Source organism: Coffea arabica, chromosome 8e (genome assembly GCF_036785885.1).
Source record: "Coffea arabica cultivar ET-39 chromosome 8e, Coffea Arabica ET-39 HiFi, whole genome shotgun sequence".
NCBI lineage: Eukaryota > Viridiplantae > Streptophyta > Magnoliopsida > Gentianales > Rubiaceae > Coffea > Coffea arabica.
This window is the reverse complement of record NC_092324.1, coordinates 6,315,136-6,387,224: the sequence shown is the minus strand read 5'-3', so window position 1 is coordinate 6,387,224 and position 72,089 is coordinate 6,315,136. Positions and strand designations below refer to the sequence as shown.

The window sequence follows — 72,089 nt, the reverse complement described above, 5'->3', positions numbered from 1 at the left end:
TGTTAAATTCTTCTAGTGTTCTGCTTTCATGTTTGTCAGAGTGGCATTTCCTCCTGCCTCTCCTTTTGGCTTTACCTGTGGTTTCTGAGTAGTGGCCTTTTTTTTTTGGAAAAATGTGTATCCAAATAGAGAATAAAACCAATTGGTGATGACTTGTTATGGTAGGAAAAGAACGTGATTACCAAACTAAAATTCCACGGAGATTTACAATTGCAAAGGTGAGTTGACTTTGGAGTGCAGATTTACAATTTCTGGCACACTGCTAGTGATGCCAAGAACAAGCATAGCTTTTCTCTCTAAATGAATGGAGACACTCTGTTTAGTCCATTTAGTACAGATATCCAACGTTCAGTGGAAAGTGACCTTGGCTGAAACCAGAGTCTGCATACAGATAAGCATACGTACCCTTAATTTGTACATTTCCTTGGAGCTATACCGAAGAATATCAAGACTATTACATTTCTCTGCAATTAACTCCAACATGTTTTTTCTTCCTCAAAAATAAAATAAAATTAAGACAAGCTCCTTTTATGGTTTTATGACAATGTTTTCAGACTTCAATGTGAAGTGGCAAGCTCTGTCCAGGAATCTCTGGCAAGTGGAATCAGGAAGTTTTATGACAATGTTTTCAGACTTGAAATAATGAGATTGATTTGAACATCCATGCCTCAGAAGTTTAGAATGGAACATGTTCTTCGTCAAGAAACTCAAAAAAATTAGCAAACATAGACAACCTAATAAAGTAAGCCAACTCACATTTTATCTGCAGTGAACGACTGCTTTACAGAAGGGGGAAAGAAAAAAGCAAACATGATTGTTTTCGCCTAGTGACCCGGCATCTCGAGGCTCTGAACCATTCATATTTCCAATTATTCATGGGAAGAATTTCCTTTACCAAACTAGACAGAGCAAGACAACACCACAATTCAACACAAGGGAAAAATAGTTTTCTTTCCAATATCGATCAGATCTTGGATGCTCTTTTATCCTACTACTAGTCATTAAATACTTGGAAGGAAAATAAATTATTCAGCAAACTTGGCTGCAAAAAACTAGAAAAAAGATTTAAGTAACAAGTAAACGCAACATAATTCATTAATCAGAGCAAAAAGCCCCAGCAGGCCTACATCAACTTGTGATTTGGCAAGAGTTCCACATCCACATGATCATGAGCAGATGCTATTAGCAAGATAATGAACGCTCTCTAGATTAAGGTTATTTTATCTTACTGTATCACAGTTAAATTTTCAACTTCCTGTATTATTCTACCATGATCCTGATAATAGCACTAACAAGAAAATCTCAAATATTTGGTTTAGCCAGGGTCTCCACAAATGAAACTGCAGAAGATTTAGTACCCCTAAGAAACCTCAGAACTTTTGCAGTTTTATAAGCAAAACTATACCGTGCTATAAAACGCCTGTCTACCTCAATAATGATATCACCATTTTTCAAGAACCCTAGTGGCACCAAAGCATCATGAAGCACAAATCCTTCAATATTATACAACCACATCCAAGATTCCTCGACACGATAATCTTTCATTACCCAAATCTCAAACATTCTACCATCCTTAAAAGTTGCACAAAGGTTTCCCTTAAAATTTCCAATTCTGAAGTTTGTTGTTTCCTGCTTATCAGGTCCCTTGAACTCCTCCAGCTTTCCTTCATCCAAATTGTACAAAATCACCTTTTTCCTGATACCCCAACATGCTGGCCAATGAAGATTTCCATTCACAAGAACCCCAATACTTTCACGATACACATAATCTTTATTATGCTGAATACTTTTCCAGACATATTGCCCAAGTTTGTCATTCATAACACCAAATCTGACAAAATATTTACATCCTAATACAATTACATAACCACCTGCAGCAGTGGACGAATTGGGGCCAAACCCGCAAAATGGATAATCAATACATTGGAAATTATTCTTTACCGTTTTAAACAATCCCGTGCATGGATTCCACAATGCCATGTTGTAATCTTCATAGCGAAGGCATATTAGGCCATTGTACGAACCAATTAGCCGAATATATTTAGTGTGCATTCCACCAGGTTTAGGAACCTTCTTCCATGCTTTTTCGACGTCTTCGTTGCTCAAACATGCATTGTAATTTAAAACTGCAGTTGGAGAGGTTATGAAGATTGAGAATGGACTTGAGATTATGTTGGAGATTATTGAATACCAATATTTGCAGACGCGCTGGCATGTGTAGAGGTCCTTGGGTGGAAGCCTTGACAATATATTCTCCAATATATACTGATCCATTATTCAGGAGCGTTAGTTTCAAGAATATGAAAGACGCAAATATGGTGGAAGAGGATGAAATCAAACTCGAATATCAAATATCATGATCTCTCAAGACTGTCAAAATGGGGGATGAAATAGAAACAGATATGTAACAAGTTGAGAATTCTAGTTTAAATCAAACTCGAATACCAAATAGCTTCAGCTCTCAAAACTCTCAAATAGAGAATATTGAAACACGGAAGATATATCGGAAGAGGATAAAACTAAAATCAAAATCGAAGTCTAAATCGAGCTTCTTGAGCTCTCAAAAAATATTGGAGTGAAAAATCCTCCATAGAATTTGTAAACAACGATACATAATGGACATAAGCTTCTAAATTAACATAACTGGCAGTAAGATAGGAAAATCTTCCCTAATTAATTTGTGATTGTGGGCTTCTTTTATCATGGACAGGAGATGAAAATATGAGCGCAAAATTTGCTCCACATTTACTAATGGTTTGTTTACTTTAGTCAGGTTTTACTTGGAATCCCTGTTTTAGACGGATTCATCAGTTGACATACCAAAGAAGGGTTAACTGGACTAAACCCCCTATAATTAGGGATACATTGCACTTTGTCACCCTGAGATTATTTTAGCATAATTTTGCCGCAATGCTAATTGCCGGTTATCAATGGTTCGCTTTTCCATTTGAAATATGATAAAAAGTTTGGTTAATTTTTCATGTACTGATAGTGTAGTGATTTTTTTTTTTTTTTTTACATTAGCAACTACAAATACATGACACATGTATATGATTTGAATTTATATTATATGGAATGACATAAACCTATTAGTGTAAAGAAAATTGTACACTAACAATGTATAAAAACGATAAACAAAAAAGTTTATATGCCCACATACTTGTGTTATTTCTTTCTTCCCCCCCTTTATTCTTCAGTGAAAATATTGGATCACAATAAGAATTAGGGGTGAGCAAATTCGGTTCATACTGAATTCATAACCGAATTCAAATTTAATTTGATAATTTGAAATCGGGTATTTGGTAATTTGGTACAAATTCGGTACGTACCGAATTCACTGAATTCTAACATGGTATGAAATAGGTAATGAGATTATGGATTTGGTAATAACCGATTTCGCATTCAAATTCGGTAAAATGAAATAGGGTACCGCATTACTGCATTCGAATACCAAATTAGTTTATAAAATATATAATATATAGATAAATGCTATTTAGTATTAGTATATACTACTAATATATTATTATATTATATAGGTAAATGCTATTAATAATAGTTAGTATAAGGTATTATCATGTACTTATAATAATAATAATGTATAATATATTATTTTAGTATTTGTTAATTGTTATATGACTATAACAATACAAATATATAGTAATACATAACAATATAAGATAACTATAATACTTATTATTTTATACATGAGTAACATGACTAGAATTAGATAATAATTAATACATATATGTATAATACTAAATATTAAACAATAAACATAATTAGTAATTAGAATTTAGATATTGGTAATTTGATACATCATTCATGTTTGAATTATTGAATATTTGAATGCGTAACCTGTAACTTGCAAGTATTAGTGTGTTCTAAATTTACATTACATATTTAACATAAATATTCATATTATCTATTCACTAATCTTAAGACTTTAAGTATAGACAAGACAACTAAGCAGTGTAAGTGAATGCATATGAATTGCAAATCAATGTATTAGCGTATTGACTTTCACAATAACATATGTAAGTAAATAAGTTTTATTTTGATTTGAAATAAATTATAAGTTTGTAACTAATATACCTTATCACTAATCATTGTAATTTGTAAGTTTGTAACTAATATTACTTATTATTAATTATTGTAAATTATAAATTCATTGTAACTAATATTACTTATTATTAATCATTGTAAATTATAACTTCATAAATTATCACTAATCATTGTACAGTCTAAGGTTTATTCTAGTTTAAATTAATCACTTTTTATGTGTTTCTTAAATCATAGACTAAGGATTCTAGGTATAAGTGATCAAATAAATGCCAATTAAACCACAAAATGATTAATCACTTTTTTTTAATAAATAAATTCGGTCTAACCGAATTCATTACCATTTCCGAATTCTAAATTGGTTGCGAAATGAATTCGGTTATAGCTAATTTGAAATTGAAAGCGATTTAAATTTCTATAAGTCAAATAACCGAATTCAGCTAACCGAATTATCGAATTTGTACCATTTGCTCACCCCTAATCAGAATAAGGATAGGGAAATTCGGCTACTTAACCACCAGCAAGGCTGCAAATGAGTTGGGGCCAAATTTGCAAACACATAATTATTGCATTGTCTATCACGTTGGAAGTTTTTTTCTATGTACAGTTTTCACTGATTCCATGCACAAATTCCACGAGAATAAGTTGAAAATTTTATCATGAAGACGTATTAGGCCATAATACGAACCCATATGAGCAATTGCCAAAATTTGAAGGATTAGGATGGGTTCTTCTTTTAGGGTGAAGTTCAAGGAAATTAGGACTTAGGTTCAATTTGGAAATTGTTGAAAACCAGTACCTGTAGATGGCACTTCTATCTAAATAGAGCCTCGAAAGAATATTCTCCAATATATCTAGATATCTGCTAAGTGCTAACGGAAAATCTGTGAGAAGAGGATCAAATCAAATCTTAACCAATTACGTTAAGCTCTCTAAAATATATAAGTATTAAGCTAATAGTGAAGGAAATAAAAATTAATTTTATGCAAAGCAGTTCAAAACTTTAAAATTAGGCAGATGATTGGGTTAGATGATAAAGTAAGAGAGATTTCCTATGGTCAATAACTCCCTCTTACCCCAAAAAAAAAATCCCCTAAAATTAGTCAAAAACTACAAACTTGGTGAAGCGCCAACAATCTCTTGGGCTGTTGGTCATCACCAGTACCTGTAGGTGGGAGGTTTCAAGTGTACCTTTGCCACTTAATTGTGTCTGCCACTTTCAAGTGAGTTTCTCCTACGGGGTCACTATTTTCAAGTGGCTTCCTCCGACGGAATTTTCCATCGGTTAGGCTCTCCCTCTACCTAAACTAAGCTTGAATAGGTTATACTAATGCTATCGTTGCGATAAAAAAAAAAAAAAAAAACTTGGTGAAGTTCCTTGATTTTTATTTTTACAACGGTTGGACTAATAGTTTAATAATGGGAATATTCTTACTTAAATTCGCATGATATAGGTTATCCATGACAGTGAATTGTTAACATGAAAGCCTAGAGAGCAAAGCAACAATTAAATGATTAATTTTATATACACAAGAAAGTATGAATGCACACTCTGTATATAATAATTAAAGTTTAAACTATTATCCATTAGTGTATACATTGTTAGTGTATACAAGAGTAATCTATTAACACATAAAAAGTGAGTTTTGTTTTTCTAATAGGGGCTGAGTGGGATTTAAGCAATGGGGAAGGAACAGGAGGAATAAAACCTAGAACTTAAAGGTAGTTTTAACTTTAACTACTAGATCAATAGTAATACTTGGTTCTTTGGGGAGAGTGCCCATTGCCACTGACATATGATCTAGGAAAACGGTATAATGTTACTGCTAATACTGACTCTGCTAAGATATGGATGTTTTTAACTTGGTTCAACACTTTAAGATAATTTGCTAGATGAACTAAGTTTACTTATCTCCTTGCTCCAAACGTAATTGGGTTTACTTTCATTATGTTAGTCTCAGAGAATGGTAGCAGATATAGGCCAGTTGCCTCTGATCATTAGAAGTCAGAACAAACAATTAGAAGAAAGGATAATTAATAAGTACATTGCAAATTGTACCTTCCACAACCACCACCACTCATCCCCCAAAACTAGCCACCACCTCCCACGACCTGGCCCTCTTCCCACCACTCCCTACTCCTTCCCCATCCCCTCCTCTTTTTTCCTCTTCTTTTTTTTTTTTTTTTTCCGACAACGATAGATGTTGTATAACCTACTCTAGTCTAGTCTAAGGGAAGGGGCAGGGGGATGGTCAACTAAGACCAGCCACATATTGTGGCCAAATTGTGGGAGGCAGGGGTTGATCCCTTGACCTCCAGCATCACCATTATGGTGATGACCACTGGACCAAATGGCCAGTGGCCTCTTTTTTCCTCTTCTCACTTCTTCCACCTTGTCACCACCGTCCCTCCTCTCTCTACCCTTCTCCTCCCTCCCTCCCTCTCCTTCATCCCCACTGCCTCTCATACCGTGCACCACCGATCTTATGACTTATTGGGTATATGTCCAATAATTGTTCAATGGCCACTATAAAACCTCTCCATAAGGTGGTGAACAACGCAAGGAAAGTATCAATTTGCTATTTAATGTATATAATGCAACATATCTTTGGACGTAAAAATTAGAAAAGAGATTTAAGTAACAAATAAACCCAACATAGTTCATTAATCAACTTGTGATGTAGCAAGACTTCCACATCCACATAACCATGAGCAGATGCTATTAGCAAGAGAATGAATGCTGTCTAGGTTAAAGTTATTTTATCTTACAGTATCACAATTAAATTCAACTTCCTGTATTATTCTACCATGATCCTGATAATAGCACTACAGGAAAATCTCAAATATTTGGTTTAGCCAAGGTCTCCACAAATGAAACTGCAGAAGATTTAGTACCACCAAGAAACGTCAGAACTTTTGCAGTTTTATAACCAATATGTTATAAAACGTCTATTTACCTCAATAATGATATCACCATTCTTCAAGAACCCTAATGGCACCAAAATATCATGAAGTACAAATCCTTCAATGTTAAACAACCACATCCAAAATTCCTCAACACCATAATCTTTTATTACCCAAATCTCAAACCTTCTACCAATTGAAGAAAGGTTTCCCTTAAAATTTCGAACTCTGAAGTCTATTTTTTGCTGCCACAGTGGATTATTGAAGAAAGGTTTTCCTTAAAATTTCCAACTCTGAAGTCTGTTTTTCACTGCCACAGTGGCTTAATTCTATCTTTATCAAGTGCCTTGAACTCCTCCAGCTTTCCTTCATCCAAATTGTACAAAACCACCTTTGTCCTGATACCCCAACACGCTGGCCAATGAAGATTTCCATTCACAAGGACCCCAATACTTTCAAGATACACGTAATCTACGTAATCTTTATTATGCTGAATACTTTTCCAGACATATGGCCCGAGTTTTTCATTCATAACACCAATTCTGACAAACTAATTACAGCCTTATACAACAACATAACCACCTGCAGCAGTAGACGAGTTCGGGCCAAACCCGCAAAATGGATAATCAATACATTGGAAATTGTTCTTTACCGTTTTAAACAATCACGTGGATTTTACAATGCTATGTTTTAATGTTCATTACAAAGGCATATTTGACCGTTTTACGAACCGATTCACCAGGTTTAGGAACTTTCTTCCATGCATTTTGGACATCTTTGTAGTCAAACATGCGTTGTAATCTAAAACTGCAGTTGGGGAGGTTACAAGGATTGAGAATGGACTTGAGATTGTGTTGGAGATTTTTGAATACCAATATTTGCAGACCCGCTGGCATGTGTAGAGGTCCTTGAGTGGAAGCCTTGAGAGTATATTCTCCAATAGATACTGATGCATTATTCAGGAGCATTAGTTTCAAGAATGTGAAAGATGGAAATATAGTGGAAAGGGATGAAATCAAACTCGAATATCAAATATCTTTAGCTCTGAAAACTATCAAGGATGAAATAAAAACGGATATGTAACAAGTTGATAACCCCGGCTTGGCACGTATGCAAGAACCCCGGATTCCTATCAAGAGTCTTGTTTGGTGCAGGGCTATGCGAGTGGGCTTCCTTTTCTTGAATCGTGGCAGCAAGCTAGATAAATAGCCCAACGTAGATGCCCAAGTAAAAAATTGGCCCATGATTGGCCTGAATTGTCCAGTTGCGTCATTACAAGAAAAAATTAGCTATTGTGAGTAACTAATTTGGTCACAAAAGCTATTGATCAGTTCTCATCTAATTTTGGAAACTTGATTTTAGCTTTTAATTTTGGAAAAGCTATTTTATTGTGTTCTCAACTGATTTTAAAAAATTGATTTTAGATTGTTTAGGCCCAAAAAAGCTAATAATCAGAAGGAGGTTTTGAGGTGCTTTTGGATTTTGATTTGGGCTTACTTTTTCACATAGACAAAATTACCCTTCAAATTTTAACATAATTATTAAATCATCTAAAGATTAGATAACTTTTTATGGCCTTTCTATTTTCTTCATTTTCTCATTTCACTTCTAGATTCATCTATATATCCCATGTTTTTCTCATCCATCAATTCATAGGCTTCATAAGCAAAGTAATTAAGTACATCAAAAATTATTTAATTAGTACAAAAATTTATTTATGTAGCATTTAAGGGTAATATGGTCATCTTCTTGTTAAAATCATCTTTTTAACTTTTTTTCAAGAATATCTCTGCATTTATTAAAATAGCTTTTGAAATAGTAAACGAGAACACATTCTGTAAATTAACTTTTACAAAATCAGAATCAATTGAGAACATGCTCGTAATATCATTATCCATCACAAATAGATTTACGACTTCAATAGAGGAGAAGCAAAAGAAAGGCTTTATATAAAATTCTCGTAGAATCAAGAATGAAGTTTTCATTCACCCCACGGGTGGAAATATGAATCTAAATTTGGTAAATGACTCGTGTTATAATCTTTTACATTCTTTGCCTTTTCGTTCATCACCTCGTGACTTGTAAATAAGGATTACTGTCCACGTAATTAAAAGACCAATTGTAAATCACAAATGAATTTTAAACTATTATTTATGCCTTGAAGACTAAGCCATACTTTTTGGTTAGCACCACCAGTATGATGTTAGTTTTTGCAATTCACAACAATCTAACAACTTAGTCATGGCTGCAATGTAATATAATCGCAGTCTAAAAAATTAGCACATGAAAGAATTTGCTACAACATATGTCGCAGTTTCTTTTATTTTATTACACAAATAAAACAGCTTGATTTATATTGCTAGCTACAAACTACATGTATTTTTCTTTTGTACATTTGGTTCCAACTAGAGCTCGAACCATCAGGGTATGTCTTTGTTGTGACAATAAGGATGAGGTTCTTTCTGATTTGAGACAAGCACTTGAAACCTTGCTACGAGAACAGCAAGGGCAGAAATTTAAACCTTAGGAAGTACGATGATGAGTCATGAATGTGTTAGAGATGACCGGCTGCGATCAAGCGAATCTGGAGAACTCTACATGACTAATTCCACTTTATACCTCTTGAACTTGTATCTTATTCTCACTTTGTACCCTAAATTTTAATTTTGGCCATATTATGCCCTAACTCTCGAATTCGTCCTATTTGAATCTAATCACTAACATTGCAAGCATGCACGAATATGCAAGTTATAATTAAAAAATTAGAAAGTGCAGATGACAAACTTTCCCTCATTTTAATAATTCCCTAATGTAGATGCCTTGATTCTCAAATTTCACATTCCTTTTTTCCAAACTTTCTCAAATATCTTCCACAAACTTGGAAAGACTTATTAAGTATGGGGTAAGTAAAATATGCATTGTAATTGCAGCAAATAAGACCCATATAGCTTGAATAAAAAGAACGCTCAACATTTTAGAATAGGATTAATTACAATTTACCCCCTTGAACTTGACCCTTTTATAGCACTTTGCCTCCCTGAACTTTAAATATATACACTTTATCCCCTTCGTTGACTAGTCAAACATTACTGATAAATTCTCCACCCAAAATTTTAACAAAATGACAGTAATGACCTTACGTAATAGTTCTAAACTAATGTTATACTTTTAATTAGAATATAAAACATCTTATTTGAAAAAACACAAGGCCACATGATTTAAAAAATAAAAAGTAAAGATGGTATAATACCAAAGAATTGAAAAATTGTATTGTTGAGAAAAGAAGAATTTAAAAATTTCTAAAACATCTGCACAAGTTTTCCATCGCTTATCTTTCTTTGTTAAATTATAAGTGGATTAGTTTTGTTAATTTTTATTTACCTTGCAACCTTTACAAGATTTTCATGAGTCAATAAAATGCTATTTGGTGATTTTGTACTGCATTCATATCTTGCTTTATATTTTGTTTGAATTCTACATTTAAAACATCTAAAATTTGTCTAAATACATTTTTCAATACATTTTTATTTTTAATCATTTTTATCACATATAAAACACATTAAAAAGTGCTACAATAAAAGAATATAAGCAAATATATTTCATTCTGAATGCACTAATTGATTTTATTTCACTTAAAATAAGTATTGGTATTAGCATTGAGATAATACACTGAGTTCCTTAGACATCTTTATTGTGAATTATCTAATTCATTTTAATACTAAAAGATCGAAATGCATAGTATAATTGTGTTTAGATGCATTTAGCAATTATTAAAAAATATATATTTATTATGTTACAATTATTATGTGTGTTTAATAATTAGGCAGGGATATCTAAATGTACAAATTTACATAAACTTACATACATGTAGATTTTGAAATTACCCAGGTCCGAACTCAATTATTGAACCACACATGGCATTGACTTGGATATACTACAGTCCAAGCATTACGCCAATCACTTTGTTAATTACTGTTTTGTTTTTGGTAGAAATAGGAGTGTTGATTATTTACCAGTATAGTTGAGTCTCTACGAATAATCCCTATAATATATGCAAAAGCTAATAATTTAACCCAACAAGTGGTAAATTACAATGGTTGAGTTTAGCTGATAATCATGAGGTTTCTCATTTGACTCTCGAGTCGTTACCTTTTTTCCTATCCTCTTGTAAGATTTAGAGTCTGCCGTTAGATTCGAAAAAAAAAAAAAGTTAAAAGACATCAAATTTGACACTCAAGCTTGATAAGAAATCTGCACAACTGTTTCAACTAACTATAAGACTGTTAAAACCTGACCTGATTTCCCTCGGAATAGGTCTTGCATTATGCTATCAAAGAAAAATATGAGGAGGCATTTCACACTTGGCATTCAGCGGATCTGTAGCCAAAACATGGTGAATTACTCTTTTCAACACCAATGATTTGCGTGATTCTTTGACCAAGCTAGGCAATGACATGACACGGTGAGGGACACCATAGTAACATGTGTTAAGAAAAATACAGAAAGGCCTAGCCAGCATATTTGCTAATTGTACTTGTTTGGACTTATTAACGCAGCAAAACAACGCTAGAAGGCTCCAGTTTTTGTTTGTTTATCTTTGCAAGGATTATAAGAAAGGGCCTAATGCTTTTTAATGATATTTTCAAGATTCACAGCGTCAATATTAAGGCCTATTTTGGTACTTAAAAGTGTTTAAAGATAATAAAATTTTCATTACCATAATTCTTGTTTGATGTGTATTCTTTTAACAGTCCATGATTATATTGTGTTATCTCAAATCTTTTAGGAGAATTTCAGTTCCTATGATTCATATTTTCCAATCCTGAAATTCCCGCTATTTTACAAATCTTTGGCTTTAACATTGAAGAAAAAATTTTTTGTTCAAGCAAAGCCCAAAGAGAGGGAACATCATTTTCAAACCAAGAAAAGAACAATAATTTTACTTGAAAGCCATGGGACTGACAAATCAACCAATCACTATCATTGAGGAGATTCTTTTGATACCAAGAAAAGAACTGTAGGCTCATCTCTATAGTTTGACTTGCAAACTTGCAATTATAGAATATACCGTCATAGCCAAGTGGGCTTCAGTGCGTATCCCAAAAGTCTCCTTGTTTCCTCTATATTCTCAAGCAAAGCTGTTATATGTTGATATGAAAGAGGAAGTTATCACTAACTGAACAACTTTCTAATGGCCTCTTCTTCCACAATTTGTCCACCTTTTCAATTTTCAGCAAAGTATTATCACCCTTCCAATGATGGAAGCAGCTGTGTGAGGGATAGCAGTTTCTTTGGAGGGAAACCAGTGCTGAATCAAGGTGTTGGCTATTCTGTGATTCTTGGATTTGGAGCATTCTTTGCTGTTTTCACCTCTTTCTTGGTATTAAGTTTATACACCTTCTCAAGTCTATGTTATTGAAGTTTTCCTGCCTAGTGAAGTTTCGAACTGGTTTCTGTCTAGATAGGATGTGTTCACTTGACCGAATCCTGTTGACAAATTTTTCTCAGCATAACTGCATCTCGATGTTCACCTGGTATTAGATACTTCTTGATAGATGAATTCTTAGATAGACAGTGCATATTCGTCGTGATTGAAGCATATGAATGGAGAGTAAACTTGAAATTAGGACCAAAACTGAGTAATTGCTTCACCCAAAATGCTTGGTAATTTGATGCATTAAACTCTCAGCATGTTGGATATCTGTTCAATTCTTTTTTGTCTCAAGTGTTCTGCTTTCATGTTTGTCTTTCTTTTTTTTTTTCGAAACGATAGGATTTTTCATTGCTTTAATGAGAAAGAGTACATATACGAGCAACGGCTCGAGAGAAGCTATACAAAAAGTGTTCTAAGAACACTGAGGAAACAGTCTTTCCTCATCAACAATAACGCCTAAAGCATCTTCACTTAATTTTTTGCTAACTAACATATGTTCTTGTCTACACAAGTCAAAAGAGCACATGCAAAACAACCTCTGTAACTTAGAGATGTCTTCCAGTACTGTTGCCATCTTGATGTCCGCAGGGCTCTGCTGTTTGATTTGTCTCCATAGCTCCTTGTTACAAAACTTCAGCTTCACCTTACTCCAGTTTCGATGCACAGCTTTGCACAAGGCCAGCTTCAGAGCTAGTGCATCGTCTAGGCCTTTGCTTCCCAAACTGATCTCATTCATTAACCACCCTGTCATTCTATTCCTTGCATATTCCTTAACTGTGACTCCTATCCCAACAGTATGCTGTCCTTTTTTCTTTGTTGTTTCTATCTCCATTATCACAGCTCCCTCATTCGTAAAGTTCTGATCTTGCAAATCTTGCCTAGGGGCTGTTTCTTCTGTGCTCTTTCCAAATGTCGTGCCCTCTTCCTGCAGCTGTTCCATCCAATCCTTGTGTGCTCTTGCTATTGTTTTGAAAGGTGTAACTATGTCAGATTTCTCGAATTCCCTCTTATTTCTTTCTTTTCACACCTGCCATAGGATATTAGCCGTTAAACCAATGTGTTCCAACCCCTCTGGTCTAAACCGTGCTTCTGAAATCCTTAGCCACCATCGCTTGAAGTTCCCTTGTTGGTCCTTTGCCCCATCCCACTGAATAGGAGCTGCCTTCCAAATGTTCATCGAATGAGGACAGGTCAACAGGAGGTGTTCTACTGTTTCCTGTGCAGTTCCACAAGTTGTACAAGTAGGATCACCCTGTCCCGATCATGTTTGTCAGAGTGGCATTTCCTCCTCCCTCTCCTTTTGGCTTTCCCCGTGGTTTCTGAGTAGTGGCTTTATTTGGAAAAATGTGCATCCAAATAGAGAATAAAACCAATTGGTGATGACTTGTTTTGGTAGGAAAAGAATGTGATTACCAAATTAAAATTCCACGGAGATTTACAATTGCAAAGGTGAGTTCTAGCAGCAGATTAAAGAAACAGACCCGTCACCAAAAAACCCTTCTGTTCGTTCTTCTTCACTAGATGTAAGTCTTTTCAATGACAATTAAAATCTATTAATTCAGGAAAACAGTGTTTCCTTGTGCATCAGAAAGTCGTGCTCAAGCCTTTCACAATTTAAAACTGCAACAGGCATTTTCCGTGCAAAAAAAGTCTCAAAATTTCAGTCCTTACATGAGTACTAAGACCGTCGTAGCGTTTTCTATTTGATGTAAAATCAGGTATGGTTAGAAAAGCGGTATGTTGGATCCCGCCACACATCAGAATGGTTCAATACGGCAGGCAGAAATGTTAAGACAGGACTTATTGCTAGCGTTATTGTATCTCAGGTAACATGAAGAAATTGTTTCAGCTCTGGCTTTGTTCTAAAAATTAAGTTCAAATATGGTATGCAGTGGACATGGGCTGCAACAATTTTACAAAGTTCAAATGTTGCCTGGGAATATGGAATCAGCGGCCCCTTCTGGTATGCAAGTGGTGCTACAATACAAGTATGTATGAGATCAACATCTCTTAATTACTCTGAAAATAATTTTTGGGGCATTCCTGATGAAAGAAGACAGAACATTACTAGTTTTGTGCTCACGAACAGGTACTCTTGTTCGGTGTAATGGCAATAGAGATCAAAAGGAAAGCTCCTCACGCACACACAGTTTGCGAAATTGTGAAGGCTAGGTCTGTGTCCATTTGGAATATCTTAGCAGCTTATCTAAATCTTACGGATCCTCATTTTGGTTGCAACAGTTTTTCTCCTGACAGAATAAACTCTCTTCTGCTTCACCAGATGGGGAACTGCTGCTCATCTTGTCTTTCTTACTTTCTGCTTTATGACAAACATAATTGTTACCGCCATGCTTCTACTTGGTGGTTCTGCAGTCGTGAATGCTCTTACAGGGGTTGATATATATGCAGCAAGCTTTCTGATACCTCTTGGTGTAATCATCTACACTCTAGCAGGAGGCTTGAAAGCCACTTTCTTGGCTAGCTACATACATTCTGTAATAGGTGTGATACTGCAGCTAGATACATCACTTCATTATTTTTAGACTAGAGATAAAACTTTGTAAACCTACAATTCTTTATCTCAACACCTTTCATCTTCTTTTCACTTTTCAGTTCATGTGGTATTAGTCGTCTTTGTGTACCTAGTGTACGTTGCAAGCAGTGAGCTTGGTAGCCCAAGCACCGTATACAGACGTTTATTGGAGGTTGCCAGCAAATCAAGAAGTTGTCAAGAACCACTTTCTCATGTTGGGCAATCTTGTGGTCCTGTAAGTGGAAATTTCAAGGGTTCTTATGTTACAATGCTGAGTTCTGGTGGTCTAGTTTTTGGGATTATCAACATTGTTGGAAATTTTGGAACAGTTTTTGTTGACAATGTAAGTTCTTCATCACTTGTTCTCTATGTACCTAAACTATTTTTGCTCATCACTTGTCAAGAATCACTTATTCTCTATGCACCTAAATCTGTCATTGGAACTACAGGGATACTGGGTAAGCGCTATTGCAGCAAGGCCATCATCCACTCACAAGGGGTACTTGTTGGGTGGATTGGTTTGGTTTGCTGTACCATTCTCTTTGGCAACATCACTAGGTATAGGAGCATTAGCACTAGATCTCCCAATAACAGCAAGTGAAGCAAGCCATGGACTTGTACCTCCTGCAACAGCTATTGCTTTAATGGGAAAAGGGGGATCCATTCTCCTACTTACAATGCTTTTTATGTAAGTTTTCAACTAGAGGAATAATTTCAGTCAAAATGTGATTTTCATCAAAGGCCATTTAGAGAAGTCCTCCTTGTTTATTTAACCACTGAAACTTTCAATCATCAGGGCTGTAACATCTGCTGGTTCATCTGAGCTCATTGCTGTCTCGTCGCTATGTACTTATGATATCTATCGTACTTACATAAATCCAGACGCAAGTGGTAGACAAATCCTAAAAGTCTCCAGATGCGTGGTCCTTGCTTTTGGATGTTTTATGGGCATCTTAGCAGTCATCTTAAACAAAGCTGGAGTTTCTCTTGGATGGATGTACCTAGCAATGGGAGTTTTTATTGGCTCGGCAGTTCCTCCCATAGCTTTTATGCTGCTATGGCGTAAAGCGAATTCATTTGGTGCCATTCTTGGAACAGTCACTGGTTGTGTTTTGGGAATAATCACTTGGTTATCAGTAACAAAAGTTGAATATGGGAGGGTAAATCTTGATACAACAGGACGGAATGCACCTATGCTAGCTGGAAACCTTGTCTCTATCCTGACTGGTGGAGCTGTTCATGCTTTCTGTAGTTTCTTGTGGCCTCAAGATTATGACTGGGACACTACCAAGAAGATAACGATGGTTGAAAAGGAAAAAAGTGACTTACCAATTGACGAGTTTAAAGAAGAAAAGTTGATCAGGGCAAAAGCATGGATAATTAAATGGGGAGTTGGTTTTACCATTGTAATTGGACTACTGTGGCCTCTGCTTACACTTCCTGCTGGTAAGCCTACAACTTTTTATCATATTCTCATATTTTAGATCATAGGAACCAAAATTTTCATTCTCCTAAAGATGCAGAAACATGTAGCAGTAATCCATAATCCACACATCATAAAGTACTCAATAAATAAGAAACATTAACTAGTGCACTGCATACTCACAAAGCCTTCAAAGTTGCAAAAGAACCATAATGAGCCAAACGGTATATTAGGCATAGACTTTGTGATGAAATTATCCAAGACAGTGAATTCATATACCCATTATTTCATTGGTAATGCATTATTTCCATACGGCCCACTAGATTTTAGCATGTGTTTCCGGAGATACAAATGTTCCGCATTACAGGAAGATAGAATTTCTGCAGTTGCTAGTATCTTACTTCTAATTGTCTAGAGTCTCATTATGTTCAGTGTTTTATGAAGTTACACTTCATTGTATCTGATAGAACAGGAGCTAGTTGAAAAACAACTAGTAGAAACTAAGATGCATCTTTTTTCTTTGTTTGGGCACCTATAGGGGTAGAGATCAACTTTAGATCCTAAATTTTGACAGAAAGCAGGCAAATAAGACCACCATGTTCATTTTATTGGATATTTTTCATTAAACCACTCGACTGAAACAGGGAAGATAGAAGGCATGGCCCATCAATTTCCTCAAACTAGAAGTTCAGGATATAGGATGAAACCACATTGACTAGCTGACTTTCATTTTCATTTCAAGTTAACTAGGTGACGGTCACTAATTTTAACTTCCATTTTTGAAGTTCAAACAATGTCTACCTAATGTTGCAGGGCAATTCAACAGAGGATACTTCACATTCTGGGCTGTCGTAGCTATTGCATGGGGTACAATTGCTTCAGCTGTAATTATTGTTTTACCACTAACAGAAAGCTGGAAAACCATCCAAAGTGTACTTCTTGGTATGTTTACAAACGACAGGCTAATGGAAAAGATTGAAGAATTGAACTTTAAACTGCAAACTGTATTATCAGCACTGCCTGAAGCAGAGAGAATTTACTTACTCGAGAAAGAGAAGACAAAGAAGAGAGAAGCATCAGAAATCGAAGCTCAAATCATTCCTTCATAAACGAGTACATCCCTGTTTAGAAGTAGCTCACCAAAACAGAGTTGTGAAAGCTGTTGATAACAAAACCGAAGTCAGCAATATATATCCTGGACTGAGTTTTCTCCAGTGCTATTATCTGTGAAAATCCTTATATTTAATATCGTGCAGCATATATGGATCTTCTCACCTTGAAAATTGGATGCTGTAAGTCATATTTACGTAAAAAACTGATATACTTTTGAACATCAACCTTTTGTGTAGATTTTTTTTTTTAACACTGTAAGAGAAACTCTTCTCCAAGCATCAACAAAAATTTCAATGGTTGAGGAATTAGAGATACCAGGTTTCTGGCACATTGCAGAGGAGGACGATGATACTTCCTAAGTAGGCAAGAGAATTATGCTGAACACTAATTTATCTGGTTTCTGGCACACTGCTAGTGATGCCAAGAACAAGCATAGCTTCTCTCTAAATGAATGGAGACGCTTTGTTTAGTCCATGGGTAGAACCATTTTTGTACTCTTAGATCCGACTTTAAGTGGAAAGAGACCTTAGCTGAAACCAGAGTAAGGTCTGCATAAAGATAAGCATACGTACCCTTAAAATGTACATTGCTATACTGAAGAATATCAAGACGATTACATTTCTCTGCAATTTACTCCAACATGTTTTTCTTTCTCAATTCTTGTCCCCCTCCAAACGTTGTCAATCTTTTAGCACTAATTTTACCTTTCTAATAAAGAAAAAAGACTACCATTCTCTCCTGAATGAAGTTCCACAGGGAGCCTGATGTATTAAAATAATGAGATTGATTTAACCATCCATGCCTCACAAGTTTAGAATGAAACATGTTTTTCGTCAAGAAACTCAAAAAAATTAGCAAACATGCGCCAATTACATAGACAACCTAATAAAGGAAGCCAACTCACATTTTATCTGCAGTGAACTACTGCTTTACAGAAGGGGGAAAGAAAAAAGGATACATGATTATTTTTACTTAATGACCCAGCAAATCAAGGCACTGAACCATTCATTTTTCCAATTATTCATGGGAAGAATTTCTTTTATCAAAACTAGAGCATCTTGAAATTAGCCAGAGCAAGACAACACCACAAATCAACACAAGGAAAAAATAGTTTTCTTTCCAATATCGATCAGATCTTGGATGCTCTTTTAAACTACTAGTCATTAAATACTTAGAAGGAAAATAAATTATTCAGCAAACTCGGCTATTCCAGAATACTACATTAGCCACGTATTGTGTTGTGTATTACAGGTGCAACAGCATCTTGAGAAGCTTGATATATTTCCAATGATGAGAACTTTATGCCGAAGGGCTAACAAACACTGCAACTTAGAGAGTCTAATTTTACTACACTGAATTAAATAAATGAACTTTTATGCATAATAGTAAAGCATTTACAGAAGGGAGACTGTAGAGAGTGAAAAATTGACTTAATACTCTTCTTCAGCAAAAACATCTCACCCCAAAGTGGTGAAGGGTCTAATAACGACTAAAAAGTATTTTATATCTATAACCTAGCTTCGACAAACTAAAATAGAAGAAGGCTCATTCAGATGTCTGTATCAGATGAACAAAATTAGAATTATCAGCGTCCAAAAAACTTACAACTAACTGCTCAAGGCGAAATCTATACTGTTTTGGCCTTATCTTGGGCGTCCATGACCATTATGAAGCGCAACAAATCATCCCCTCATTCTCCCACTTCAAAACATCATAATCGGCTTCAGAGGACCAATATCAGTAAACCATCTCCATATAGCTTTTGTCTACGATATAGGGCTCAATCATTTATATCAATCCTTAGCCATAGCAAAATTTACCCAAAAGAAAGCAAAAGACAACTTGTCGTGCTCAAAGCATCGCCGAACAGATTCAGTTGATTTCATCAGTTGTCCTAAAAATCTTTCCCACGGTACATAACTTACTTGCCACAAACCCACCAACTAATGTGCATTGAAGTTAAAAATTCATCCATTTCTGGTAATACACACAAGTTCTAGGAGAAATAACTCCATCAGGTGTACATTGGCTAATTCGTGGACACATACCACATGGAATCGAAGCCATTGCCCCAATCTTGAGACTCTCTCCAAGACCAGCTCCTTTTGCAATCCTGTAACATACAGTTCCAATAGGAATAGAGTGATATTCTCCCAAGCCAGTGCTTTTAACCTCTATGACCTCATTGTCCAATACCATAGAGTTCAAAACCTCCGCAATTTGTTGATTTGTGCAATCAAATGTGGTGACTTTGCTCTTGTTCAAAAAGTCATAAACTCCTTCAACAGTTGCAACCTTCTTAGAATTGATTATCTTCAAGCAGAGGCCTTTAAGAACACCAATGAGTTCTTTATCAAGATTTCCATCCACATACCATGCACCACCAGTAACTTCCTTTGACGGTTCAAACTCTGCTGCCATGTAATGCTTTCTCCCCTTGTTCTTGATGTTGACAACCTCTTTTATCAACTTCTTACTTAGAAGCGACTTCAGAGATTTATTGACGACAGTATCAGCAAGATTCGTCTCAAATTTTATATCCCTAGTCCAAATTCCCATATCTTCTTTACTCTTTATCACATTGAAAACTGCACGATCAGCATCAACAAGAGACCCATTGGCAGAACTCGATTCTGGTCTTTTACGCTTGAGAGAAGAAGCATTCATCGAACGACTCATCCTGTCTATTACACAACCCAATATTAAACAAGTTAGTAACAAACCAAATAAGCTCCTCTTGCATAGATAAGACTTTCAACCGAAATTTGTCGTTTTAATGACAGTCAAACAATCAAAACAGGTTTTTCTTATCTTTGATTTCAACCTTTTCTTCTTCTCACCAACAATTGACAATTCAGAGTATCACATACACAAAAATGAATTCACAAGGACAATAGAACGCCGCGATGAAACACAGTTTAGTCCTGCCTTAGGACAAAACCTTGTCTAATTTCAGGATACTAGTACATACATTAGTGAAATTCATAGTCAAATTTCGCTTTCCAAACATTTCAATCAAAACCCTGAACTTCTGATTTCTAATATTTGAACCAGAGGTTTTCTAATATTTGAGCCCAGAAGTTTTATCCTCCAAAGAAACAGCTAAGCAAAAAAGCCCATGTCACAACAACCGCCAACCAAGACAAAAACTTGCAGCAAATGCAGTAATCAAACAACTCCCCAAGCAGTTTTCTCCTTTTATACTAAATCGTTTCAGTAAAATGAAAAATATATATATATATATATGTTACCTGAAAACAACGGAGCTCCAATGGAGATTCGGGCTCGGGTGAATGATGTAATCGGGTCCTTTGGAAAGCAAAGTTACCCTCTCTTTCTTGCTGCAACTCACCGGAGAGAGGGAGAAGAAGAGAGAAACGTAGAGAGGAAAAGAGTCGTGCGGTTGGATGACTACTGGCCGGAATAGTTGGGGTCTCGGACTGTGGCGGCGCGTGGGAATTGGGTAGAACGGTGGCTTGGGTGGATGTTTAGTAGGGATAGGCCTTTTTGGACTGAAAACGATGGAGAAGAAAACAGTTTCAAAAATTTCACTTTAGCCCTAAATCTTCTGTTCTATGTGCTCAACCCCCTTTAGAGTATTATATCACAATTTTCCCCACTAGACTTTACTTTTGAATGTTACATATTGGCCCATCAACTTTTTTTTTAAAGAAATAATTACATTAATTGAGTTTGACTAACATTAAATCAAGTCTAACGAACTGCTTTTTATCTTTGATTTGTGAATTTTACTATCATTAGGATTGAAATCTCAACTTATTACTCATGATACGTGCTTTATTTTGATTTTTTATGATAACAAAAAAATGATTATCATATTAAATATTACTCCCTCCATTTTATTAAAAATGTTTAACATCTTACCAAAATCAAAGTTACTTTTAATATCTTTTTTCCAACATTGTCTCCACCTTTATTTATATTTCACAATAATTCAATTTTAAAATTTGATTTTTTTTTAAAAAAAATTTGTTTGAAAATAAATCCATTAACATCACCAGCAAGCCACTATTCTTAAAGAGTTTAAATTTCTAATCCCAAAATACCACAAACAATTTGGAATGAAGGAGGTATCATGTCCTCCTACTTGTAAATAACTTGTCAATGAACAAGAAGAACTAAGTAGCGCCTTGTTTGCAAACAAGTTTTTTATCAAGTTTGTCTGTTACAAATTTTTTAAAATTTTAACCATGATAACCTCAAAAAATTTCTCAACGTTTTTAAACTATACATTTCAAAATATTCAAAAAAAGTACAATTCAAAAATTTTTTTAAAAACTTCTAAAGTAAACTACAGTAAAATTTTAGACAAACATTCAAAAAACTCACTTGCCAAACAGATGCGTACTAGTTCAACAATTTTTCAAAGCCTAAAGGGCTGATGAAATAAAAAATGCAAGTCCAGTAATTAAACCGGTTTCATAAACCAGACAGACAGTCCTTAGAGGGATGCAGCATAAAAGACAAGCCAGGAGCCACTGCACCTTTGGTGGCATCAAGCATAAAGTCTGCACATACCCATGGGAGAAAGAAATGGAAATGGAGGAGAAAGAGTGCCCAAGATAAAAGAGGCATTCAAAGGGTAAGATGGTTTTCTGTTTCCTATTCAGCTATACCTTCCTTTTCTATGACTTCTCATGTACAGCATCATATGAACAACACAGAGCAGCCTCCAGATCACAGAGGACCCTCTCAATTTGCTACATTCGTATATATCATGTAACTAAATCCATCTAACAAAAAGAAAATGTAAATTTGCTTTTAAGCTGACTAAACTATGCCAACTTATGTACTACAACAACACTACAAATAGACCATATAAACTGATGCTAAGTCAGGTGCAAGCAGCAGTAATCAATCTTCCCGCTATCAAGCATTTTTCACAGCCTGTAAAGGACGCGAAATATGAATGGAAGTTTGTCTGCCGCAATAGCAATGATAAGACGATTTCCAGCATTTTCCTGTCCTCAACTCCATTAAAGCATTATCTATTTCCTTGTGGCTGAATTGCACCAAATTAATTATGGAACCTGTCTTTGATTTCTTTTAAGAACTTTGGTCTATCAGCATCAACACTCTCTTTCTTGGCTGAAGAATTAGCTGCTTGTTCCTTCAATGCTTCCTTCACCATTTTCTTCTTTTCAGCCTCTGCCTGATGTTCATTCTCGTCACGTGCTTTCTTAAACATCTTTGTGAACACTACCAAAATTTGTGTAACTGCATATACAAACCCCACAAAGAGAAATTTGTAACTTTGTTTTGGATCCCAGATGAGAAAACAAATTAACATGGACAACAGAAGTTAAACATTCCACTACGTTTGTACAGTGACCCATTTAACTATGCAAGTAAAATAGTTGAAGCTGCAACCAGGGTGGTCATACAAGCAATTCTTGTCCCCATGTCAAATAATGCAAGAAGATGAGCAAAATCACTTCAGCTTCAAATGTAAAGTAAAAAACAGTATTCACCTCAATCGCATAAAGAGTGACTGCTAACAAGTGGAAACTTGAGAGTAAATTTTCACTTAGTCTGACCCCATTAGAACAAGAAGATGAAATATAAACTGTCCATGGTCTCTGCGTCAGAAATCTCTCTGAATGCCATAAAAACGCTCAGTACTGTTTCAGTGCAGGTATCCATGGGCAATTCTGCATAATCATTCAGCCAGTTCCTTCAAATAAGGCAGGTTTATACATTTATGAAGTACCTATTTAGGACCTTTTACGCATGCCTCCCCTCGATTCAGTTTTCACAAGCAAAAATCACCTATCTTTTTCAGGATAGAACTTCGAAGATCTAGAAATTCTAAATGCAGCAAAAATAACATCATAAACATCAACAAAAGTAAACTTCATTAGAGATTGCTGAAGCACAGAGAACTAGGAGACAGATGTCTAAAAGCTTGGATGAAACTCTCATTGTTGATCTTCAGTCAAATTTTGCACTTGTAGAACCATATATCAGGGTAATATACAACATATTGGCAGGGAAAAAAAAATGGTCATGCATTACTACCATATGCTCTATTTACACCATTTGGTTCCACATTCTCCATACATTGATCACAAATACCATGCAGAAGGACTTTTTCTTTATTCTAATCAGATGTTTTAGTTCAGTTGGGTCATCAAGTCTAAAATAAGTGTGGAAGTCACATATTATGTAATACATCTAACAGTAACATAAATTTGAACACATCATGACACAGAGGTAGACAAACCTTGCTCAAAGGGGCATCGTGCTGGATCCTCTCCAAAATACTGGGATAATGAATCAGCATTTCTTCCCTGTAAAATATTCTTGTTAGAAATAACCATGGCTGAGCCAATTACAATCATAGATGAGATATAAAGGAAGAAAATAAGTCGTAAAGGCTCACCACTTCAGAGTAAAGTGTAATCAGTGACCTAACTTCGGCCTCAGCAGTATGAAGGAAATTCTTCAAGACCTGCAGGAACAAGTTCAATTAATGAATTCCACCTCAAAATAGAACCATACTTTATGACTTGTTCCCAGAGGTCAGCTGATTTATTTGCAATTCATTTTTTTGACACACATGTTACACAGATCAATCACAAAACAATGACATAATCAGTTCCATAACCAGAGAGATTGAAAAAAATAATAATAGCATTAAACTTGTTGCAGATGCACAACTTCTTAACGTTAATGCGTGCTATGTTCACAAGTTACTACATATTTTCATCGGGCAAGGAATCAAGTCACTCTGCATTAACTATACTGATGATAAGATGATTCACGAAGACGGAATAAGATAGATGAGAGAAGTACTAAATACAAGTTACTAGAAGGCATTTATCAAAAGTTGAAGACATGATCTCATTAAGCAATGGTTTGAAAAAGCATCTTTCACATTATCACCGGACTGCTTGGAATTTATTTGCTTCCACAACCCTGTCCCAATACTATAAATGATTTAGCACTATACATTTTCACCTGCAAGGGCTGAAGTGAAAAATAATCACGTGCATGCATGTACCAGATCCTTGCAGGTTTTCATTGAACTACTTTTCATAAAATAACTTTTGGGAAATCAAAAACGGCAAAACATGACAAAAATATGACCCTTCTAAGTATTCCAGCCTCAGATCTTAAAAAAGCAAATCTAGAAGAAACATTTACAGTTTTAAATCTCAGACCGCCAAATAAAAGTTAAAATTAGACCAGGAAAATTACAGATGTATTTCCTGCCATATATGGGATATTAAAGTGATCCAGTAGTAGTCAGACTACAGAAATCTATGTTTGATTCAATCTTGACATCTCTTCTTACTTTAACAGACTACATTGCTTGGATTCTTCCAAGTCTCCGCTTCTCTTCTGATATTAAAAACAACCAAATACCCATTGATAACCCCAGAAGTATATTTTGCTACCTTATTAATTTGCAAGAGAAGTAGCCAAATTTACTGTTGTTGGCCTTGGAGAAACATAAAAATCTAAATATCCAGAATTACTTCTCATGGACTTCACTACAGGTCTCTGGAATGCTTGACCTTATACCACAATTAGAATAACTAGGAGAAAACGATTTTATCAATGTGGATTAACCATCAAGTAAGAAAACAGCATTGATACTAAGCACCTGAAAGATAAAGGTACCATTAATCAGTATTAACAACATCACTCAAAAATGAAAAAACAAACCACCCAAAAGACAAGGAATAAGGCAATAACCAACAGAGATCTCTTCAAATGCAAAATGTTGCACAGTTTCAATAAAATCCAAGCAGAGGTATGAGAAGAGATATACCATGAGATAAGAATTGAGCTAAAGGTTTGTTAATAAACAGCCTAAAATTACACAGGTATTTCTCACCTTCTGAAAGCCTAAGGATATTGCACCATCATTCTCAGATGCTGTGAGTTCCTGCTCAACTTTTTCAAGACCTTTGCTTACTGCTTGCATTTCTTCCGCCAAAGACTTAAGTTGGATCTAAGAAATTATTATGGGCACGGAAGAGTCGAACAAGAAATGATATTTCAAGTAAGAAATCTTCCAGTTCCAGAAAAAGTATAGAATAAGATTAGCTATGGAAGATTTCAAAGATGTCGCTGACATACCTTGGATGCAACTTCCAAATGAACAAGATCCTTATCAAAATCCAATAACTCTGGCATTTTCTCAGCAAGAAGCTAATGAAAACAACAATAGTTAGTAACCTGCATGGGCCAAGCCCCATTAATGGGTAGCTGAACACTACAGATGCACAAGTTTGCTCCAAGGAAAAAAAGTAATCATGGAAAAAGAATGATGTTACATATTTATTATTGAGCTAATATATCATTCAAAAAATTCCAGTTAATCGAGTCAATGCATGCAAATCTGATTTCTTTAGATAAGAACAAAATTGACATCAATTTATTCCATATCCTCAATATAAACATCAAAGGAAACATTGCTCTTTGGACTATTATTTTGCATACATTGAACACTGTTATCATATTTCAGCAGTTTGGCCCAACTGCTATGAAATTAAGAAACTATACAAATTTAATAGTTTTTATCTTGTGCTGTTAACTGTTCAAGGAACATGATATACGTAGAGTTCGAATTAATTGAATCAAGTCAAAACTTTCATAAATCTTAACCAAGTATATGATTGGCAGTTGAAGTGCATGCTAAGTTTTGATGAAACTAATCACATATCCCATGTTAGCAGTAACTTATACCTTGCATGTAAAACAAGAGATTTTGTATATATATATATATATATATGTGTGTGTGTGTGTGTGTGTGTGTGTGTGTGTGTATTATGTATTATGTATGTGTGTGTGTGTGAGAGAGAGAGAGAGAGAGCTGCAATTCTCTATAACAATAGTTAGAGGGGCATGGTATAAATCAGTAAAACATCAGTAATACAGATGGAATCAATCCATCACTGGCATAGGAGATTTTGTAGTCTAGGCTGTTGCTATTGTTTGATAGCTCATCTTTTAGCTATTTTTGATAGAGTAACTGACATTTAGTATGTGAAGTACTTCCTTTTATCTTTGTATCTTTCATTTTTTTAAGCAGGGAAGAGGTGGGATTTAAGAAGCGGGGAGGGGGCAGGGGGAATTCAACCTAGGACCCCTAATTCCCAGGGCCTCATCCTTAGCTACTAGACCAAGGCCTCGCTGGCATAGTGTGAAGTACTTGCTTACGGGAAATATGTGAAGTACTTGCTTACAGGAAACAGGAAAATTATCTCTTCAAGTTTTCTGGTCATTTTCTAAAAGATAGATCCCAAACCAAGCTGCCACAAAGTAGCCAAACTTTTAGTATTTTACATATTCATTACTCCTCACATTCTTAAAAACAATTTACAAAATAAAAGCACAAAAAGCCCTATGTCCCATTAGACTGACAGTTGAAGTTAGAAGATAGCATATGAAACTTCTAATACTGGCCAAGGAATGAGATCCATGAGGAAGACATTTCACGCCAAAAGGCTGCATAACAATGACTGATATGGCAACCAAGTTTAAACAAATCGAGGGCATATTTACATTTATCACAAGCCCTTTCAATCATGAACTCGAACCACATCAGACAAAAGGAAAACAAGTTTGTGCTAGAGTGCAACTGCAAAACAGGGTGAAGCACACCGAAAAAAAAAAAAAGGAGTGAAGCACAAAGAAGGCAATTTGCACATTACGAAGAGTAACAGATTCTTTTTCTGCCTTTTTGTAAACTCTTTTCCCCCCTCCCCTTTCTGTATCATTATTCCACTGGATCCAATCTAAATGGACAAACAAAGAATAAAATGCCCTGATGGTAAAAGCAGATAACGTAAAACATTTCCCCTTTTTTACTTTTAGACCTTCTGTCTTGTCTTGTTTCGTTCAGTCACTGGACATCTATTAGTTTTATCATTTGCCAACTAAGTGCCTGTTGTATGATCATTAGATAAGCAGCTTAAGAATGTAGATTACATGACTCTGAGCTACTAATAGTTAAAATATTTTCCCTGGTTTCCCCCCACCATCTGTTCTTTTTTCTCTTCTTTCCCCATTGCTAAACCTTTCTTCCATTTTATTTTCTCCTTCCAATCTACTTCCCCTTTCTACCTGAGCATTTTCCTCCTTCCCCCACCAAATCCCCTCAAACCCAAGGTACTTTTTTATACTAGTCCTTTAAAATGGCAGGCCCTTTCCAACAAAAGCAGAACTTTACCCCGTATTCTACATGCATAGTCTTTTTTTTTTTTCCGTCCATGTTAAGATATTTAATGGTGATTATAAATTTGAACTTCGATATTTTTCACAATTATGAAATGGATGTGCACTTTGGATTGCTGACAGTTCGTAATGATTTTCATGCTTCTTTGGATTTTAGCACATCCATATCAAGCCTTTTATGATCTATAGAACCCTAAGTCCTAATATGTAATTTCCTTTCATGTAATTGCATATCTTATTTTGCTTAGAGGATTTAAACATATACTGTGAACAACTTCATGCTTACAACAAAGCATACACCTTAGTTTGCGAACAAGGCCCAAAGGCTTTCTACTCTCTGTGGTGCCTTGACCTCTAACTGCTAGGATGATTTAACTTGATTGATTTCAACAATTAAATTCTAACCGCAACCAGTATCTACATTGTCTAGTGCAGTCTACATTTAGTCAGATATCCTCTCCTGGTTCAAAATTGGGTTTGGACAATGCTGTCCCTCAACATTGAGAAGACAGCAAGGCCTAGAAATCAGATAAGTCCTGGAGATGGTTATCTACTTGATAGCTCCAAAAGACACACAAAAGAAAGGCAAGAACAGCAAGATGTGACACAGTTGTCTACAGCTTACCATATGTACAACCAGTTTATGAATCAAAATCACAATACTTGCATTCAATTGTATGACCAAAAGATCAGTTACCCCAATGCAGAAATCCTAAATACACCAAATAAAAAGCGAATGAATGTACCAAAGAAAATATTCTACCTTGCAGAGATAATGCATCAGGGTCATTTTGTTGTTTATGGCACGAGTATCAGACAATTTAAGAAGACTATCCAATTTAAATCCAACAGCAGATCCTGAAATATAAATGCAAATGAAACTTAATGCAATCCGAGGCAATCCAGGAAGCAACACCATATATATCAAAAGCAAGATCGACCCCATGGCACTTACCTCTAGCCGTTCCCTGATTCAAAGCATTACCCAAAGTTAAAATTGTTTGCATTATCTGGCGTAATTTTGCAGATTCTTTCACCTACCACAACAGTGACAAGATCAGATTGAAGTTTAAATGTGATCTGCACTGTCAATTTCGCATTTCCAGAATGGACATACCTCTTTTGTAGCATCGTTGATTGTATTCAGGTTGGATCTCAAGTCATTAACCTAATAAGAGTTAAATCCATGAAAGTAAGCTGAAACTAAACCTACATTCAACTATCAACCACACCATGGACTACCAGATTACTTACCTGACTGGAAAATGTAATTGTAAATGAAAAGACTCTTAACTTGGATTCAACTCGTGGGACCTTCATAAGCTCCAAGAAAAACTGAAACATTCATTCTAACAACTTCAATTACCAATCAAAAATGTTTATACACCACTTCAAGAAAAGATGAGAAAAGGTATTCGGAAGAAACACCTGTTCACACTTCCCAAGCATTTCCTTGTCCCCATTGTAGTTCTGAAAATGGAGAGAAAAAAACAGAGAGAGAGAGAGAGAGAGAGTTTAAAGTATACCACAAATAAAAAATCCATGGAAAAATTTTTCAAAAAAAAAAAAATTACTGAAAACATCAATTACAAACGGAAGGCAATCCTCAAATGTTAGCTTAAATTATCTTCATAGCAGGCAATGGTTTTAGAATCACTCAATGGTCCCCTAGAGACTAGAGTCCTGATTCTGAAAAGAGAAACATTTTTTAGCGATGGTAAGGGTATTATCAAATCCCATCAGTTCAGCACAAGAAGTTCATTATTCATTTTTGCGTTCTCCACCTTATCAACGATTGGACTATCAGGAAAGAAAGAACCAAGTAAAAATGGGTTTGCTACAGAAGCTGCCCCTAACCAGGTAACCTTCGTTGCCCACACAAAGAGTATGGTGCGATATGCAAGCTCACAGTGGTTTTCTAGGTAATAAGTTATCCCAAAGTGCTCTGTTAGAAGATAAAAGTCGTAAAGAAGATATAACTCACTGTCCCAATTTTATCATGATGTTTGCTTTTTAGGTAGTGTCAAAATACCTTAAAGGCTTCAAATTAACCATCAAAAGTCAAACTAGCTGATTATCAAGTTTCATATAATAGTAAAGGGCTTCAGATTTGAAGCTATCTCAAACCACTATCGTAATAATGTGACATTTTGACAATAAGTACACATGATATCAAATGTACTTTCAACTATGTACTAGGTCAACAAAGAGAACAAAGATAGTTTTGAATTCAAGAAAATTCTATAAAAATGTTTGGAAAATGCTTTTGTTTCATTTTTATTCAAGTCTTTGCATCAACTTTTGAATAATTTCTGAATACTTTGCATAATGTCAATAGAAACAACATTCAAGGTTCTGTCAAGGTTTCTCCATTAGTTCCCAATAACTATCTGAAATGCTCCTTAAACTCTGCGGTTTTTAATTCTCAGACTGCCTATGTTTCTAATTCATTTCCATATTGACAAATTCCATATAGCAACAAGTGTATGGTAATGCTTCTATCTCGGTTGTCCCATATGAGACTCTATTGTTATATCTGATCACTACTTCAGCATGACAACTACCATTTATCAAAGAGAGGAAAAGTTCTGCCTCAGACTTAAGAGTTCCTCATCTTCTCCACTGTACTTCAATGTTTTGTCACAAAAATATATCTCATTTGATCAGGGAACTTTTTGAATGTGCTGAGAGCTCAACTTGTAGATCTAGCTAATAGTAAGTGTACATTTGTTGTCTTTCAACTACTACATATTCTCTTGTATAAAAAGGCTAATGCTCAATGTTACCATTCAAAAGAGATTATTTTCCAATCCACAGCATTTCACTATCAACTAAGAATGGAGATCCATTTTCATTGAGCACATATATTTTATAGATGGCTATGCCTCAATCGCCAAGACTCAGAAGTATATGTAGGAACACCTCCTGCACCTTAACCTAGCCGCATCAGGACACTTTATAAACCGCCTAGGTGCTAGGCAGTTTCTTTTAGTTTCTTTCTCATATTGTTCATTCTTGTCAGATGACATGGATTAAAGTAGCGAATGGTTAATTCAAAGATTGCAATTAAAGGGTAAACGTCCTCCTGATGATGATTTCCGACAGAGATGTTGTCAGAACCACAGAAATTATGCAAAGCAGGTATATTGTTAGATCCAGCTCAAAGACCTACAGAAAAGCATCAAAAGTCTAAGAGTTCAAGTTAGGCTACGATTTAACTAGTTGGTGAAGAGGAAAATGATCTCCGAAATGAGACTGTAGAAGATGTTCAGCTTGGAACTCAAATCTGATGATAATGAGGATGTTCTTAAGAGTTTGCAAGAAAAGTATTAGGACTTGTCATGCTTCAGATTGTGGCTTTATTGTTGTATTATTTTTTACTTTAGATTTCAGTAGCTGATTCCTATTTGGTGTGATTAATGGTTAAGCATTTTCATGGCCAATATATTTATAATATATTTGCTAAGACCTCGCATCACTGAGACACACCTTATCCAGATGATAAGCCCCAAGAGACCTCAACAATTCACTACTCTTTATAGCCGCAACACATTAATCAATTATACCAAGCATTAAAATCTATAGGCACATTATCTGCATTGAACAATGTCAATAAACTTCATAAAGACAGTACAATCAAGGATAATTAGTGAAAGAGTTAATAAAAACTTGTAGCACAAATACACATCTCAGGACCAAATAATGAGATCTCAACATTTCAGGGCTCAGACTAAAAAGGTCAGAGGGCCTGGAATGATTAACCAATGACCATCCAAAGTATGGCATCACTCAAAACTGTCTTAACACAGAACAAGAATTAGCAAATTAATCCTGAATATTCCTTTCAAACTTTACAGACAAACATATGCAAGGATGGTCTCAAACAGAAGGAAAAAGGGGACAAAGTGAGACATACCTTCAATGTTTCCATCTCTTCTTTTGTAGGACAGAATTTTATAAGATTCTCCACTTGATCAATGTCCAGGGCTGATGAGTCCAAAGCCAAAATAGCCTTCTGAAAAGAAGGATGAATTTATAAATTAGACATTAGAATTTATATAAAATGCATGACTAGTGACACTGAATATTTGGGTAGAGCCCAGTGCCAAGAGAATAAATTACAACCATTCTACAGATCATATATGCTAAGAAGACTTTGACAATTGATCGGGAATTACGGATGGAAACATTGATGCAGGGAAAATTCAACCTTTGCAGCTGTTTAATAATAACTGAGATATTAAATAACCCACCAAAGGACATATTGATTATGCCAAAGCAGACCAAACACAATTACATCATTTACTCAAAACTGATATCTATCTTTCTATTAAGAACATAGGCTACTAGAAAAGATATATACCAGAAATCCGACAATTTAGAGTATTAACCGGAGATGAAAGATATTATATTACACCTCAGAGGTGGTGATGCGGTAAAGAAGGCCATGTACCCAGGGAGTAACAAAGGAAAAGGCAGTAATGAGGATTTAAGATCTACAATGCTGAAAAGGGAAAGGATAATGCAGCAGGCAGGCATAGTGATACAATTCAACTTCAACATCCAAATCCTCAAAAGAGCTTGGTGCAATTTCTAGTTAGCACCATTTTTAGGATATAATCAAAATGTTCTGCTCACCATGGTGACACAATTATACATATATACTGGCACTGAGGAACGAGTAATCAATCACAACATCAAATAAAAGCAAATGCAGCAACAGGTTAACATGTACGAGAAGCAACACTGCTATTCCAAGCATCACAAAGATAACCTACAACTTTGTATAACATGAGGAGTTGAGAAAATTCCCTTCTGAAATGACAGGCATTTCAAAGAATTAATAGACAGTCTAAGTCGATCATATCATGTTGAACTTCACCTTTAAAATGCAACTTCAAGATCAAAGAGGTTAGAAATGTCAGTAAACAAAGAAAACAGTCACCAATAACTCAATGTGCCTGACAGCCAAAACGTTGTTCCACTATAATGCTTCTTCTCTTAAGAAGGTATGAAGAAAGGAGGGGGGAGCGAAAATTATGAAAACAAGAGGCAGACACAGAATCTTTGATGATACAAAGAATTATATTTATATGAGGATGATGATGACAATAAAACCAAATAATAATTAAAAGAATAAGGATCTTTTAAACGTGTACAACATATTACGGGTTATGGCTATATAGGTTCTACGAAATCATTTTAGTTTAATAGAAACATGAATTCATTTGAAAGATCAGTAGAAGTCTTCTAAGTTCCCAAGTTCTAGATTCTCAATAAACTCAACCAATTCAATATAAAAAACTACACCAAGGCTCACAAGTGAGATTTTGCTCCACCAATATCATCAACTGAGCAGTATGATAATGATCAATTAGTCTCAGTAACTGAAGATGCTAGCATTTGACCTAAGCAAAAGCTCTACCATCTTGCAACATGCAGCGAAGTGGCTGCAACAACCACAAATTACATCCTAGGTCCTTCAAGTTGCCAGCCCAAATACATCATGCGAGCACTGACATTGTCCCTACAAGGATACACCTTTTCCAGTATGTTTACTTAATCAACATCATTTACAGAACTTGTTATCTAAGGAAGCATACTCCAAAGAATATAATGGATATAGGCCTAATAAAGCACCGGACTTTTCTGCTCACATTTGAACCAGCAAAATAAGTTTGTCAACTTTAGTACTAAACCAAATGACCATGAGTTTTATGCATCATCTTTAGTAGAATGCAAACCCGTAACCTCAAAAAATTGGAACTCAAAATCATTTTCATCCTTCAGCTCAAAAGCACACTGCATGACAATTACCGCTTAGCTACAACAGCAGTTTCAATAATCAAAATGCAACTGGATGCCAATTTCATCTACTTCATCTAAAATTTATTTGCCTTGCCCCAGTAGAAAGACTACATCCAAAAGAATGTCTACAACTTCATCCGCTTTTAGACGTTAATCCCACAATGCTCAATTATAATAAGAGAGATGAACTTACAAGCATATCTGGCAGCGGAATCTTAACTTTTGTAAGCATAATTTCACAGTTGTAGGCTCTGCGCAAATCAACCTGACAAAAGAAGGTTGACAGCCAGAGTAAGAGCAACGACAACAGGTTTGATAATGATACAAATGCAAGAATCTCATCGTGTTCCTAACCGGCCAAATGAATGGAAAAAAATACCACCTTACCTATTGGGACACACGAAAAGGTACTTCATGTGTACAAGTACTAAATTGTAAAGCTATACCACAACTAGATAGTGATGTATACTTTTCTATGATATTATGATTTTTTTGAAAAAATTAGATTGCTGCATTGTGTGGCAGACATGCTGTTACTCAATTTATGTACTTCAAGAGAAATATTTTTAAAAGCACTAAAAAGCTTTCCCCATTGCATTTTATAGTTGATTTCACAGGACCATTTTCATATTATCCAAAAGCTTGTCTCCACTTTGAATAGGCAACGCTATCCCTCTTCAACTTTGACCTTTTGTAAACACAATACCTTTTAGTTCAAACAACTAAAATGTTGACATGAAGTAGGTAGTTCTTGGAAATTAAATGGACTACCATCGCAATCAAAGGACTATGGTCAAAAGTTGGATTAAAAAATTTAATAATTTTGGACAGAGGGAGAAATATATTCTACCAGATTAGAATTTCAATTCAATGCTATCGTGATTAAGGAAAGACTGGAAGAAAAAATCAAACTATATTTAATTCCCTCTTTCCTGCACGTGTAATACCGATTAATTTCTTTGAAACTAGTCGGAATATGTATCAAAAGTCATATTCCACTTACCAGTTGCACTTTCTCTGGTTTGTTAATTTTAGAACCACGCCGACCTCCACCCTTATTACCATCCGAAGCAGAAGCCACTGAGAACAGACTTTCAAGCTCTGTTATATCAATTTCTGGCGCCCTGGCAAAAGCATTTAATGAATTGACATTAGAATTTTGCAAGATATCACTTCCAACAATTCAACACTATCCGAAATCAAGAGTGGAGACATTCATCCCACTATATCTTGCCAAGCTAAAGTATGGAAACAATGCCTAAAAAGGTTGATTGAGAATTAGAGGTACAAAATGTTGGTTATTGTCAATGTCAGTGAAACCAAAACCATGGAACAAAGATCAAATCATATATTTGATTAGATAAGGTTAACAAGACCTCTAATATAGCTTAGCAAAAATTTACTGAAAAACCTCTTTGTCTACGCACCCTGACTGATTTTCTTGCTTCTGAGAATCAGCCCATAAGCTCCCCTGCATTGCTCGCGTAACTTTCACCCAATGTAAAGGCTTCAGTGAAGCTTTCTTTGGGGGAATTGAAGAACCAGTGGAAACTCGACCTCTTCCATGACCAGTTCCTGAAAGTGTTCTTCCCCTTCCAGCAGCTGGTGGTGGTGGCGGAGCAGCACTGGAACTCTTTCCACCAGGCAGTGGAGGAGGAGCTGGTGCTGCACCACGCCCCAAAGGTGGTGGGGGAGCACCAGGAGGTTTTGGCGCTTGTGGAGGAGGTGGTGGAGGTGGAGGAGGTGCAGTTTTGGGCTTATTGGCATTGCCAAAAGATGGAGCAGGTGGTGGAGGTGGAGGTGCAGGTGCAGGTGCTGGTGAGAATGATGCTGATCTGCTGGTAGATGAAATTGGTGGAGGTGGTGGGCATCCTTTGGAAGAGATGGGAGGAGGAGGTGGGGGAGGGGGTGGAGGTCCTTTGGAAGAGATGGAAGGAGGAAGAGGTGGTGGTGTTGGAGGTGAGGCTAGAGATGTCTGTGAAGAGATGGATGAAGTGGCTTTAGGAGGAGGGGGTGGTGGTGGTGGCGGTGGCGGCGGCAGAGACTTTGCAATTTTATTGGAGGGAGGTAGAGGAGGAGGAGGAGGAGGGGCTGGTACTGGAGGCCCTGTACTCGAACTAATAAGTGGGAGTGGAGGTGGTGGAGTTGTCTTAATAGAACTACTAGGAAAGCTGGATAGGGGTGGGGGTGGGGGTGGAGGTGGAGGTGGAGGCCCTTTACCAGAATGATTAGGAGGAAGAGGAGGAGGTGAAGGTGGAGCAAGGGATGGAGAAATCACTTTTCTAGAGACCATAGGAGGTGGGGGAGGTGGAGGTGGTGGTGGTTGAGACACTGAAGAAGTTTTTCTATTACTAGAAGTACCAAAAGGAGGTGGTGGTGGAGGTGGTGGGGGAGGGGGTGGTGATGACTGAGGATCTATTGCACTTGAAAGAGCAGAGGAAGATAATGAAGGAAGCAATCCTGAAGACTGGCAGGACAAAGTTTCCATACTTGATCCATGCACTTCATTTGTAATTTCAGAATCACCACCAACGCTGACATGACTATCAACTTGGGAAGGTGAATGAATTGGATCAACTGCTTCTCGAGTCGATGGCTTCAATGAATTTTCAGAAGGCTTTCGATCAGAAGCTTCATCTGACATATAATCATGAGAAAGAGGATCATCTGAAAAATTCACCTCTGCTGCACCACCATAACTTCGATCGTTAGCCTTCTCAGAGTCCAGAAAATCCAGACTATCAGCAATACTAGAGGCATTATTTTCGTCTTCAGAGTCCAAAGGTGATGAATATCCATTCATTCTACTCCGAAATAGTGATAAATCTTTCACATCATTCAAGACAGATAATTGTTTGAGCAACCATAGAGCAGCATCATCACCAGTGTCTGCCCATTCCACACCACTAAAAAGTTCTTGAACTCTAGAAAAAGCTTCGATAGGAAGGCCACCGGTTTCTTCACCATCTAAAATAGTAGTTGGAGGTTTTGGATGAGAGATGCTTTCTACATCACCAAATAGCACCTGAACTTGACAAAGTCAATTTCATGAGATATTCACACACCACTAGAGCATGCAACCATATAACTTAAATGAGTTAGTAACATATCCAGACAACTCACCTCAGCTCGAAAACCTTTTGGATACCGTGCCTTTGAATCCCAAAGGATATCCAAATTCTCACAGTTGAGAACCAAGATGTTAGATCGAATAAAAGCTGTATTGAACATTATACGAAACATCATAACTTCTCTTTCTGGTTCCAAATCTAAATGAACGCATTCCAATACAACATCTCCATGCACCAAGCACTGAATATCAATCTTAATCACGTCGCTGTCTTTCTGGAAAAGGCCAAATATTTATATTATCTATAAAATGTCATGAAAATGATGCATACCAACTTAAATACAAAAAGTTTTCAATCAAAACCTGACAGTAATGTCGAAGATTTCTCTTTTTCTTGCTTGTCGAATAGAGCATTTGCGTTGATAGACCATCCTTACTAAGATGATTTCTACCAAAAATACGAATAATTGGACGGCAGCCCTTTTGGTTATCAAACCTTGGGATGGAACGAAGAATCAGACAATCCAAAGAGAGTGCTCGTTCAGGGGGAGGCCACTCCGGAGAAATATTTTGTCTTGAGAGATATTGGAGATAACGAAGCTGTGATGGGAATGGGTTTAGAGGTGATAACAACTGTAACAGACCTTTTGGACCCTCTCGATAAACCATTTCAAGAGTCTTCCTCTCGCCACTATGCAACTTTTTAAAAACCAAGAAACTAGCTAAAATAAATGCTAAAAGTGCCCAACCCCCTCTCTCACAATGAAGCAAGATTACATTCTGCTGGTTACCAACCGAAAGCCAATGCTCACAAACTCGAAGGAATTGATGAACTAATGACAACGGCAAGAGAGGACAACCCTCATATTGCCTCGGATAGTCCATGACAGTCACGTCATATTCACACAATATTTCTGCAAATTGGCTTCTCTTCTCACCTTCCCGGAAGTTAAAAGCAAGAAAGGATGACTCGGGGAATCCCTCATGTAATTCATTTACAATTTCATGCAAGTACAACTGATACATGTCGTCAGGCAATACTTCAGTCGTAAAGCATGAATCAAACACTGCATAAATCACAAAGAAGTCCAAACGAAACAGAGTAAAACTGTTAAATCCATACTAAAATTGAAAGAAATGATATAAAGTCATCAGCAACAGTCACATCAGCAATCAAAATTCAATCTTCGGACTTGAATTACCATATACTCTATCAACAAACTCAAGCAAGCCATCTGGGGGTCTTCTGTGAAAGAATCTACTCAGCAGGGACATAATAACTACTCAAAAAAATCACTTTTACATCCACTTCCAATGAACCCAAGAACCTGAAAAATATATGTACAAAAAATAAATAAATAAAACCGACATCCAATTCTTCTTTCAAACCAAAATGAACATATCAACGAAAAGAAAATACAACTAAGAGAAAATGAAGCTACATTGATGAAACTTAAGCTCAAAGCAAAGTCCACTACCAAAATAGAAGCATGTATTCCTACTAACCCATCAGCAAATTTGAGGAACATTAACAAAACCCACAAAACTTAAAAGACTGACAATAACAACAACTTTAATAAATAAGGGAGAACACCCACAAAAATTAGAGCTTTTATTAAGCCAATGCATCAAATTAAAGTGAGAAATTAACAAATTAACAGAATTTCAAACACCCAAATGGACAAACAGAAAAGGGTTCCTGAAGAAAATGAGTATTGAATTGCAGAAACCTGAATTGGGCAATCGGTGAAACTGAAATGAATGCTAGTACTGAGCTGAAAAACCAGCCTTTTCTTGTTAAAGTACCATTACACTACGTATAGGAGCAGTTAGATTACTGTTTTTGATATCCCACCTGGAGAATTGGGATGGCGGTGTTTAATGGGATTCGAAATCTTGAGCCTTTTTTTTTTTTTTTGATATTCTTGCGTGGGGTATCTATATCTCCAATGTCAAGATGGGATTTTGAAATTTCAAATGTGTAGTGAAGGGGAAGAGGAATTTTTTTCCCCTTTATTTTTTGGGTTAATGTTGTTTACTTCGTGTTGGGGGGAAAAGCTTTGAAGGTTTGTACTTTGGCATTACAGGAGTGGTACCTTTGCAAGAGTTGGGAAATTACTGGATCAGTAACATATTGTACTTTAATTGCTCTAAGACCTCTTTAACATTTTGACCCATCTATTATTAGACCAATATCTACAATACAAAAGGGTTATCTATTATTTTTTTAAAATTTTTTCCAGCAAGGAAAGAGTGAGATTTAAGGAAGGGGTAAGATTTAAGAAGCGGGGAGGGAATAGGGGGTTATCTATTATGTGAATGGATTAAAATACTCATATACTTATATTCTTGTACTTTCATGTAATTAGAAAAGTCATGTGGTGTGCTAATGTTAAAAAGCATTTGGGATTAGTCCAAATGTTCATATACTAATGTAAAAATAATTTTGATTTGTTTTAATTATAGAAAACTGATAAATTGACTCTTAGAGTAGCCATTTTGTAACGAAGTAATGAAAATTTGATTGAGCGAAACTGGAATTTGGAATTAACACATCAATTGTTTATAAGAAAATTCTTAAGTTCAAAACTGGGATATGGTAAAAATTACACATTCTTACTCTTCATAATTATTTATCCAACTTTTCCTCATACACACCATTAGAATTATGCTTGAATGATAGTAAGATATTAGTAGCTATTCTTGGAATTGTAGTATTACTAAATAGAAGTCAAATGATGACTATAAAAGATATCTATATACGTTATCAAGCAATACCAATTGACATTTACAATGAATTCTTGTTCATAACGTTATGTAGTAATTTTCAGCTAGATCTCAATTCCAGACCCAATATGCTTGAAGTGGCCATAACATTAAACTAAAAAGGGGTTGAGAATGTAGTTTTATTGGGTTAATTGCAATGTGCATTTTGAACTGCCACTGATTTACATTTCATGCAGCTTATTGTTAATTTGAGCACTTCAATACTGTATGCCACAGTATGGTGCGACACATTATTCAACTCAATTGAAAACCAATAACGTTTTATTTTTGTTAAAAAGATTTTAGAAGGATTAATATTATATGCACCGTCAATGTAAAGATTTTTTACACTAACAGGAATAAGTATATGATACATGGACAAAAAGTAAATTTAAAATTTGAATGAAAATGATGTGACGTTCATCTAAATCTGCTTGTGTAAAAAAAAAAAAAAAAAAAATTACACTGGTCGTGTATAAAAATTAATCCCATTTTAGTAACCATGATTTGCATCTATTTATCATAATACTCATGCTTATTTTGGACCAATAAAGTATCTCCAAGAACAAAAGCTAAAAATATTTTCATTGGTTTTCAACTCACCTAAGCAATTTGCTACAATTTGGCTGCATAACATACTTAATTACAACAATAGTTTAAAATACAAATCACCAATTATTGATAGTTTAAGGGTATATATTGCAATTATTATCTAGTTAATTTTTTATAGTAATTTCCTTTTTCATTTCTGCTTCCTTCCATCGTCTCCTATTTTTTTGCACGATATTCATAGAATCTCCAATTCAATAGTTTGATAAATTTTCATTTTAATGACGTGGAGTCTGGCCCCTTTTTTTCCCCTTTTCTGTCAAATAAGAGTAATACTCGTAATTTTTCCCAATTCAACATTTCAGATTGAAGAGATTATTACACGTCTATATGATTATAAAAAAATTAATTAAGATTTGACTAATAAATCTTCAATTTTTTATGCATTAAATTATCGATATCTATTGGAAACTCTCATGTACGTTTTTCTATGTATTTTTGTTAATTAAAAATTAATGACAGCAATCTCGAAGTTGGACATGTGATTGGTCGGCTTATTTGATGCTCATAGCAGTTTTTTTTTCAATTTATATTATTCATTCAATCTTAGTTTACTTGTACAGTAATGCAGTTGACTAATTTTTGTTGTAAGGCTAGTTTATTAAGACTCTTTCCGAAATTGAAATGTAGAGTGTTTTGCAAAAACTAGTTTTTCAAATACAATAAAAATTTGTAAAAAGTAATTTAAAAGGTAATCTAAAAATTAGTTTAAATTTTTTAAAAATTTTAAAAAATATCTCAAAATATATTTTAGAAACTCTTCTACTCTTAAATATCTCAAAATATTTTCAAAAAATATCCCAAAATATACTCTAAAAACTCTGTTATAGCAAAATTTTTCAAAAACACCCCAAAAAACAGCTAATTCAAACAGGCATTAAAATTTTGAGCGAGAAGATCAGTGGAAAAAAGGGTTGATGTTTGAATCTTATAAAGATTGTGCGATTTTGTAAAGTAGCACAGAAAGTCGGCACCAGGGGATTAGCAGGAGTTGATACGGTTTAAGCTGAAACATGTTGCTCCAAATGAGCGTTACAGTAGACTACTATAGTTGAAAATTCACCTTATTTGGATTGCCATTTTTTCACAAAAAAATATGTTATGTCTTCCGTAAATATATTTTTTAATTATATTTTTATCTCACATATATTAAATCATTATAATTTATTATTTTTATAAAAACTCCAAAAAAAAATAGCTATCAGGACAGACTTGTACGCTAGAATGTAGCATGGCAAATACATGTCTTGGTTCACTTGATGAGAAGCTCACTCTAAACAGGTCTATTCATGGATGAGGATACATTGGCGGAAGTATGGGCGGTAGCTTTTGTGGGCAATGCCTGTCTCCATCCCAAGCCTTCCAAGCAGCCAGAAATGTCATACATACTCAAGGCTTTGTGAAAATCCTTCCACCGTGGTGAAGGGCAAGTCTCCGGTGGCCAGCCCATGGAAAGGATTAAAATGCCCAAGGAACCAAATAGACTAGTGAACCAATGAACCATTCAACCGAAATGATTTTTTTGAAGAACCGTCTGAGTCACAATTGCACTTGTCTGGTTGTCCCTTGCTCCAGCACACCAATTTTGACCGACAAATTAATCACTGGGTCTTGGTCAGAGTCCCTTAGATCTCTTCCGTGCATTAGGCTTCGTTTGGGAGTGGAGGATTTGGACAGAAAAGAAAGGGAAAGAAGAGAAAGTTAACTTTTCTTTCGTCTGTTAATTTTTAGTAGGAAAGAAAAGAAGGGAAATGGAAGGATTTAAGAGAATAAATAGTAGGCAAAATTTTTCCTCTCAAATTGGAGAGAAAGTTGGAGGAAGTTTATGAAAGTTTTTTAAAATACCTATTTTGTCCTTAAAAATGTCTTGAACAAATATTTAATGACTTTCATATCCAAAATTATTTCACTAATTCTCAAAACTCCCAAACAACATAACAATCTCTTCTCTTCTCTCATAACTTAAGTTTTCCCTTCTTCTCTTTTTTCTATCCTAAACTCCCAAACTTAGCTAGATTGGGTGATTCAAACCCCGCTTCTTATTCTTAAAAAAATAAAATAGTGCACTTGTTTGGTCTAATAATTCATTCTGCAAACTTTCTCCTCCTCCCATAGAGTAGGAATAAAAGTTAGTTAGTTAATTATCATTGTCAACCAAAAAAAGAGAGAGAGAAAGACACACACACACACACACACAAATTAACACTTGATATTTTATTCTTGTGCAGCAAAATACTCCCGTTTCTTTTATCATCAAGATTCACATAAGGGTTTGTTTGGATAGAGTATTATTTGAAATATTATTTAGAATAATTACTGTAGCACCTTTTGTGATGTGCTGTATGTGAGATAAAAAGGTAATTGGGAATATAAAAAGGTGAGTTGAAAAATGTGTTTATGATGCAAGTGAAATATTATTTGAAATATTTGAAATTGGGAAATATTATATGATGCAAGCGAAATATTATTTCTTCGTCATGTTAACTTTATCTTCTTTTTTTTGTTCATTTTAGCTTTCCTTTTTTAGTTCTTTCCTTTTCCTTTTCTTCATTTTAAACCTTCCTCCAAATTCCTTTACATAATTGATACTCATAGTCAAGTTACCAAAGATAAAAACCTAAAAATCAGTATTAATTTTAATGAATATCCTATGTTTTTAATAAAATGTTGCTAATATATTGACATTCACAATTTTTTGACTTTAGATTATAGTCAATTACTCTCAAACTTTGACCTATGAATTTGAAATACTCGTGTGTTTTTATTAATGATAAATTCACTCTTAGGGTTTTCTAATGAGAGATTCTTCTCTCCTAAAATCTCCTAATGAAAGTTTCTTTTTTTCTATATTGTTCTAGTGAGAGTTTTGTTCTCTCCAAGGTTTTATCTCGTGATAGCATTTTTTTTTTTTTAACTTGTACTAGTTTTAATTAGATTTGACTATAAGAAGACATGTATAGATGTATTGGGTTATAATGATTCATCTGGTTGAAAGATATATAAGAACATCAATATTATCTTTATTCATATTGATTTCTTAGATCTGTTATATTTATTGATTTCAGATCTATATGTAAATGTATCATGTTTGTTTGATATATTTTATGCCATTAGTGCATATTTATTGAATGAAACAATCTGTTCTATAGAAAAATAATAAATTCACTAGTGCAATTAAATATTAAGATTACTCAATTCTTTCAACGAAAGTTGGATTATTCCAAAATCATATAATTATTTTTTAAATCATAAAAATTATTTATGACACACTTGTAAAATCACAGGTCTATAACGGTTGAACCAGTGACTGTTACCCAATCAAATTTTCCGGTTTGAGGCACAGTATTGGTTTCAAAACCCTGCCTCAGATTTTTTTTCCTACTCATACCGAAATCAATTTCGTGATTTTCAACCAGCTTGTACAAAAGAAGTGGAGTACGTCACGAATCAACTTTCATAGCCAGACTGAAGTTTTACCAACCAATCAAAATGCAAATACCACTAGTTTAATCAATCTTTCCACCAAACAAAATCTATTAGATTAATCAATCAAGATGTCCAGAATTTACGACAACTGGGAAAGGCTAGTCGGAGCTACACTGCTCAGGGAGGAGCTCCGGCTCATTGCTCAAAGAACTCCCAGCGATCTTTCTTCAGCATCATCAATACCATCACCATCTCTATCACCATCGCCATCATCGCTGGCCAGGAGTTCATTTACATACGATGAAATTCTCCAAGCCACCGATAACTTCAGCAGCTCCAACTTGATCATGTATGCCCGCACAGGGGATCTGTTTTGGGGTGCTTTAGATGCTGGAATTCGGGTAGTAGTGAAGAAAGTTGACTTGTCGTTGATCAATAGAATTTCCTTCATGCAAGAACTGGAATTTTACAACAAGGTTTCTCATCCTAGATTTGTCCCTCTTTTGGGGCACTGCTTGGAGAATGACAATCACAAGTTTCTTGTTTACAAATACATGCCTCATATGGACTTGCACAGCTTTTGGTTCAGGAATGTTGTTCCATTTTACCGCGGTAAGAATTTAGATTGGTTGAAGTGGGAAACGAGATTGAAGATAGCAAGAGGAATTGCAGAGGGTCTGTGCTATTTACACCATAAATGTGATCCACCACTTGTTCATAGGTAGCCCATATTCGAATTTGGTTAGATTTATTTTTGTTCATTAATCTATTTATTTATTTATTGCATGTATAATATTAAAAAAAATCTCTTTACGACTTGTGTAGGAAGGTTAATCTTACATATGATATTTTTTTATTTTTAGTTTGGAAGGTTTGAATAGATTGTGGTCTTCACTTGACATACTTCTCTTTTGGTTTTTTTTTTTTTTTTTTTTGGGGGGGAAGAAACATCGATGCTAGTAGCATACTTCTTGATGATGATTTTGAAGTGCGGCTGGGGAGACTCCATGAGGTCTGTACTCAAGCGAAAGAGACGAATGGGAGTAGGTTTTCCAGGTACGTGTTTGACCAAGTATGCATTTGGCTAATTTTGGTGTGCTTTCCTTTTAGGATTTTTTTAAAAAGATTCTTCTTAGACATTGATTAATATATTTTTCCACGCATGTTCCATTTTCAAGAAAGTACTAAGGAAATAATTTTTTAAAAATGAAGTATATTTTTTTTCGATCTTTATTTCAAGTGTCATATTTTTGGAATGCAAGATTAATTAGGAAAAATAAGCAAATACAAGGGGCAGTAGATAAAATTAAATAGGAAATGTATATAAATATAAGGAAGGGTAATAATTGTTAATATATGTACACATGGTAAATTATGTGAGTTCTAGATGTGCTAACGGATACCAAATCGAAAAATGGAGAATTCTTGTTTAAGGCAAAAAAATTTGAAAATATATTTCTGAAAATTCGAAATTATTCAAAGCTACCAGTTTGCTGCTTTCCGAATTTCTAATTTCTAGTTTAAGGCAAATTCTTAAGTGCAGAAAAGAACTCCCTTTTTTGGCATTGCCATAAACTTATAGGTGACAAACAAACCCATTTAATTAAATTTACCCATACCCGCCAATGAATAGATGGACATGGGTATCTTAAGTTTTTACATATGGGTATAAATGGGTTTACCCAATAATACCCATTGAATAAATGTGGGTAATTTATCAAACCCAATTAACCCATTTAGAATTGTAACCCATCAAACCTCCTCCCTTCCCCCACTTTTTTTTTTTTAGATTTTTCATTTTATTATAATGTTAACTACTTTTTTTTCATTATTATTATTATTATTATTTGTTAGTTTTATCTTATCATTTTATTTTCTCTTAGTTTGTTAACTTGCTCATTTTTTAGCATTACCAATTTATGACAAATTTTAGCCTCTTTTCTTACCTTTCCAAAATAAAATTTTAAATTTACACACAAAAAAATGCTAGGGTTTCAAGATTTTTTAATTAAGTTTTTATGTTAACTTTCATAGTACTTAGTTCAATTTTTATATTCTATTGTTCAATTATTAAATAATATGTAATTTTACGACATAGAGTACGGATGGAAAAAAAAATTGGTAATTAGGCTTAATGAGTATTATTAGTAAATATTTAAAATTAATGATGGGTGCAAAATGTGATGTAAATTGATAATTTAGTTTACAAAAATGAATTTAAATGAGTTTACAAAAAATTAAAATAAATTTGTTATAAATGGGTAATTGGGTTACCCAATTCAATTTTTGACTTACCCATTTATACCCATATAATTAAATGGGTATAAATGGATTGACTCGCTTATACTCATTACCCATTTTAACCAACTCAAACCCGTTCAAGTAACTCATTTTGACACATCTACCATAAACTTATAATGATATTTGAGGATTCATTGTCCAAAAGGGCAAAAATCAACATGAACGGTGAACTTTTTTATGTAACGAGTGCTAAACTGCTGATTGATTTTCAGCAGCATCCAAATCGGTACTATAGTGTATGTCTCCTATACTAATACTGTAGCTTAGCTAAGTTTTGTGACATTCTCTCTTCATTTTGAACAGGGGTTTTGAGAGAAGTATTTCTGGTACGCGGAATCTACATGTAGCTTATATCAAGTTATTTTGAGCAGTCCCTTTTAATATATAACTGTAAGACTTTCAAAATATGTTTGTCTAAAGCATGTCTTGAATGGCCAGGTACATCTGATGCAACGTGTGCCTATGATGTTTATTGCTTTGGAATGGTCTTGCTTGAGCTGGTCACAGGTAGGATGAAATATAGCCTTCCAAATTATCATATAACAAAGGATAGCATGCCAAACACCTTGTCCAACGTTATTTCACAGGATAAGAAACTTATTCTAAACATCGTAGATGGGTCTTTAACCATAGGTGAGGTTCTTTTGAAGGAAATCTGGGCTGTAGCTTTTGTTGCCAAGGCATGCCTGGATCCCAAGCCTTCTAGGCGGCCACAAATGTCACATGTACTCGAGGCTTTACACAATCCTTCAATCGTTGTAAATGGCAAGTGGAAAGGAAAAAGAATCGGATTGATCCAGTTTAGTTAGTAGGAATATTAACCAGGTGATCATGAGATCGTTGGTTAGCATTAATCTCGATTCTAAAATTGAAACCTCGTTTTTTTTTCTGGGCATGCCTGAAAATACTTGTTCTTTCAATGGATAATTGTAAGATCTTGTGCTTTTTTTTTTTTTTCATGTCTACCAATCTAGAGTGCCTACATACCCTTGGCCACATGAATTAATATGGCTGGTTTCCTATTATATAATCAGCCAATTTTGATCGGGATTGTTCAAAGTTCGGTTGTTGCTTTGATTGTTTGCATGCCTGGTATGATAGGAATAAAAAGAACTTATAGATCATTTATAATAAAGCCATTCATAAAGTACACTTTGATACAGCAATGGAGGGGGGTTGCAAAAAATTAACATTTATGCCTTGAATCATATGTACTAAGCTGGTAACTGTGTTGGATTAACCTTCCATTGCCATGTTGAATTCCATCTGGTATCTTTGGGCTGTAGGCCGTAGAGCCAGATTTGGGCTGTTGGATTAACCAGCGGCCTTTTGAACTGTTGGCCATCATCAACAACTTAAATCTATATATATAGTGATTATGCACTCCTTAAAATCTTATCAACAATACTATCTATATATAATGATCAGAAAATAATTTGCTCATCTAACATGCACTTTCTTTTGGAGTTGAATGTATCGAATACTCCCAAAATTATGCATTGAGTTTTCTAATTGAATATATTGAATAATTACAAAATATTTGAAATATTAGGAATTAGAGGTAAAGATATTATTTGTGTAAGTGACTTTTAAGAAGGCAGACACATTAAAAAAAAAGATGCACAAAATATACAGTTTGATTTTGAAAAGAATTTTCTAAAATCTTTAATCTATACTATATACAAAGGAAGATGGTTTATGGTGTAAGCAAATATTGTCACTTTATATATTCTTTCTAAAGTTCCCTATATAAATCTACCCACAATCTCATTTATGAATTTGTAATGGGTATGCGGTGTAGCAAAATCTAGTTTAGTTTTATTTTTTTGAAATTTAAATTCTATCTACATATTCTGGATAGAATAGACATTGTAGCTGCAAGCTTTGGGGCAGAAGGGACAGGATGTAACAAAACATAGAGTTGGCCAAAATTTGGCACAATATAAACTATTGGCTCCATTTGCATTGGCTGTTTTTTAGAATGTTTTTGAAATATTTTATTATAATATTGTATATGAAAAACTTTTACTGTAAATGTTTTTTATGATTTTTTGGAGGTGTTTTTGGAATATATTTTGGGGTACCTTTTAAAATTAAAATATTTTTAAAATGCTTTTTAAAAATTAATACTACTACCCACAACCACCACGGCCACCACCCCCTCTCTCTTCTTTTCTCCTCTCCTTACTCTTCCTCCTCCTTCTCCTCCTCCCCTCCCCTTCCTACCCCATCCCCCAACTCTCCCCTCCCCCTCTCGATCTAGCTGCGACCAGATTGTGGGAGGAAAGGGAAGGGAGGGTTGGAAAGTGGGAAGGAAGGGAAAGGGAAGAGAAAGAGGGAAGGGGAAGAGAGGAGGGGGGAGACGGAGGAGAGGGAGGACGAAGAGGGAGGGGGAGGAGGAAGGGAAGGGGTGGTGGTGGTAGTGGGTGGGGGTGGGTGTAAAATATTGTGGAATTTATTTTTAAATTTTTTTAATGTATATTTGCCAGTTGTTTTTGATATATTGTATGGATAAAATGTTTTTTAAATTATTTTTATTTGTATATTACTGTAGCATTGTATTCGAAAAACTAGTTTTTGAAAAAATAGGTCAATCCAAACAAAGCTTAATTTTAAAAATTGGATCTACCCAAACGTGAGCCAAATCTTGAAGATAATTGAACCCGTGTGCTATCATCCGGCTTGTGATGCATTTGGGCTTTTTACTTACACTTCTAGGTGTCATGGGCTTGAATCAGAATACTTTTCTTCCTTGAGACTGTAATCTCTCCCTAGTAACCCCCCAAGAAAAAAAGAAATTTACATTCTATTGTATATAGTATATACAAAAAAATAACGCTGGCACTAAAGATAGCCTTAAAAATAGTGACACGTTAATAACAATAATAAACAAAGGCAACAAATTTTAAAAAACAAAAGAAACCTTTCTAAGGTTAATTTCCAGTTTGCTTCCTTGGACTTTCCAATGATTTGCACTTGACACCCTCAACTTTAATATGGGACATTTTACACCCTAAGTTCGTTAGTATATCCTATTTAGGAGCATCAAACTTGGAACACAATGTAAAACCAACAAAACTATTCCAGATAGAATATTGCCTTTTGATAAAATAGAAAAATGATGTGTATCCAATCCCTAATAATTTCTAACACAATTTGCAAATAGATTCTAAAATTAAATTTCTAATTCTTAATAACCAACTGCACTTCTAATTTATTTGCAATAATATTATAGTAATATACTATAACGTTTACTGCTATATACTAAATGAATACATATAGTGTTAACCTACTAATGTGTTATACAAATATGAATATGATACTATGGTGTGTATTGGGTCTGTTAGGATGATTTTTGGTTAGCAATTGGCATTAGCTATTGAAACTTCGGAATTTCCCATAGGTTCCAAAGAAATGAACCCATCTTTGGCTGGTTTCGCCTAGTAGTCTCTAGAAGCTGAATCTTTTTATAAGTTATGGAGAATGGCAATAGACGGTAGAAGTGATTATGGGCTTGTTCTCAGTTGATTATTGTATTGATTACGGATTCTAATTTTGAATGATCAATTCGTAATGTCCTCATTTATTTTTATATTCAGATTATAAATTTTTTTAATAATTAAAAAAGGTAAAATTTTATAATCAATTAAAGAGTAGTTTTTACTAATTGTAATTATTCTTTATACTCACTTTTTATAATCAGATTTTCCAAAATCTAAAACAAGCGAGAACAAGGCTGTTGTGCTAGTGGCCTCATGCAAGTAACTAAAAAAACAATGAGCAATAGCAAAATATCATTTGTATTCTCCAACCTCCAATCTGATTATACCTCTTTGTCCCAAACTTCTGTTTGTGATAAGTATCATTCCTTCGAGCACGACGACACTGCATTTTATCCACACAACTACTCTATAGACTAAGCTATTTGCTACAAACCTTGTACCCAAAAAGGATCCCGTAGTTGTTTCCTACAAATATTTGCTTCACTTTACCTAATAAAACTTGACCCTAAAGGCCCCTCACCATTGAAAAATAGGCATACTAAAACTAGTCCCTATATTTTAGATTTTTAGTCAAAACAAATGTAATTCCTAAAGTATTCAAAATTAGCCAAACTGGTCCTTTGTTTTTGGTGTCAATTAGTTCAGATGGCAAATTATTGCCTAGCATCTGGTCCCAATATTTTACGTATTCGGTTCTTGTTTTTTCAATTGGTGTTGTTCTTGCATGAGTAATAGGATTTTTTTTTTCTATAAGAGAACATGCATGAACGTCCCTTCAGAAATTATGCATTCCAAACAAACTTCCCAAACCAGCACTAGTTGGGCAAATATTTTTTTAAAACATCTCTATTTTAAGATATTGGTGGAAAAATGTTGTATTAACAAAATATAGCACTTTAAACATCTCTATTATAATCATGCACCTCTGTTTACATAAACCGTCACAAGTATTACACCCCACAAATAACTGAATAGCCAACTTAAAAACAGCAAATAGAAACAATCCACAACTTCTTATCTTTTTTTTTTAATGGGGACAAAATTCTGAATGGAGACTGAAATGAAAGAATCTTGCTCATAATTCCAATCGCTTGCTATATTACACAGAAACACTGAAGCCTTAGACGCCACTTTATATTGAGTTTCATATTCTTCCTAATCCTAAGCTCTAATTTCCTCCCAAATAAAAAACAACATAAACCCATGAAGCATTGACCCATAAATCTTGACTTTCACTTAGAGGGCCAAGAAATAGAGGTAAATAAGCATCTCTCCAAACTATCTTCCACCATATTGACACAAAATTCTGAAAAAGAAAAGAAGAGAGAGATTTGAAACCCAAAACACGAAGAAAAGAAATCTTTGCAAAAATGTAATAGTGGAGACTGGACAGATAGTTTATAATGGTTTGAAAGTACTATTCTGACTTGCACTGGAAGCCAATTGTCTAGTAAGGAGTTCAGCCAATCTAACCACAATTTGCATTACTCCACAAAATGGAACGGAATCTTTTTTTTTTTTTTTTTTGTGCACCGCCAGAGGGGTTTATAAAAGACCAATTTGATGATGTGTTTTCAACATCCCTCAAAGCTCAAACCATATCAAATTCTCCTCATCAACTCTTCTTTAACCCATCACCTTCCCCTTATCCTTATTTCATTTGAAACACTTCTATTTCCAATTATCTCTTCTTTTTCTCCCTGAAAAGTCAAGAAGAAAGATTCATGAAGAGGATTTATCGAGAATATTTGCTGCTGCAAGAACTTGGGATTCATCCAGAATCTTTGCTGCTGCAAGAACTTGGCAGCCCATCTTCATGATGATGGCTGTTGAACCCAACCAACATGGAACTCTCATTCCCGACGTAGTCAAGGTACTGCTGTCCCAAGGTTTGCTAATAAATTGACATGTATATCTTTCTTTCATGGAGACTAGCATGATAATTGCAATGATCCGGAAGATGAGGTATATCAGTACAAGAAAATGGGTCATTAGTGATAATATTCCTTAGTGATGATTTCAAAGTTGTCACATAATGGGGTTCTTTAACCACAACACCGCAAGTTGTCACAAACTCGTCACAGAAGCCAACTCCAGGGACAATGCTGTCACAAACAAATTCCGGTTAGGAAACATGGAGAGCGCGAGAACAATTTTTTTTTTTTTTAAAAAAAAAACAAATTTCCATTCCTTTTCTTTGAGAACTTTACCTTATTGTCAATGTATTTGTGTACATTTTGTATTGTAATTGAAAAGTAAAACTAAAGAATGTTATTAATTAACTTCAAATCAATGTAAATAGAAGTTTCTAATTGGACCAATTAGTAAATAAGAAAAATCCTAAAGTAATTTACTAATTTACTCTATGAATTTGGTGGACTTCAATTAAATAAATTCTTCTAAGGAATAATTATTTTTCCTTATGTAATTGATCTATTGCTATTAGAATGTAAAAAAAAAAAAAATGATTCTACTGTCAAGTACTTGTTGCATATATTATGAATATTTTGTCCACTTATTATGAAACTATAATTAGTTGAATCATAAAAGTTGATTAAGTAAATTAATACTTCTAGTTGAGATTCATGGAAAATTAGTATTAAATTCCTATAGATTCATGGTAATGCATGTTATCCATGCAAATTAGTACTAGTACTACAACTTCATGCAAGATTAACAATTAAGATATAGGGATCATCATCCGTATATTATCATTAGGCATGGAATAGTAGATTTTTTTTCTTTTATCCAAATTAATCAAATATGAAAGAGTTAACTGAAGCATCTATTATCATTAGGCGTGGAATAGTAGATTTTTTTTCTTTTATCCAAATTAATCAAATATGAAAGAGATATAAGATGTAGTACTCCAAATTTACAATTCTAGAAAACTGACAAAGTGTCAACACTTGTCTAACTATTAGAAGCTAATACAAATTTTGCCATCCGTTATGAAATATTTTACACAAATATTGAAATAATAGTAATTACTAATATTTAATGGATTACACTTCAAATCAATATTAAAGCTTTTTTTGGTAGGATTAAATATTAAAGTAATACCTTGAGATAAATGTTTAAAGGACAAGCAAAAGTGGTGCCACTCGATCAGGATTTTTTCTTTTTCTTTTTGCATAAAATAGAAAATAAAACGAAAACATCAGCTCCTTAACTCTATGGCCCTGTTTAACAAATGAGTTTATTGGGTATTTGTCTAAAATTTTACTATAACTTACTGTAGAATTTGTAGGAAAATTTTTTGAATTGTGTAAAAACTTTTCTTTTTAACAAAAAAAAAGAAAAGCAAATTATCCGGTTGGCCACTAAACTTTTGCAATCATCGAGTTTTGGTCACTCGACTATTAAAAATTTAGTTTTGGCCACTAAAATGTATAAAGTTAAGACGCGAGGCCATTCTATTAGGTTTAGCTATTAAGTTCGCCGATCTGTCTGTCCGCGCGATTTCCAAGACAAAAGGCAAGGTCAATTTAGGAAGTTCAACATGCATCTTCTTCTTCTTATTGTATAAACCTAAAGAAGGTAGAGCACCCGAGAAACTACAAGAGAGAAGGAAATGGAAGAAGCCCAACTTGGATTAGAGGAAGTAGGACCAAGCTCAACGCCACCAAAAGCCGTGCCAACAAGATCCATGCCGCCTGCATCATGCCTCATCTGCCTACTTGTGTTTGTGGGATGAAGACAGTAATGATAGCTTCATGGACTGCACAAAATCCGGGAAGAAGATTTGCCAAATGCGCATTGGGGGAGCCTATTCATCACTTTTTAATTGATTATTGTGAGATCCAGTAAAAGAGGCCTGGTTTTGGCTGGAATCTCTACAGTATCTATGAATTTTAAGAAGTAGATGCTTATAATTAATAGTTGAAGGGCTAGATAAAAATTAACAATCTTCTATCAAGCCTACATTGCTTACTTTGTTCACACTACTCGTACAACTTCAGCCTGTTGGAGAAAATTCTGGCAAAATCTTACACTCTGGTTTGTGGCAAGGGGTTCCTCGAGAGTCAAGAGGTACAATTACGGATGCTACATTTTCATGTGATGGCATCTATATATTTGCAAGCCTTGAAGATGGAAGCATATTTGTGTTGACTAGTATAGAGCTGGAGCCATGGTGCCAGATCAATCCTACAGCATATCTCCCTTCTGATCCAAGGTACATATCAGCTACATTTACTCTAAATAGATGACAGTAACTCCAGTCTCACTTGTGCTTTATGTACAACAGCAGCACAAGGCTTCACCCGCTTGCTATTGATGCTTATCCATCAGAATCCAATCAGTTTGCAGTAGGACTAACTGATGGAGGAGTTTGCATCGTCGAGCCACCGTACGTACCCGTGTTGTGGATGTGGCATGCTACTTTTAAACGATGATCCAGGGTAGCATTCAATTCATGAGCTTTCTGTTTGTGGTTTTAGACACCTCAGGTTCTATAAATTCCTGACATTGAGGTGTACATTCTAGTTCTCCTAGCTCTAGGATATTAGACAGATGGTTCCTTGGTTCAAGTTTTGATTCTATAGTCTTAGTACATATTCTATACAACTATACAAAAGTCAAAAGTTTTTAAATTATGAATAGGCTCATCCGGGAAGTGCTATGTTGAACTTCCTAAATTGACCCTTGCCTTTTATCTTGAAAATCGCATGGACAGATAGGTCAGCAAACTTAACGGCTAAATCTAACAGAATGGCCTCGCGTCTTAACTTTATACATTTTAGTGACCAAAATCAGATTGTAGACACCAAATTTTAATTTATATTTATTTATTATTATTTTAGTTTTATTAATAATTATTAGCTATTTTTACTTATTAGTCTTTTAATTTTTATTTTAGGACATTTTTTAGCATTAAAGTTTGTCGGAGAAGAAAATTATTTCTTTATTTGTTGTTAATTAAATTTTAAAAAAATTAATTAATTAAATTAAAAATTAAAAATTAAAAAAAAAAGAAAAAAAAGAGCAAGCTCACGCACCATGAGCTGCACATGATCCAAGCTTCCTCCATATCACATTTCAAGCAGAAGCATGCACACGAGTATAGGAAAATTTGCGGTGGCAATATGGATTCCATTTACACTCCTTCGCTCGCATTTTTCTTTTCCATTAGAGCCCCTCAGTACGACAGACAGATCATCCTCTAATTCTTATCCCAAATCCATCATCCAAAGGCTCCAGATAATCACCAGAAATGCAAAAAAACAGCGCCATTGATGCTAGGTTCTGGGGATATTCGATGCCTATAAAAGGCCACAAAACGAGAGGACAGGAGGGTGGTGGGGAGTGGCGGCTAGGTTTTAGAAGAAATGAGCAACGAAGGGGTGAGAAACAGCCTGAGGCTTGAGCAAGAGAACTGGATAGAGAAAAAAATATCTAAGTGACGGCTGGAAAATTTGGAGGGGAGAATCTGGTGAGAGATAGAAAAGAGAGAATCAGGAGAGTGAAGCTGGCGGCTGAGCAAAGAACAGAGAAAAGAAACAACGAGAAAAGATAGAGCTTTGGTGAGAAAAAGAGGGAGCTTCGTTTGGGGGGCTAGGGAGAAAAGAGAGAAAAGGGCAGAGGGTTTCGTGGGAGGAAAAGGAAAGAAAAAGGGAGAGGTTGGAGCTGAGAGAAAAAAGATGGGTTGACAGCTGAGAGCTTAGATAATCGTCGGCTGAGGAAGAGTGAGAGAAAAAGGAAAGAGGAACTGAGCGTGGGATAGAGTCTACGACGACCACCATCCACACGAAGAACCCTACTGCGACAACCATCACCGGAAGAACCTTGCTGCAACGAAGTTTCTAAGGCTCTCGCTCCAGCAAAATCCTCACGACTTTCTCAGAACGTTTCGCCTTCATTGAAAAATAGCCTCATCAGTGAACAAACCTGGGGATCCCTACCACTGTTTCAAGTCTTTAGGGCAGAGGAAGGTAACTCTCCAGCCTCCCTTTATTCATTTCTGACAGGTAATTTACATACGTACAAGTTAAAAAACCGAATTACACCCGTTCACTACAAGTATACAGGTCAACTAGTAATTTAGGGTATATATCGGGTCGATCCCACAGGGAAGAGTGAACAATTACCAGTATTACTAAAACTTCTCTATTGTTTAGACTATCAATGAATTATAATAAATTTAACCTACTAAAATTATACAAAATATCAAATAAAAGCTCCTTAGGTTGTGGTATCCCTAACTACTCATGCAAGTGCTATATTTGGATCATTGAGTACTACATCTAGGCTAGTTATGGTGTAATTTCCTTATGCATTTGAATCTTACTTTTGTAGTGAATCAATTATACTCATAACTAATGCATACCTATTCTCACGGTTATGAAATTAGCTACAAGCTCATTTTTTCAATGAAATTACATGAAATGAATCACTAAAACCACATAGGTGCACCTCTACTTTCGTGAGTGTACTCCCTATGTTTAGCACTTCTTGAACCAGTGTTAAATCTCAATTTTCATTACAGAAACAACACCTTAGATAATCACAATCAATGGTACCAAATTAATCATGATTTAAAGAGCTAAAGTGCTAAATAACTTACTCAAATAATAGGTTCAAATAACCAAATAATGAACACAAGCAATTATAGAAAGTTCAACCAAACCCAAGGCATAAACTTTAGAAACACATAATAACATATAAATCCATAACTTGTATATTAACTAAACTTAGAATCAAGTACAAAAGATAAAGAAAGAAAAAGTAACCCTTGTCACATGAGTTCTTTCCTTGCCTTTTTCATCTCCTTCTTCATCTTTGCCTAGCTCATAAACAAGAAGGATGAACTACTACTCCATACTAAACTAATCTAACACTAAGAGAATGGAAAAGCTACATTTTTGCAGACTCGAAACTTCTCCCCTCTGATTCTCTTTTAGACCTCCCAAATGTCTCTGCATATAAACTACTCAAAAGCTCATTTTCCACTGGTCAAACTTTCCACACTTGATTCCCAATTCTGAAATTGTTAAGATAGTCAATAACAAATGTTTTTGACTTGAAAATAAGCCACCTTTCTTGCCCTTTTGTCTTCTGAAGCATGTGCACCGAATTCCCTTGCAACTTATAGCTGAAAAGTAGTCTGAACACAAGAGAAATGGCTGAACAAATTGCAGAATTTCGGCTACAAAACGCGGCTTTAACTCTCGTTTTCAAATTGGCCTTGCTTCAACTGCAAAGTTCTCTATGATGGAGGCTGAACTAGATTTTGTGCAAAACACAAAAGGTTTAGCCTTTGAATTAGCTTTCCAATGCTTCAAAAATTATCCAAATCGGAGCTTTGTAGACTGAGATATGACTGAATTACTAACACCTGGTCAAACCCCTGTTTTCAACTTTGGACAGCAGTGTTGAATTTTGGTATTTCGACTTTTTGACTGAATAATTGGCTGAATTGGATTCTGATGTCTTCATACCGAATTTAGATCTATCTCTTAGCTTCAAAATGGTATAAATATCACCTCAATCCAATCTGTGTAGCTCCAGATATAGTTAAAATACCAAAACGTGTCAGGGTTGTCAAAGCTGACTTTTCTTAATTCAAATTGCATTTCTCCTTTTACACTTCATATTTTATTTTCACCACTTTAATCGATCTTCAATCATCCAAATATCTTCTCAATGCACTTCATTTGATGATTGAATCATTAAACCTACAAAATATGAAGTTTTTACCATAAAAATCAATAGAAATGCAATGTTAGCCACTTTAATATAAAATGTAGATTTTTACCAAAACCTTAGTTATTTTAGTTATAAAACTAAATAATCAAACCAAAATTAACTAATAAAACATACTAAAAATACGTAAAATATATTCTTATCAATTTCAATTCATGTAGAAGGTAAATCCTCTAGATAAGGCGTGGGTTGCTTGCTTATTGTCATGTTTTGGGATTCGGTTTAGCAGGCTGCACTTGTTTGTTGCTGAACTATCGTAGCTATGGTCATTTAGTTTAGGAAGAATCCAGTCCAAGCTTTTAAAAAGATGGAGTCTTGCTTAAATATGTTTTTGAAATTATGGTTGTTCCGGATTATTTCCTTTGCGCTGTTTTTCTTTTGCTCTCTCCTGTCTTGCGTGTTTTGTCCTGGAAATCTGGTTTACCAGAGTTGAAGTCAGTCAATATCTTGCGTTTTCTGTTCTGCAAAGAAGAGTACATTCCTGGGATTGAATTTGTTGCTCGTTTGGATGATAAAGTTTCTGTGTTTTGCTGCTTAGATGTGCGAAGGGTAGCTTATATCATCAAACCCAAAAAAAATTGTAGGAATTCATGACTGTCTTTTTCGATCCCTTTTATGCATAATCTGGAGTAAAAATTATTGGGAATGCATAGGATGGGTTTGGGTTTTGGTGATCCGATTCATAAAACGTTGTTTGGTTGAGATGTTGACTTGATTTGCTCCCTAGAGTAATGTCTCTTGGGTCTCCATTTTATGACACAATATCCATGTGAACCTTTGCATTTGAGAAACCCAGCAGATTGCAGTTTTTAGATTCATTTGTTCTCGGCTATCATGTTTCGTTTTTTATTAACAAGGATGAATTCATGTGTATGTGAGAGGTGAAGTTTTAGGGGATTTTGGGAATAAACTTGCTGGCTTCGGTTTGGAATTGTGAGTGTTGCTTGAATAAGCTTAAAAATGGCGGCTGGAAAGGTTGTAAAAACCCAATGAAGAAGATGAAGCTTCGTAACATGCATGAAATAATTCTGAATTTTACACCTTAAGCCCCCCACGTTTTCCATAATGCTACTTTGGCCCAAAGAATTAGGAAAACTAATCCATCATGTCCCTCTAACATGTCAATTTTCTTTGATATGATTTCCTATGATTTGCAGACATATTTTTCATGGATTTGGAGATTTTATGAACTTTTTTCTAGGTTTATAGTTAATCTGACTCTCTTGGAATTTTGGCATTTTGTTGTTTAATCATGGCAGATAGTTTTTCATTTATGTTCGTGAGTTTTGTCATTTGATTGGTAGTTTTCATCTCAAAGCCATTAATTTTAATTTCTTTCCTTTTAGACCCCTGGTATGTAATAAATTGGCCCCTCGAACTTCATTCATTTTTTACAAGCAAGTCTCTACTCGTTTTAACTTCTTAGACATGGGTTGTTTGCCTTCTTTTAAGTGCCTTTGATTGATTCAATTTCATGCTTATTCCCATTTCATGTGATTATTTCTTGATTAAAGTGATGTCTTGACTCTTTTATTTATTTTGGAGAGTAAATAAGTAATTTCACTCCATTAGGGCCCCAACTCAAGGGAGGTACACCCTAACCCTTATTTCTCACTTTATTTGATCCTACATGCCCTATGTGACTTTATGTGTTTAATTGCATGTCTATTGAAAGTGTTTTATATTTATTATTTTATTTACTTATTTATCGGCTTTAGTTTTGTATATTTATTTTAATTCAATTTTGATCATTTGAAAGGCACTTGAATGCCAAATTTGTAATAGTTAGGTATTTATTTTAATTTTTTATTTCATTTCCCCTTTTTAGATTGTAGTAGGGCCCCCCTAATGTAATAGTTACGGCTTGTTTGCCTTGTGTGATTTGCATGTTTATGCCTATGTGTTTAATTGTTTTCCCTAGATTTCTGCATCTAGATAAGCATGCTTATCTGCTACGTGCTATGTGAAAATATGTGCCTTGCATGTCTATTTGCTTTTAGCATTATATCTGTTTATATGGATGGAATGCACGTTACCATGGCTAGTCCAATGCTAGTCATGGTCTCCCCCTCGAGCTCTTACAATGTCCAATGCTTGTGAGAAAACGTCAGTTAAGGGCTAGTCCAATGCTAGACCCAATAGGGCCGTCCCCCTTTCGCTAGTATCATATCTGCATGTCTCATTGCAATTTCATGCATATTTTCATTTTAGTATTTCTCACTTCTGCAGGCTCCCCTAACCGTTCCCTTACACATTTAGGATTGCATCCTCATTTTAGACTGGCTCATGTGCTTGTATAGGTTAGGGAGTCACCCTTCTGGTAAGGGAAACGGACGAGTATGGCTACACATAGCCTTAGCACGCTCGTTTTCTTTCTAACCAAAAGGTAAATCAAAAGTCACGATTTAGGGTCTCCCCGTATCCTTCTTGCTTGCATTCCTCTAGGGCTCATGCATTTCCAAGGCACATTACACATTTTCACTTTTCACACTACCACTTTTCACATTTTTACTTCACACACTACCACTTTTCACTTTTCACTTCACACACTATTACTTTATACATTCTCACTCTTCACACTATCACTTTACACTCGCTCACATCTGCACATTTACACTTTACATACTCATTTGCACACCTGCACTTTACACGTGCACTTTTACATACTCATTTGCACCATTGCACTTTACACACCCATTTGTGCACTTGCACTTTGCACACTTGCACCTGGTACTCGTTTTTACACTCAAAGACATTTTTCGCACACACTCATTTTTTCTCATTATTACTCGAGCATTCATTTGCATTTATTCGTGACCTCTTTGAAGGTTCACCATTGGCTATCACAATTCATATGATTAGGACCAATTGAGCCTCAAAAGAGACATTCTGTACCTTTCAAACCACTCATTAGATTTAGGTTTGCATTCATGTTAGACACATCCAAAATGCAATACATTTTTTGGGTAGAAAATAGAAAAATTGTCACTAAATCACGCAACTAACTTAGGTTAGGGTAAAAGGGTGCCTTAGATTTCGTCTTTGCCTTCCCTTTCATCAACCGTGGCCCCCGAACTCGTCTTTTTAGATTATCATTTTTGGGCCAAACCGTCGCATATTAAAAGTCCCATGGCCTTTTCTTTTATTTCTCACATTCACACACTTCATGCACACTACGCATTATGATTTCAAACAACTTTATTTTCCTTTTTCTAAAAAAATGGGGCGCGACAGTTGGTGACTCCACTGGGGAGTTTTCTAAGTGGGTCCGAGCACTTGATTTAGTTATTCTTTTCCTTTTCTACCCTTTTCATGTATCACATTTGGATGTTTAGGGTTGCATTTTTTTTCTTTTTTTAGAATTTTTACATTTCGCGCGTATCAACTCACTCCATCACCCATTTGCGTACGTTTGATTTGATGGATGGATGGTTCATTTATGTTATCCCGCACTTTGCATTGCATTTGGATGGGGGGATATTACCCTAGTGCATCGCGTTGGTTCTCAATCTCTCCCCTCCGAACGGAGCACTAGCATACGCGCATACGCTTTACTTTTTATCCCTCATTTATTTTTCTTTTAGTGGCTTGTCACGCCGCTCTTCCCTATTAGGATTAGGCGACCCACTTGGACATGTGATCGTAACACGATGTGTGCGTAGTATGATCCGAGGGGTCACTCAATCTTCCATTTTAAATTTTGGGTTAATAGCCTTTAGTTTTTAGTCAAAAATTGAGGATTTTTTATAGATTCACTCAGACATGTAGCCGTGACACGATGTGTGCATAGCAGTGTCTGGGAAATCGTTCGAGCCACCGACAAAAAACCTTGGGATTGATGACCTTTGGTTTCCAAGTTTGAAGGCTCGGGGATCTAAAACCTATCAAGTCTAGATGCATTAGTGAGCCAATACCTCATGCATCCATGATAGTTGACCTAGGGTAGAGTCTGCCTTACCCTATTAGGGATACTATTCACGAGGGGAGGGATCCAACCCCTCTTTTCCTTTTATTGATTTATCTCTTTGTATTGTTTTACTACAATGTGTTATGTGTATTTATCTGATTAAACTAACTTTTCTTGGTTTTTGTCTCCATTGCATTCATAAACCCTAGAAAATAAGAGTCCTGGCATGGTACTCTTTAAGAGCCACCCTGTTATAACACGTTTAAATGCATTGCATTTGTAGCGTAATAACATATCATTTTAGGCTTACCCCGACAATTAAAAGGGGATTCTTTTAGGTTACATTTCATAGTTACTCCTTTTTATAAATTGGCATCATGCATAAACCCTAAAGAGGGAATGCCACGGAATCCCGTTTTAGGAATAAGCCACCTCGTGTCTCGGATATTTAATCCAAGTAGACTTGCACGTTTATATTTCTTGTACTGTCCGAAGGGGTAGTACACGAGGTAAGGTAAGGATCCGATCTTTTTGAAGATAATAAAACAATTTTTGCACGTTAGAATATGAACATCTAATAATCACTTTTTGGCCATTTTATCAAAATTGGTAAAGAACCCCTTGCGTAAAGGACATTAAGTTAAAGAAATTCACAAATAATTCCACTTTGTTGAGACGATAAATATAACTGAGACCAAATCTTGATTTTAGAAGGCTCATAAACTACTGTATCGCAATGAATTTTTTGAAACTACCAATGGATAGACAATTCAATCAATTTTTGAATAAATCATTAATTCCATTCAAACCATTTGACCAATTTATTCATCAATTTCATCCAATTCATTTTGTCAATCCATTCATTTATCTTTAGGATAATCTAGTCAATTTTGAAATAAATCATCAATTTCATTCAATTCATTTGACCAATTTACCCCTTTTTAGGGTGGTCCAGCCAATTTTTAAATAAATCATCAATTTCATTCAATTCATTTTACCCATTTTTAGGGTCCTGTGAATAAATCATTAATCCGATTTATTTGACCCGTTTTAAGGTTTCGATCTATGGATAACTGAATAAACTAGTCGACACATTGCAATTCTTTCAAGAGTAAACTCTTTCACATCACTTTATGGGTTAATCAAAGTAATCAATGCATTCGGACTTGGTCCTCATTTTGTTGAAAAAATGTGTCTCTTCTCACTCCAATTGGTTAAATTTTTCAAATTATTTTTCACTCAATCAGTTGATCAGATCCATCAGATATTGTATAATGCCTGCTCTGGAGGATTGCATTCTCATTCTAGGCCTACCCCTGGCACAAAAAGGGCTCCGCAATAGGACATGCATACCGATTTTACAATTTTGCTTACTAAATCTGGGTATTTTTTCTTTTATTTTTTCCCTCCCCTGCATTTATAAAAGATGTTTCAATAAGGTAAATTTTTTTTATATCTAATAACAATTTTGATATAATAAAGTTTGAAAATTACAAGTATTACTTGATTCTTGGGTAGACCCTACAATGAAAACATGAGAGATCTATCTGGAAGCGCTCAGCTAAAGCATCTAAGAGACTTCATAATTATTTGTCAAAGAAAAATTCTGTTTATTTGATTTGTTAATACAGAAAAGGAGACAAAGAGTGTGTATATGTGGAGCTCTTTAGAGATTTTTCTTTTCTCATTTGTATTATAATTGAACAAGAAATTTTACTTCAAACTTTTTCAGCAATAAAATTTTTCATTTAGACAATTATTGTTTTGTATATATTCATGTACATTTCATTCTTTATTTTGTTGATTGGAGATTTCATGATGAATTTTAAGAAATAAGATTAAATTGAGATTTTTTTAACCTCTAGCCTGACAATTCACAAGTGTATGCTTTCTAAAATCTTTGCATACACTAGATTGGTGATTCGAGTTATATAATAAGAGTACTCAGAATTAAAAGAGGTCACTCCAAAGACCCAATGCAATACCTTTTTTTCCTTCACTGTACAATTCATATTTTGCCCACTTCTATTAGCCCCCCAAAAAATCAATCACATTGATTGATAAATTGTAAATTGGGGCAATTTTTGCTTGAAAATGTCCACTGTGTCTAATCAGATTCAATCCACATTTAAGTGAAAGCAAAAATGTACATTATTCTTATTTATTTTGAAAGTTTGGAATGATGCTTCAAGCGTTCGTTTCTCTATCGATACAAATTTTATCATTTGCTCTCCCATTTGAGCTTTTAAAAGAATAATTTCGTTTCAAATGAGAGCCCTAATGATCACTACCCCATATTGGAAGATTTTTCAAATATCAAAGGGGAGTGGATTCTCAATGAGCATTTCGTTACTTTGGTTGTCATGAAGCGTAAGAATGATGTTTTGGCCATCGTTTCTACAATCTAAACACTATTTATCCCTTGCATCCTCCTTTGAACTAAAATGAATGATTCTTTTCGAAAACACTTATGATCGCACCCCACACTGGGGAAGGAGATTGGAGAATTTTGCAAGAAAAAGAAAAAAGACAAAAATGCTGAAATAGAAAAGAAGAGAGGGAATCACAAATTGGGGAAATTCGAGCCTACCATTAATATCTGGGCTTCAATTTTGAAGAAGAAAGGAAAAAGAAAAAGGAAGAGTTTTTGTTCGGCGGATCACTTATGTTTTATAGATATGGATGAACAGGAGTCTTCCTCAATCAATTAATTCAGATACATGTAAGAAATTTCGCATTAATGAAAGTTTCCTTTCAGAGTTATTGTAAGGAACGGAATAAAAAGTCAAGCCCTCTTCTTTTCCAATCAAATATTATATCCCTAATTATCCTTTTCGAGAGGATCGCAAACCCCACACTGGGGCAAGTTTGAGTTGCAAAGGAGAGAAAAGTTTCAAGAGGTGAAAAGTGATAAAGTAACAAAAGAAAAAGAAAAAATGAAAGAAAAGAGAATCTCGGTTAAGCATAAACTGGGGCAAATTTGGAAAAGTTTCAAAAGATGAATGGAATGACAGAAGGCCAGAAAAAAAAGGGGAAAAAGGAAAAATGAAAGAGAAAAGAATCTCAATTGAGAATAAATTGGGACAAAAGTTTGATTTAACCTTAAAATAGGGTTGGCGCAACAATGCGATTTCAGATCATTTAAACCACTTTTGAAATCTGCCTTCAAGCTCTAACTTTTCTAAACACCCCACCAGATCCCATTACAAAAGTCGAAAGTCCTGACTTCTGTTCTTTACAATATCTCTGTCAAGAAATTTTCTAATTGGCAAGTGATGCTCATATACTGATGCCAAGAAATTTTTAAATATATTTGAATTGATTAGGTGTGAGGTTGACACTGCTCTTCATGTGAAAACCCGCAAGGGCACTTTTGAAAAAAAAGAAAAAGGAAAAAGCGAGCGAAATAAATGCAAAAGAAAAATACAAAAAGATTCGATGCTGAAAGTCCCTGTTGAGTGATTATAAAAGTCAAACAAAGGTCGAGATCTTTGAGTCCAAAATTGGGGCAATTTTTGGGAGAAAATGCGATCTTCAGTGCAATGTCCTTAAAAATTTTATTTATTTAACTATCGTTTTCAAGCCACATTACAAACTCATAAAGTCCATTGCTGACTTATCCTTCATGACGACTCGAAATGAGGATTATGCTTCTAAGGAATCCATCAATCATTCGGGATTATAAGGCCATAACCGGTTTCCACATGCTTAGCTGTCGTTTCTACCCATATGTTACAAGCTTATAAAGCTTATATGTTGACTAAGTTTTCTTAAGAAATAAGGGTGACAAACTATTTGCTTTCACTAAGATGTGATTTTGAAGGGATTACATAAAATTTGGGCACAAGAATAAAACAAATCCTGACCTCTCATTTCCCTTAACCCCCTCAAAATCAGAAATAAGATCACTTGATAGGTCCTGAAAGACGAGCTAACAAGAAGTGGTGACCCATTACCGTAAGCATCGATGCTAAAGTGAGAAAGAAATCTTCTGTAATTTGGTACTATTTTGAGAAATTCATCATGAAATTTTCTGTATGAATTTAAGCAAGACGTTTAATTTTCTTCACATTATATGCTAGGAAACATAATTTCTTACTTTGTTCAAATAAAGGGAGAGTCATCCGAACAAAATTTTTGCAATCAAATTGGCCCACACTGGGGCAAATTTTTATTTGTGAGATTTTGCAAAATAGGCCTACACTGGAGCAAATTCTTGTAACACATTTGAGAATTTCGTCCAAGAGTCAAATAAGATATTTTTGAATCAATCATACTGTTCTTTACATGAGTAGTAGGTGCATCAATTCAAAACAAATAAAAATAAAAAAATAAAAAAATAAAAAATAATAATTTTAAGTGCATATTGTACTTTGGTAAACCCCCTGTGCAGGTATTCATGGTTGAAATCGACGAAGAAGCATCTAGTGATGTGGAAGGCCGATACCGAAGAAAGAGAAGAAAGAAGAAAAAAGGGCCCTACACTGGGGCAAATTATTTTTGAAAAGATTCTCTCGATCAAAAAAATAAAAAAATCATCAAAAATCCAAAAATCAAAAAGTCTAAAAAAAAGAGAGCAAAAAGAAAAGAAAAACAAAACAAAAAGGGTGGAGGCGACCTTAGCGAAAACCCGGAAGGGCACTAAGGTAGGATTTTCTCAAGAGCAGACATGAGTTGAAACAGATGGTGACTCGGTTCATTTGGATTTCTCCTCATCTTTGTAGTGTTTTCGCCAACACAGAAACTCCGGAGCAGAGATATTCAAAAGAGCCAAGGATGACGTTTCATGCCAAAGGCCACTTTATTTTAATTCTCTTTACAATGATGTTTTGCAATATTTTTGCAATCATTTGTTCAATAAAGGTTTTGCATTATACATTGTCAGTTTATGGATAACATAATTATAATTTGTTTCTTCTGCATCTTGCATCATGGTATCGAAATGGATTTTGCATGATCATTTTTTATGTCATAAAATAAGTTTTGTGCACAGTGTATGACCATAATCGTTGGATTTGGACAAGTGACAATCCCTTGATTTGCTAAAAGAGTATTTGGATTTGTTCATCCCTGCGAAAGCACAATGGAACAACGAACAATTGACAATCTTGATTCCAGACAAAGAAGTTCATCTCAACGGAATGTTAGAAATCGAAAGTCTCAAAAGGGCTTGATGACAAAACAGCTTGCCGAACAAAAATGGATATCATGGATGATAAGATTGGGAAAGGAAAGTTTCAAATGAAGATGACAACACATCACACTGGGGCAAATCCTTGGATAATTGTTCAAGTAAGTCGTGTACAGTTTCTTCATACATACCAGCATTTCATTTACATCGTCACTAAACATGAGTTAGTCCCACTAGTGAGCATTTCATTTACACTGCCACTAAATTTGGGCTAGTCCCATTAGTGAGCATTTCATTTACACTGCCACTAAACATGGGTTAGCCCCACTAGTGAGCATTTCATTTATACCGTCACTAAACATGGGTTAGCCACACTAGTGAGCATTTCATTTACATTGCCACAAATATGGGTTAGTCCCACTAGTGAACACTTCATTCATCATTGCCACTAAATATGAGCTAATCCCACTAGTGAGCACTTCATTCATCATTACCATTAAATACGGGTTAATCCCACTAATGTACATTACATCTTATCGTTAGACATGAGTCAGTCCCACTAACACTTCATTTCACTTTACTTCATCCCGTTGGGACCGGGTTTTATCCCGCTAATTTCGACAAGACCGGATTTTATCCCACTGACCGTTCATATTACGTTGGGACCGGGTTTCATCCCGCCAACCTCGACAGGACCGGATTTTATCCCGCTGACCGTTCATACCTGGTTGGGACCGGATTTTATCCAGCCAACCTCGGTAGGACCGAATTTTATCCCGCTGACTGCTTATATAATGTTGGGACTGGATTTTATCCCGCCAACCTCGGCAGGATCGGGTTTTATCTGGCTGACCGTTCATATCACGTTGGGATCGGGTTTCATCCCGCCAACCTCACCAGGGCCAGATTTTATCCCGCTGACCGCTTATATCATTTTGGGACCGGGTTCTATTCCGCCAATCTCGGCAGGACCGGATTTTATCCCGCTGACCGTTTTATGTTTACGTGTTTCATGGTAAAATAACAAAAGGTAAATATTTGGTGTTTACGTTTTTGTCTCAAATTTTTTCGAAACTCAAACAAAGAGGTGCAAGCTGTAGACACCAAATTTTAATTTAGATTTATTTATTATTATTTTAGTTTTATTAATAATTATTAGCTACTTTTACTTATTAGTCTTTTAATTTTTATTTTAGGACATTTTTTAGCATTAAAGTTTGTCGGAGAAGAAAATTATTTCATTATTTGTTGTTAATTAAATTTAAAAAAAATTAATTAATTAAATTAAAAATTTTAAAAAAAAAGAGCAAGCTCACGCACCATGAGTTGCACATGATCCAAGCTTTCTCCATATCACATTTCAAGCAGAAGCATGCACACGAGTACAGGAAAATTTGCGGCGGCAATATGGATTCCATTTACACCCCTTCGCTCGCATTTTTCTTTTCCATTAGAGCCCCTTAGTACGACAGACAGATCATCCTCTAATTCTTATCCCAAATCCATCATCCAAAGGCTCCAGATAATCACCAGAAATGCAAAAAAACCAGCGCCATTGATGCTAGGTTCTGGGGATATTCGATGCCTATAAAAGGCCACAAAACGAGAGGACAGGAGGGTGGTGGGGAGTGGCGGCTAGGTTTTAGAAGAAATGAGCAACGAAGGGGTGAGAAACAGCCTGAGGCTTGAGCAAGAGAACTGGACAGAGAGAAAAATATCTGAGTGACGGCTGGAAAATTTAGAGGGGAGAATCTGGTGAGAGATAGAAAAGAGAGAATCAGGAGAGTTAGGCTGGCGGCTGAGCAAAGAACAGAGAAAAGAAACAACGGGAAAAGAGAGAGCTTTGGTGAGAAAAAGAGGGAGCTTCGTTTGGGGGGCTAGGGAGAAAAGAGAGAAAAGGGCAGAGGGTTTCGTGGGAGGAAAAGGAAAGAAAAAGGGAGAGGTTGGAGCTGAGAGAAAAAGATGGGTTGACGGCTGAGAGCTTAGATAATCTGTCAGCTGAGGAAGAGTGAAAGGGAGGTGAAGGGAATAGTAGAGGCGTGACGGCTGGAAAATATAGAGGAAAGGAAAAGAGGGAGCTGGGAAAAGAGGCTACGGGCAAGAAACGGAAAAAGCCTCGGGGCAGTGGAGCTAGAGTGAGAGAAAAGGAAAGAGGAACTGAGCGAGGGAGAGAGTCTACGACGACCACCATCCACACGAAGAACCCTGCTGCGACAACCATCACCGGAAGAAACTTGCTGCAACAAAGTTTCTAAGGCTCTCGCTCCAGTAAAATCCTCACGACTTTCTCGGAACGTTTCACCTTCATTGAAAAATAGCCTCATCAGTGAACAAACATGGGGATCCCTACCACCGTTTCAAGTCTTTAGGGCAGAGAAAGGTAACACTCCAGGCCCCCTTTATTCATTTCAATTCATGTAGAAGGTAAATCCTCTAGATAAGGCATGGGTTGCTTGCTTATTGTCATGTTTTGGGATTCGGTTTAGCGAGAAATTTCTAAAATTATGATGACTTGTAAAAAATTCTACAAAGGGGGTATTTTGCGTATGGTTTTCTGTTTTTGAGGTCTTCGCATTTAGCAAATGCGAGTTGTTTGAGCTCGCATTTGCTAAATGCGAAGTCTCCCGAAATTATTCTTCAACTGAAATAAAAAAAAAAAAAACAGACCTCGCATTTGTGAAATGCGAGGTCATATACCTCGCATTTCACAAATGCAAGGTGGGCGGTGACCAAAGAAGCTTCCTTGTCCAGTGAACGAGGAAGCTGCAATTTTACACTTATGATTATTGCTCAAACAATAATCATAAGCAACAAGCCGTGCGTGCTTCATCATGCGAGTGATAAAACTAGTGATCAAGTATTCACTATGTACCATCTTAAGGTTCTTTCCAACATTGGCTTCTAGATTTTGCCTAAAAAATTGTTGTTTTTGCTTCAATTGTAATGCTATTTTCCCTTGCTTTATGATTTCACTGTAAATTATGAAATGATTTACAATTTGCAATGCAAATTTCTACAAATTTTACTACTTAAGGCTTTAAATTCATCACAACTAGGAAAAAAAAGATCCCATAATATTGACATCAATAGTTGATAATAATCTGGGGCAATAAATCGTAACCAAACTAGCAAGCTTTTTGGTTGGACTGTATTTTGCATCCGATAAATACGAATTCCTAGAAAATTACATCAAAAAATTTTAATATATTTTAAATTACTTTTTAAATTTGTTTATTTGTTAAATTCATTCTTAATAATTTATCATAAACTCTTTGTTATTAAAAAATATATGTAGGTGATGTTGTAAAGTGTATTAATCTAGTAATTCAATAATTTAAGTATCTATAAACCAATTGAGAATTCCTAGCTGCTGAATTACTTATATTAAAAGTAACATATTATATACCACATAAAAAAGAAAAGTTAGCAATTATTATTTGCAGTGAAATTAAAAATAAGAATGAACAAGAATAGTATTTTATTTTTTTTTTATTGATACTACTAATAATTGATTAATCAATTTCTCAAATTTGCTATTATATATTGGAAAAATTAAATTTCTTAAATGACATTGGCCCCCGTTGGATTAGCTATTTTTAGGGTTATTTTTCAAAAAGTAGCACTGTAGCATTTTGTTTTTCAAATACAAGTCCGTTTGGATTAATTATTTTTGGGGTTGTTTTTTAAAAACTATATAAAAAAATTTGCTGTAGATGTTTTTTGGATTATTTTGTTCACGTATTTTTAAAACATATTTTTGCGTATTTCTATAATTTATAATTTTTATATTTATATACATTTATCCGTTTATAATACATTTATGAATATTTATAAATAAATATATTTATATATTTATATAAGAATATGTAAATGTATAAATGTATTATATTACATATAATACATAATATAAATATATTTATAAATGTATAATTAATATAAATGTATAAATTATAAATGAATATTATATAAATGTATAAATTATAATTTATAAAAATATTTATAATATTATGTATAAATGTATAATTTATATTATTTATAATTTATAATTTTTATTGTTTAAATATTTATATACATTTATGCATTTATACCATCAAAACTTAACTAATGAGAGGGATTTATTCATACTCCATTTTATTTTAATAGTGAAAACGCTTTTTTACGCGAAAATCGACACTTTTAGGTGAAGATTTCCGGTTACTCAACATTTCACTTATTCAAATTGCTAAGCATACTCTTAATTCCGATACCTTTTTACGCAAATGTCGACATTTGTAGATGCCAACCCCCGGTTACTCGGTATGTGAATCATTGGAGAATAAGATTAATATATATATTTTTTTCTCTCTCTCTTTTTTTTTTTTGAAATGATTTCTTTTCCCTCTAACATCATTAAAGGAAGAATTTGGCCTTGTTTTGACTATATCAATCACTTAACCTTGCAAATTTGTAAGCATAATTTTTCTTATTTAACCGAATATACTTTCTAAGCATAATAATTCTTTCCAAACAAAATAAGGACTAAACCTTCCAAAATACATATAGCATTCTATCCAATGGAAGAGTTTGAGCACTTAAAATGCGAACATTTTGGCCATTAATATTGGAAAATATTTTTACAAAAATTTTGACAGAGTTCCCCATAAAAATGGACAAAACTCCCTGCCAACAACCTCAAGACAATATTTCCAAATAAAAGTTTAAGCCATAGACAATCAAATTCATGCATTTCAAGACACAATCACCCACAAAATAAAGTAATCCCTCCCCCACACTTAAAATCTACAATGTCCTCATTGTAGAGGAAGGTACAAGAAAATGAAACTTCCCACTTGGTAAGTGGTGATGCAGTTAGAAGCCCTTAATCCTCACGACCATCCAAATTCTGTCATGCTTGAAACATCAAGGGTACTAAATAGTGTAAGTAGTACAAGAAAATCCAATAAGAAAACTACAAAGTTTGAACCGAACACAATAAAAGAAAAATAAAGCAATAAAAGATGGAATCCTCGAAAGGTCTTCATGACTGCTCAGAACGAGGGTCTACTGCCTCCTCAACTCCCTGAGATGTACCAGTAGGCCCCTCCTCTTGATGAGGGGTAGGAGTAGGTGAGCGGTGAATGTGGAAATGATCTTCCATCGCTCGAAGACGACGATCCTGCCTGTCTAGTCACTCAGTCATCATCCGCTCGGTCTGGTCAATGCGCTCCATGACACGTGTCTCCATGCAGCAGATGGCATTGAGGATCTCTTGCAACTTGGATCGCGGCGGAGGCGGTGGTCGTGGAGTGGGAGGAGGAAGGGTCTGCTATGCCTCCGTCTCCTGAGCTTGCTCTTGTGGTTCAGTGTGAGGTGGAGGCTGAGTGGAGGTCGAAGCTTCTCCTGTGTCCCGAACTAGAGCAGCTCCAAAATCCGTAGGAATGCCTAAAGCCTTGAGTATAGAGGCATTGACCTCTTCAGCAGACCGAGTCACCACTGCTCGTTCGGTTCCAAGAGAAACCTTGAGCTTCTCAAAAATGTGGGAGAGGAGACGGGGGAACCCGAAACATGTATCACCGGCCCTCATGCGAGCTGTGGTCCTCATGTAACTGATAATGATGCTGGGCAGAGGAATTTCAGTCATATGATTACCTATACCATGCATCATTTTATCGAGGAAGTATAGGTCACTGTTGCGGAGCTCCCGTTTTCCACTCCGTTTTGGTACCACATTGAAGGCAAAAACATAGAAAATCAGGTGATACCTATGCTCGAAGGAATCGGCATATACGGTGAGTTTTTTCGAACTTTCTCGCTCACGGTATTGACCCTTAAGACGTGCCACAGCTTCTCCCACTTGCCATGGGTCACGTGCCTTGAACTCCTTAGTCAATTTGATATCTTCTCCTGAGTCTTTGAGTTTGGCCCACCTGGCAACTTTATCTCGAGTGAGAGCCACTCGTTTGGCTCGGACCCAGGATTCGATCAGATTGCCACTATGGCTCTGTTTGTCTTCCACATTGGCATAAAACTCTCGAATCAGGTTAGGATAGTAATGCTTGGGCAACTTGAGTATGTCCTCCCAACCAAGTCGCTTGAAGGCCGTGGAGATCTTGTAATGGTCATCCACCTCCGGCGCCAAGTGCTTCTCAACTATTATTTCTTTGTCTAAACCGGCTTCGTACCACTGCTGATTCTCGATTGATGTGAAAC

At 35.2% G+C, this 72,089-nt stretch overlaps 5 protein-coding genes across 13 annotated transcripts; 2 read left to right on the top strand and 3 right to left on the bottom strand.

The window, feature by feature from the left end:
• Window positions 1-1,302: 1,302 nt before the first annotated feature.
• Window positions 1,303-2,274, bottom strand: LOC113704461 (F-box/kelch-repeat protein At3g23880-like). Its single transcript, XM_027226364.2, has one exon. It carries the CDS (start codon window positions 2,272-2,274, stop codon window positions 1,303-1,305), a length of 972 nt encoding a protein of 323 aa, XP_027082165.2.
• A 9,360-nt stretch (window positions 2,275-11,634) lies between these two features.
• On the top strand, window positions 11,635-17,636 carry LOC140013048 (urea-proton symporter DUR3-like). 2 transcript variants are annotated; one of them, XM_072062045.1, is made up of 9 exons: window positions 11,635-12,343; window positions 14,116-14,223; window positions 14,290-14,385; window positions 14,487-14,569; window positions 14,679-14,899; window positions 15,011-15,273; window positions 15,380-15,618; window positions 15,727-16,376; window positions 17,167-17,636. In XM_072062045.1, the coding sequence occupies exons 1-9, from the start codon at window positions 12,155-12,157 to the stop codon at window positions 17,460-17,462; spliced, it is 2,145 nt and encodes a 714-aa protein (XP_071918146.1). In that variant the 5' UTR covers window positions 11,635-12,154; the 3' UTR covers window positions 17,463-17,636. The 2 variants fall into 2 exon arrangements, with proteins under 2 accessions (XP_071918146.1, XP_071918147.1); XM_072062046.1 differs by lacking the exon at window positions 14,116-14,223.
• A 1,187-nt stretch (window positions 17,637-18,823) lies between these two features.
• Window positions 18,824-20,965, bottom strand: LOC113703239 (uncharacterized). The gene is made up of 2 exons (XM_027224541.2): window positions 20,718-20,965; window positions 18,824-20,150 (listed from the first exon to the last, which is right to left on the bottom strand). The coding sequence occupies exon 2, from the start codon at window positions 20,143-20,145 to the stop codon at window positions 19,426-19,428; it is 720 nt and encodes a 239-aa protein (XP_027080342.1). The 5' UTR covers window positions 20,146-20,150; window positions 20,718-20,965; the 3' UTR covers window positions 18,824-19,425.
• Window positions 20,966-22,027: 1,062 nt separating this feature from the next.
• On the bottom strand, window positions 22,028-38,545 carry LOC113703909 (formin-like protein 14). 5 transcript variants are annotated; one of them, XM_027225424.2, is made up of 18 exons: window positions 38,409-38,545; window positions 37,756-37,881; window positions 36,917-37,620; window positions 36,607-36,828; window positions 34,911-36,508; window positions 34,487-34,607; window positions 33,677-33,748; window positions 31,592-31,690; window positions 29,104-29,145; window positions 28,930-29,010; window positions 28,793-28,843; window positions 28,631-28,712; window positions 28,439-28,533; window positions 25,576-25,647; window positions 25,331-25,447; window positions 23,870-23,938; window positions 23,711-23,777; window positions 22,028-22,704 (listed from the first exon to the last, which is right to left on the bottom strand). In XM_027225424.2, the coding sequence occupies exons 2-18, from the start codon at window positions 37,826-37,828 to the stop codon at window positions 22,505-22,507; spliced, it is 3,765 nt and encodes a 1,254-aa protein (XP_027081225.2). In that variant the 5' UTR covers window positions 37,829-37,881; window positions 38,409-38,545; the 3' UTR covers window positions 22,028-22,504. The 5 variants fall into 5 exon arrangements, with proteins under 5 accessions (XP_027081225.2, XP_027081224.2, XP_027081226.2 ...); XM_027225423.2 differs by having other exon boundaries at window positions 38,284-38,539; XM_027225425.2 differs by having other exon boundaries at window positions 22,444-22,704; window positions 31,592-31,687; window positions 38,284-38,422.
• Window positions 38,546-43,286: 4,741 nt separating this feature from the next.
• LOC113703141 (probable LRR receptor-like serine/threonine-protein kinase At2g16250) lies at window positions 43,287-46,700 on the top strand. 4 transcript variants are annotated; one of them, XM_072061975.1, is made up of 5 exons: window positions 43,288-44,075; window positions 44,300-44,410; window positions 45,959-45,981; window positions 46,094-46,162; window positions 46,289-46,700. In XM_072061975.1, exons 1-5 carry the CDS (start codon window positions 43,483-43,485, stop codon window positions 46,462-46,464), a joined length of 972 nt encoding a protein of 323 aa, XP_071918076.1. In that variant the 5' UTR covers window positions 43,288-43,482; the 3' UTR covers window positions 46,465-46,700. The 4 variants fall into 4 exon arrangements, with proteins under 4 accessions (XP_071918075.1, XP_071918076.1, XP_071918078.1 ...); XM_072061977.1 differs by having other exon boundaries at window positions 43,289-44,075; window positions 46,243-46,700; XM_072061976.1 differs by having other exon boundaries at window positions 43,290-44,075; window positions 46,306-46,700.
• The last annotated feature ends 25,389 nt before the right edge of the window (window positions 46,701-72,089 follow it).

Coding starts and splice junctions, on each gene's coding strand:
- LOC113704461 (XM_027226364.2), bottom strand. CDS start 2,274: ATGGATCAGTATATATTGGAGAATATATTGTCAAGGCTTCCACCCAAG.
- LOC140013048 (XM_072062045.1), top strand. CDS start 12,155: ATGGCCTCTTCTTCCACAATTTGTCCACCTTTTCAATTTTCAGCAAAG. Junction 12,344..14,115: donor CTGTTTTCACCTCTTTCTTG/GTATTAAGTTTA, acceptor ATGTAAAATCAG/GTATGGTTAGAAAAGCGGTA. Junction 16,377..17,166: donor TCTGCTTACACTTCCTGCTG/GTAAGCCTACAA, acceptor CTAATGTTGCAG/GGCAATTCAACAGAGGATAC.
- LOC113703239 (XM_027224541.2), bottom strand. CDS start 20,145: ATGAGTCGTTCGATGAATGCTTCTTCTCTCAAGCGTAAAAGACCAGAA.
- LOC113703909 (XM_027225424.2), bottom strand. CDS start 37,828: ATGTCCCTGCTGAGTAGATTCTTTCACAGAAGACCCCCAGATGGCTTG. Junction 33,749..34,486: donor AACCAGAGAAAGTGCAACTG/GTAAGTGGAATA, acceptor TTCTTTTGTCAG/GTTGATTTGCGCAGAGCCTA. Junction 28,713..28,792: donor TCAACGATGCTACAAAAGAG/GTATGTCCATTC, acceptor CTGTTGTGGTAG/GTGAAAGAATCTGCAAAATT.
- LOC113703141 (XM_072061974.1), top strand. CDS start 43,483: ATGTCCAGAATTTACGACAACTGGGAAAGGCTAGTCGGAGCTACACTG. Junction 44,076..44,299: donor GATCCACCACTTGTTCATAG/GTAGCCCATATT, acceptor TTGGGGGGGAAG/AAACATCGATGCTAGTAGCA. Junction 45,982..46,093: donor TTTTGAGAGAAGTATTTCTG/GTACGCGGAATC, acceptor TTGAATGGCCAG/GTACATCTGATGCAACGTGT.